The following is a 60,948-nucleotide window of genomic DNA, read 5'->3' on the forward strand; positions in this document are numbered from 1 at the left end:
CCAATCATAGATATACACCAATCATAGATATACACCAATCATAGATATACACCGGTCATAGATATACACCAATCATAGATATACACCAATCATAGATATACACCAATCATAGATATACACCGGTCATAGATATACACCAATCATAGATATACACCAATCATAGATATACACCAATCATAGATATACACCAATCATAGATATACACCGGTCATAGATATACACCAATCATAGATATACACCAATCATAGATATACACCGGTCATAGATATACACCGGTCATAGATATACACCGGTCATAGATATACACCGGTCATAGATATACACCAATCATAGATATACACCAATCATAGATATACACCAATCATAGATATACACCGGTCATAGATATACACCAATCATAGATATACACCGGTCATAGATATACACCGGTCATAGATATACACCAATCATAGATATACACCGGTCATAGATATACACCAATCATAGATATACACCAATCATAGATATACACCAATCATAGATATACACCAATCATAGATATACACCGGTCATAGATATACACCAATCATAGATATACACAGGTCATAGATATACACCGGTCATAGATATACACCAATCATAGATATACACCGGTCATAGATATACACCAATCATAGATATACACCGGTCATAGATATACACCAATCATAGATATACACCAATCATAGATATACACCAATCATAGATATACACCAATCATAGATATACACCGGTCATAGATATACACCGGTCATAGATATACACCAATCATAGATATACACCAATCATAGATATACACCAATCATAGATATACACCAATCATAGATATACACCAATCATAGATATACACCGGTCATAGATATACACCGGTCATAGATATACACCAATCATAGATATACACCAATCATAGATATACACCGGTCATAGATATACACCAATCATAGATATACACCAATCATAGATATACACCAGGTCATAGATATACACCGGTCATAGATATACACCAATCATAGATATACACCAATCATAGATATACACCAATCATAGAAATACACCAATCATAGATATACACCAATCATAGATATACACCGGTCATAGATATACACCAATCATAGATATACACCGGTCATAGATATACACCAATCATAGATATACACCGGTCATAGATATACACCAATCATAGATATACACCAATCATAGATATACACCAATCATAGATATACACCGGTCATAGATATACACCGGTCATAGATATACACCAATCATAGATAAACACCGGTCATAGATATACACCAATCATAGATATACACCGGTCATAGATATACACCGGTCATAGATATACACCAATCATAGATATACACCGGTCATAGATATACACCAATCATAGATATACACCAATCATAGATATACACCAATCATAGATATACACCAATCATAGATATACACCAATCATAGATATACACCAATCATAGATATACACCAATCATAGATATACACCGGTCATAGATATACACCAGTCATAGATATACACCAGGTCATAGATATACATCGGTCATAGATATACACCAATCATAGATATACACCAATCATAGATATACACCAATCATAGATATACACCAATCATAGATATACACCGGTCATAGATATACACCATCATAGATATACACCGGTCATAGATATACACCAGTCATAGATATACACCAATCATAGATATACACCAATCATAGATATACACCAATCATAGATATACACCGGTCATAGATATACACCAATCATAGATATACACCAATCATAGATATACACCAATCATAGATATACACCGGTCATAGATATACACCAGTCATAGATATACACCGGTCATAGATATACACCAATCATAGATATACACCAATCATAGATATACACCAATCATAGATATACACCAATCATAGATATACACCAATCATAGATATACACCAATCATAGATATACACCAGGTCATAGATATACACCGGTCATAGATATACACCAATCATAGATATACACCAATCATAGATATACACCAGGTCATAGATATACACCAATCATAGATATACACCGATCATAGATATACACCGGTCATAGATATACACCAATCATAGATATACACCAATCATAGATATACACCAATCATAGATATACACCAATCATAGATATACACCAGTCATAGATATACACCAATCAATAAGATAATACACCGATTCAAGATTACACCATCATAGATATACACCAATCATAGATATACACCGGTCATAGATATACACCAATCATAGATATACACCAATCATAGATATACACCAATCATAGATATACACCGGTCATAGATATACACCAATCATAGATATACACAAGTCATAGATATACACCGGTCATAGATATACACCAATCATAGATATACACACAGAGTCATAGATATACACCAATCATAGATATACACCAATCATAGATATACACCAATCATAGATATACACCAATCATAGATATACACCAATCATAGATATACACCAATCATAGATATACACCGGTCATAGATATACACCGGTCATAGATATACACCAATCATAGATATACACCAATCATAGATATACACCAATCATAGATAACCCGTCAGATATACCATCAAGATATCAATCATAGATATACACCAATCATAGATATACACCAATCATAGATATACACCGGTCATAGATATACACCGGTCATAGATATACACCAATCATAGATATACACCAATCATAGATATACACCAATCATAGATATACACCAATCATAGATATACACCAATCATAGATATACACCAATCATAGATATACACCAATCATAGATATACACCGGTCATAGATATACACCAATCATAGATATACACCAATCATAGATATACACCAATCATAGATATACACCAATCATAGATATACACCAATCATAGATATACACCGGTCATAGATATACACCAATCATAGATATACACCAATCATAGATATACACCAATCATAGATATACACCAATCATAGATATACACCAGTCATAGATATACACCAATCATAGATATACACCGGTCATAGATATACACCAATCATAGATATACACCGGTCATAGATATACACCGGTCATAGATATACACCAATCATAGATATACACCAGTCATAGATATACACCAATCATAGATATACACCGGTCATAGATATACACCAATCATAGATATACACCGGTCATAGATATACACCAATCATAGATATACACCAATCATAGATATACACCAATCATAGATATACACCGGTCATAGATATACACCAATCATAGATATACACCGGTCATAGATATACACCAATCATAGATATACACCGGTCATAGATATACACCAATCATAGATATACACCGGTCATAGATATACACCGGTCATAGATATACACCAATCATAGATATACACCGGTCATATATATACACCAATTATAGATATACACCAATCATAGATATACACCAATTATAGATATACACCAATCATAGATATACACCAATCATAGATATACACCAATCATAGATATACACCAATCATAGATATACACCCATCATAGATATACACCAATCATAGATATACACCGGTCATAGATATACACCAATCATAGATATACACCAATCATAGATATACACCAGTCATAGATATACACCAATCATAGATATACACCGGTCATAGATATACACCAATCATAGATATACACCAATCATAGATATACACCGGTCATAGATATACACCAATCATAGATATACACCAATCATAGATATACACCGGTCATAGATATACACCAATCATAGATATACACCAATCATAGATATACACGGTCATAGATATACACCAATCATAGATATACACCGGTCATAGATATACACCAATCATAGATATACACCAATCATAGATATACACCGGTCATAGATATACACCAATCATAGATATACACCAATCATAGATATACACCAATCATAGATATACACCAATCATAGATATACACCAATCATAGATATACACCAATCATAGATATACACCAATCATAGATATACACCAATCATAGATATACACCGGTCATAGATATACACCAATCATAGATATACACCAATCATAGATATACACCAATCATAGATATACACCAATCATAGATATACACCAATCATAGATATACACCGGTCATAGATATACACCAATCATAGATATACACCAATCATAGATATACACCGGTCATAGATATACACCGGTCATAGATATACACCAATCATAGATATACACCGGTCATAGATATACACCAATCATAGATATACACCAATCATAGATATACACCAATCATAGATATACACCGGTCATAGATATACACCAATCATAGATATAAACCGGTCATAGATATACACCAATCATTGATATACACCGGTCATAGATATACACCAATCATAGATATACACCGGTCATAGATATACACCAATCATAGATATACACCGGTCATAGATATACACCAATCATAGATATACACCAATCATAGATATACACCGGTCATAGATATACACCGGTCATAGATATACACCAATCATAGATATACACCAATCATAGATATACACCGGTCATAGATATACACCAATCATAGATATACACCGGTCATAGATATACACCAATCATAGATATATACCAATCATAGATAAAAACCGGTCATATATATACACCGGTCATAGATATACACCAATCATAGATATACACCGGTCATAGATATACACCAATCATAGATATACACCAATCATAGATATACACCGGTCATAGATATACACTGGTCATAGATATACACCGGTCATAGATATACACCGGTCATAGATATACACCGGTCATAGATATACACCAATCATAGATATACACCGGTCATAGATATACACCAATCATAGATATACACCGGTCATAGATATACACCAATCATAGATATACACCGGTCATAGATATACACCAATCATAGATATACACCGGTCATAGATATACACCGGTCATAGATATACACCAATCATAGATATACACCAATCATAGATATACACCAATCATAGATATACACCAATCATAGATATACACCAATCATAGATATACACCAATCATAGATATAAACCGGTCATAGATATACACCAATCATAGATATACACCAATCATAGATATACACCAATCATAGATATACACCAATCATAGATATACACCAATCATAGATATACACCAATCATAGATATACACCAATCATAGATATACACCGGTCATAGATATACACCGGTCATAGATATACACCGGTCATAGATATACACCAATCATAGATATACACCAATCATAGATATACACCAATCATAGATATACACCAATCATAGATATAAACCGGTCATAGATATACACCAATCATAGATATACACCAATCATAGATATACACCAATCATAGATATACACCAATCATAGATATACACCAATCATAGATATACACCAATCATAGATATACACCAATCATAGATATACACCGGTCATAGATATACACCGGTCATAGATATACACCAATCATAGATATACACCAATCATATATATACACCAATCATAGATATACACCAACCATAGATATACACCAATCATAGATATACACCAATCATAGATATACACCGGTCATAGATATACACCAATCATAGATATACACCGGTCATAGATATACACCAATCATAGATATACATCGGTCATAGATATACACCAATCATAGATATACACCAATCATAGATATACACCGGTCATAGATATACACCGGTCAACGATATACACCAATCATAGATATACACCAATCATAGATATACACCAATCATAGATATACACCGGTCATAGATAAACACCAATCATAGATATACACCGGTCATAGATATACACCAATCATAGATATACACCGGTCATAGATATACACCAATCATAGATATACACCAATCATAGATATACACCAATCACAGATATACACCGGTCATAGATATAAACCGGTCATAGATATACACCAACCATAGATATACACCGGTCATAGATATACACCAATCATAGATATACACCGGTCATAGATATACACCAATCATAGATATACACCAATCATAGATATACATCGGTCATAGATATACACCAATCATAGATATACACCGGTCATAGATATACACCGGTCATAGATATACACCGGTCATAGATATACACCAATCATAGATATACACCAATCATAGATATACACCGGTCATAGATATACACCAATCATAGATATACACCAATCATATATATACACCGGTCATAGATATACACCGGTCATAGATATACACCAATCATAGATATACACCAATCATAGATATACATCGGTCATAGATATACACCGGTCATAGATATACACCAATCATAGATATACACCAATCATAGATATACACCAATCATAGATATACACCGGTCATAGATATACACCGGTCATAGATATACACCGGTCATAGATATACACCGGTCATAGATATACACCAATCATAGATATACACCGGTCATAGATATACACCGGTCATAGATATACACCGGTCATAGATATACACCAATCATAGATATACACCGGTCATAGATATACACCGGTCATATATATACACCAATCATAGATATACACCAATCATAGATATACACCAATCATAGATATACACCGGTCATAGATATACACCGGTCATAGATATACACCGGTCATATATATACACCGGTCATAGATATACACCGGTCATAGATATACACCAATCATAGATATACACCGGTCATAGATATACACCGGTCATATATATACACCGGTCATAGATATACACCGGTCATATATATACACCAATCATAGATATACACCGGTCATAGATATACACCAATCATAGATATACAGATCATAATAATGTCATATATATATATATACAGATCATAGTAATGTCATAGATATACAGATCATAATAATGTCATATATATATATATACAGATCATAGCAATGTCATAGATATACAGATCATAATAATGACATATATAATCAGATCATAGTAATGACATAGATATATACCGGTGATAGTAATGTCATAGATATACACCTGTCATAGTAATATCATATACATATGTATATATATATACACCGATCATAGTAATGTCATAGATATACACCTGTCATAGTAATATCATATATATACACCTGTCATAGTAATATCATAGATACATACCGTTGATAGCAATGTCATATATATATGCCGATCGTAGTTAGAAAATTGCTGTTAGGATCACGATTGGATACAGATATATTTGTCTGATTATATATTATATTTTAAATATATTATTGCTAAATTGATTCAAAGCCTTTTTCAAAATTGATTAATTTTGGATATGTTATGACCACATTAAAGGACAAGTTATCATCGTAGTAAGAAATTCGGTGAATGAGAGTTGATATGGTTGTCTTGATACCGATAATGCCGAGTTCGCTGTAGTGGCGTCTGTTGTTAAGTTGTCACCTTGACCCGAGAGGAAATGGGATTTGCAAAGAATAGGAAATGTACCTTAGGATGACACAGGAAATTAATAGAGATTGGAGAGGATCTATCTAACATGATAAAGACTTTATCCTATACGGTAGCGTTTCATCGGACACACAGGTGAAACCAAGCTATTTCGTCAGGCCGTATGGCTGTTGGTTTTGTCAGCCACACGTTTATATACAGTGTATATATATATATATATGCTATATATAACGCGACAGAATTACTTCCTACTAGGCTAAAAATAGAGTGGTATGTGTAATCACAACTAGATAATCAAATAGCAATGGATACCGTAGTAGGTCTAATTATCCCAAACAGTATACTTTGAATCTAAGCTTTATTTCAAGAAATAAAATTATCATAAACGAATAGATTCAAAATAAAACTACAACTACGTCTTTTGACTTTTAACCATATAATGCTACTTAATTCAAAATAACTACAGAAGCTACGATAATTACACTTAGTGCGTCATTAGTTGTGGTAAGGTATTTTTTATAAGTATCTGATTAGGTTGAATCCTGATATGGTTCATAAGACCAACGGTGACATATTACGAAAACATATAACATAATAAATTTAATATTATCCCAGTCTAATTCCGGCCTTATAACAAACAACACGTCCGCTTTATGTCACGTCGGTATGTAGTAATCTACTTGGTGGTCTGACTGACAATCTGTAGATTTTGTAACATTTTATTCAGTTAGTCTTACCAGAAATGATTTGATCAGGAATTTAAAATTGTTGTTAAACTGCTTTTAGCCTAATTACATTTTCAACTACTGGGCCAAGGCCTATATGTAATTTTCCTTTGTAATAGACATTTTTCCATAGACAATTCAAAATTACCAAAATCTAATTTCGGTCATGCAACACAAAATTCCTGGAGTCAAATAACGCGTCCTCATTATGTCTTTGTTGACGTACAATCTACCCGGTGATCTGTTGTTAGGGATGTCTAGTTTACAAACCTCTCTTATATACAACTGAATGTAATGCTCATTGTTTCAGTGCATGGAAAAGTACTAAACAGAACTGGAAAAACAGCAAAACAAATGGAAAAGCGCCATTACTCCATGATGAGCGGCGTGTATACCTAATACTATGATTTTACTAATTATATGCAATAACAAACAATGTATCACAATAAAATAGCCAAAACGGAGATAAGGATTCAGCTTTTCAAACGGTATTGAGCTTAATTACTTGATTAGTCAAAATCTCAAAATCCTTCTTTACTTCAAACCATATGCGTTTATTCATAAAAATCGGCAGGTAGGAAGAAACTGACGATCGAGTGCTATAGAGTTTTGTAACATTTTGTTCAGTTTTACAAGAAATGATTTTAACGGGATTTTAAAATTGATGTTTAATAAAGTTCGAGTACTCTAACCATCTTTTCAAAAACTGGGTCAAGTCCTACACGAAAAGTCCTACACGAACTTGTCCTACACGACAAGTCCTACACGACAAGTCCTACACGAACTTGTCCTACACGACAAGTCCTACACGACAAGTCCTACACGAACTTGTCCTACACGACAAGTCCTACACGAACTTGTCCTACACGAACTTGTCCTACACGACAAGTCCTACACGACAAGTCCTACACGAACTTGTCCTACACGACAAGTCCTACACGACAAGTCCTACACGAACTTGTCCTACACGACAAGTCCTACACGAACTTGTCCTACACGACAAGTCCTACACGACAAGTCCTAAACGAACTTGTCCTACACGACAAGTCCTATACGACAAGTCCTACACGAAAAGTCCTACACGAACTTGTCCTACACGAACTTGTCCTACATGACAAGTCCTACACGAACTTGTCCTACACGACAAGTCCTACACGACAAGTTCTACACGAACTTGTCCTACACGACAAGTCCTACACGACAAGTCCTACACGAACTTGTCCTACACGACAAGTCCTACACGAACTTGTCCTACACGAACTTGTCCTACACGACAAGTCCTACACGACAAGTCCTACACGACAAGTCCTACACGAACTTGTCCTACACGAACTTGTCCTACACGAACTTGTCCTACACGACAAGTCCTACACGACAAGTCCTACACGAACTTGTCCTACACGACAAGTCCTACACGACAAGTCCTAAACGAACTTGTCCTACACGAACTTGTCCTACACGACAAGTCCTACATGACAAGTCCTACGCGAATTTGTCCTACACGACAAGTCCTACACGACAAGTCCTATACGACAAGTCCTACACGAACTTTTCCTATCATATGTATTGTTGAAGCAAGATATGGAAGGAAGCAGGTGGAAGGCCAATCAATGAGTATAAGGTCCGATATCAAATAACACATTTAGTGTGATAACAATAGAACCAATTTTAGGACAGAGATTCGTAACCTTAAAAGAGAGACCGTCTTTATACCATGACATTTCAACGGTGAAGCTGGTCTTTATAAACAGGTATTTGTTATATAATGGGAACTTCGACTGGATCAGAAGTGTGAAGCTGGTCTTTATAAACAGGTAGTTGTTATATAATGGGAACTTCGACTGGATCAGAAGTGTGAAGCTGGTCTTTATAAACAGGTAGTTGTTATATAATGGGAACTTCGACTGGATCAGAAGTGTGAAGCTGGTCTTTATAAACAGGTAGTTGTTATATAAAGGGAACTTCGACTGGATCAGAAGTGTGAAGCTGGCCTTTATAAACAGGTAGTTGTTATATAAAGGGAACTTCGACTGGATCAGAAGTGTGAAGCTGGCCTTTATAAACAGGTATTTGTTATATAAAGGGAACTTCGACTGGATCAGAAGTGTGAAGCTGGCCTTTATAAACAGGTATTTGTTATATAATGGGAACTTCGACTGGATCAGAAGTGTGAAGCTGGTCTTTATAAACAGGTAGTTGTTATATAAAGGGAACTTCGACTGGATCAGAAGTGTGAAGCTGGCCTTTATAAACAGGTAGTTGTTATATAAAGGGAACTTCGACTGGATCAGAAGTGTGAAGCTGGTCTTTATAAACAGGTAGTTGTTATATAAAGGGAACTTCGACTGGATCAGAAGTGTGAAGCTGGCCTTTATAAACAGGTATTTGTTATATAAAGGGAACTTCGACTGGATCAGAAGTGTGAAGCTGGTCTTTATAAACAGGTAGTTGTTATATAAAGGGAACTTCGACTGGATCAGAAGTGTGAAACTGGCCTTTATAAACAGGTATTTGTTATATAAAGGGAACTTCGACTGGATCAGAAGTGTGAAGCTGGTCTTTATAAACAGGTATTTGTTATATAAAGGGAACTTCGACTGGATCAGAAGTGTGAAGCTGGTCTTTATAAACAGGTATTTGTTATATAAAGGGAACTTCGACTGGATCAGAAGTGTGAAGCTGGCCTTTATAAACAGGTATTTGTTATATAAAGGGAACTTCGACTGGATCAGAAGTGTGAAGCTGGCCTTTATAAACAGGTATTTGTTATATAAAGGGAACTTCGACTGGATCAGTGTGATAACGTCGTGTAATGGTGTTCTCGGTGATGAAACATACCCTGCTTAAAGGATCATATCTAATGTCACTCAGATTTGTGAAGCGTGTTTTCAGCAGGAAAACTTTTTATCAATTACCTGAAACGAATGTAAGGTTCTGTTTATCGCATCGTATAACTTTTAAGACCCGATAACGTGGTAGTTTACTAGTTATATGATAAAACATCAAAGGCCCAACTTATCTACATTACATTGTAAGCTAGTTGTAAAGAAATTGAGAATTTGAAAAAAAATGATTGTACTACTGAAGTTAAGAAGGAAGTGGTCGATATATGTACAAATTCATTCATCATTCCAAAGACGGAAGTGAAAATTTTCAATCAAGATTACATCTTTGTATACCGTTGTTCACTGCAGTTCTAGAAAATTGCTCTTACATGCAAATGATACGCACGTTGTTTAAATGTATTATCTATACCATGTTCATGCAATTTGCCCTCAATACATTTAAGTATTTACAAAAGGTATAGATTTTAATCATTTGTTCAGATAAACACTTAACACAACAGTGTCATTTAACAGATGTTGATCTGATCCCATGGACAGCATTTGTCCCCCGGTTGTGAGCGGCGAGATGGTATGCATGCAATGCCAGAAAAAAATAAAAAAAATAAAGAAACAAACAAGGAAAGGTAAAGGCAGTTTACACTTGAAAAAAATCAGCGGTCAGAAAAAAATAATTAAAATCATCCTTGTTAGAGACAGTTGGCAGGCGATCAATCCAAGGAAAACCCGATAGGTAATATCAGGTGTTGTTGGTATAGACAATTTGTCATAAATATGGGAGGTCGATCGTTAAATAGGACAACAGTTTGACTTTTACACTGTTGGTATTACGTCTTTGTATTATACTGCTTCAATAAAATGGTCCATATAATCTAAATGATAATTAAATTTAAAATAGACTTATTGTTTGGTTGGTGAAAATTTTCACGAAATAATATATTTATAACATTTATGTGACCACGAGACGGTCAGTTAAAATATCCTAACCTAATTACATACATATGGTAGATAGGTACATTTCCATTACACGATATGACGTGTTGATATTGGTATAAATTAAAGTCAATGGACTTGTGCGTCACTCTACTGGTCAGATGTATGCGGGTCTCACTGGAAAAGTACTGTACTGTACGGGGTAGCAGCCGAGAGAAATACATGCTGTGATTGAACGATAGTCAGATGTCGGGTAGTATGTCGTCAACAAGGTCTATGTATTGTAGATATAGATAGTAACCATGCAATACGTACTCAGTCTAACTACCTCATGGTGTATGTGTACAGCTATTAAGATCACGCCTGGTTTTCCCATTCTAAATATAAATTAAATGTCTGTGTTACAATGCATTTTAACCGGGATCATAACACAACTTCTTACCACTTCACACGAATTACCTCATTACAAAAGTCAATTTTCACAAGAATTCTACATTGGAAATGTATAAAGCTTTCGTTGACAACGGCATCTACTACTTGAAATCAATATTTGAAATCTAAACGTTTGGAACATTACCGACAATGTGGTTCTTTCCGACCGATATCCAATATTCATACACGTTTAGTGATATACATGGTGGTAGTTGTCAGTGTTATAGTATATAGATTAGTCCCAGATTTACACGGCGGTAGTTTTTGATTAATTGTCGCTCTCCCTTTAGGAACACCAGGTCATTTCAGCATTGTTTCCTTTACATGGCTGTTTACATCTCGTACGTTTTATCGATATTGAGTTCCGTCCTACCACAGACGAGGACTGACACAGGTGTGGAAGTGCGGCGAAAATTAGAATAATTGTGTTGAGTCGTGATAACCTCAGGGAATACTAATATCGAAATTCTTTATCAAAATCGATAAAACGAGGTCGAAATACGAACAAAATGATAGATTAACATGGTAAACGCAGTGTTAAGGTGATACATCAACTTATTGTTTTTAAACTTTTTGAATATAATCCAAAAGTTTGTTCAAGTCCAAAGTTTGAAAACCACTACACGAACACACCAGCTCAAAGTTAGGGTTTTCCATAGTCAGCATTGTTTATATCAAGAGAATTTAGGCCTAAACCTTCTTAATAATAATGGCTTTCGTTAAAATCCTTTGTATATAGGCTATTTGTTAAGAATTTCTGTAAGGAATTAATATAAGCTGATAGCTTGTTTTCTTATACAACTTATAAATGTAATTGTATTGTGATGTAGCAATGTGTATTGGAATAAAATAGTGTTTTAACTTACTAAGAATTCCCGTTACCATGTGATAGCGCGGAATATGGAATCAAGTTACGAGAAAAACAACATCCTACTTGTGTAATTATCATTTTTTCGGCATAGCCGTATAATATTCTTTTCGCCCCGGATATGACGTGACAGATCGCGTTACTGGTCAAGATGAAGTATGTGATTGGTTAATGTAGCGGTAAATGCAAAATGCAGATACATTTTTTTTTTATTGTATGCAGTTAAAAACGAAACAAAGTTAAGATTGAATGCAAGCTGAATAAGTGGATGTATCTTTTCAAATGACACATTAATAGAATTATTCAATGCAGTCTTATTATCACCAAAAATGATTCAAACTGATATAATTTTGTTACCCGTGCTGAAACGCATTAGATCGTTAATTTTTTTCACCAACAGTTTTACATTATAACCACCAGCATTAAAACTATGCCGTTTATCATTTTTAAAGATATTTTTTGTTCACACTATTATAGCCTAGCCGATATTTTACGGAAATATATGACTATAATTCCGACCAACATTAAAACATCAATATTCTGTCGTCATCTTCCCACACCTAGTGCCATTATGTACGATTACAGGACATACATGTATAATCAGCCATGTAAAATCGACATCCGTGAACTGTACAAACTTTTTTTTAACTTTTGCATGCCACACTATTGACAAGTGCTATTGTAACAGACCCCGACTACCGGCCGGATGTTTAGATCGACTTGGTGACGAATTTAAAACACTCACATTGCTATTGTATACGGACTTGATCATACCAGTTTTACCAGTTTAACTATACATAACATCCGGTACATCCCTAAATAAAACAATTTGTGTCATGTCAGTGCTAGAAGTTGTACTGCTGGTGGAGAATCTTGTCACTATATAGGTGCTCTAACACAAACAAATACTTGTAAAAATAAACGTCTACATGGTGTTTGTGTCGACAAGCTTGAGCGTATTTGGTACCTAAAGTATCGCTCTTTTACACGACGGGCTATCATATCATCAGAATGAATTCAGCGGCACACTTAGGACGATAATGTGATATAACGATAATACAATAAAGTGTTGTAGTGATATATCTTTTCCTCAGATGTGTCTAGTCATTCAATAAAGAGCTATATACCACAGTGATATTCGCATGTTTTTAAACAATCTTATAGTATATACTTTTTACTTTTTTTAATTGTGGTTTAGACATGTGATGGGCATCAATACACGCAAAGGCTTTATGAATTTGGCTTATATGGAGTGCCCTTTGGTTCCTTTTAATCACCCTAAGACTATTCGCATTCCTAAAATATTTTATTAAGATAGTCCCGCTGGTTATCCTGGACGGTGGTTCCCCGGTCGTTTTTGTCCACACCCTAGCTAGGACGTATTTCCTGAACATTGGTTCCGGTTGAGGCTTGATAGTATTAATTTACACTCTTAATGGTATTATAACTTACCGGTTACCCGGGGTAACAGGCTTGATCTCGATCGTTGTTGTGATTTCCCGGTATGTTAATTGTGCCTCCGCGAATTGGGTAATCTCGTCCCTGACCGCCATTCATAGTTAAACGATTTCAAAACAGATATTGAATGTCTAAAACTTGATAATCTTCTTATCTGTCTATGAAATATGATACGGTGATAATAAGATAAAAGCATTGGATACAAACTTACATAATATTCTTTAATTCCACGACATGGATATTATGCTTTAGATGCACAAAAACTGATACCAAATTATAACATAATCATCAACAGAATTAGCGAGTATACTAATGATTTCCCGCCCGACTGATATTGTCACATTTTCTTTTGTTCCATTTCTTTATGCGCGTCTTTGTTATTATCGTGTACTCTGTGGACCTCTCATGTTGTATTTCAGCATTTTTACTTAATGTACGCTGGCGCTACCTACGGGTATACAAGGGATCCGCTATGTACATTGTACATACTTAACTTATACACTTAAACATAATACTATGTCTAAACAATCTATTGGTACCGTTAGATAGGGACAATGTATACCAATATTATGTATTTTGGTCATGTACATGTGTCGACAATATTTTACACCGATTTTATCCATAGGACAATAATATATTGTCAACAATGTATAGCATTCTCTGTGTGGCCATTTCTAAAACATTTAGACGCTTATTAAATTATATTCATTGTCACTATAAAGCCATATGGGCGACATAAATGGAAGGGCTGTCACCCAGATTGCATTAATGATGACAATACATACATTCTAACAAGCGTTTAACTGTTATATTCACATTTACATTACATTAAATTGGTTGGAAAAGATACTGGGTTTAGATCTTTTCTGAAATCAAGTTAAAAGTCCCTTCAATTTTAGATGAACTGCTTGATAAACACATGACAATATTCAAAAAAGGACTTAGGAACTATTGAAGATTTTGAAGCTCGGTAAGGGCTCAACAGGAAGCTCAACCTATTAATCACAAGGCTCGTCCAGTCCCTTTCTCATTAGAAAAAAGGAAGTAAGAGGGCCGAAGGAATGTGGAGTTAATTCAAAAGTAGACAAAAGTGATTAAGCAACTCCAATCGTGGTTGACTTGTACCTACAGCTGACAATTCGGCCCGGACATTGTGGACATTACAAAGTGACTCCCAAATATCGATGATATGTTCGCTAAACTAGCCAGAGTTAAGAAATTCATCAAGTTAGATTAAACACAAGCATATCAGCACCTACGACTAGATGAAGTCTCATTACCATTATTGACAATCAACACCCAACTAGGCTTATACGGGTATAATCGTATGCCTTTTGTTGTGGCCTCAGCCCCTGTCATTTTTTCAGTCGGTAATGGATCAGATCCTTCAATGCTTCCGCATGTGTTGTGTAGGATTGATGGTATATCCATAACAAAGGCCTTCCAGACTGACAAAGTCCAATGAGGAACATAAAAAACATTGGAGTAAGTTTTGAGACGGTAAGCACAATGTAAGACTTAGTGAAGACAAATGCTCACTTCTCCAGGATCGTGTGGAGTAGTTGATGCGACAGGCATTTCTATACAGAAGCCAACGTCAAAGCAATTCCATGCCCTAAAAACGTGACAGAACTGAAATCCTTCCTAGGATAGTTGAACTATTATGGACAATACTTACCAAACTTATCAAGTACACTACATTGTCCAAGTGAACTTCTCAGACATACTAACATGACTAAACAATGACTTTGGACCACAAAATGTCAAGAGGCCTCCCAGACTTACAAAGACCAGTTATCTAGCAGCAGTGTGTTAGTCCATTATGATGCCAAACAACGTTTGAAACTTACCGGTGATACATCTGCATATGGTTTGTTTTTTTGTTTATTTTGTTCAACGTCCTATTGATAGCCAGTGTCATTTAAGGTCGTGCCATGTGTTGGAGGTGGGGGAAAGCCGGAGTACCCGGAGAAAAACCACCGGTCTACGGTCAGTACGTGGCAACTGTCCCACGTAGGTTTCGAACTCGAGAGGTGGAGGGCTAGTGACAAAGTGTCAAGACACCTTAACCACACGGTGACCGCGGCCCCATCTGCATATTGGCTCGAGGCGGTAATATCACATGTAAATGAGGAGGGAGAAGATCTACAAATGTACCTGTAGCCTTTACCTAAAAGACACTGACACAAAGTGACGAAACTATGCACAGGTGGAGAAAGAGGCACTGTCGTTTGGTGTTTGGTGTGAAAAGTTCCATAAATACCTACATGGTCGCCATTTTACCTTAGTGACGAACCATAAACTACTGATGACCATTCTGGGACCCAAGACAGGTGCATTGCATGCTATGTACCCCAATAAATTTCACATTTCATTCACGTGACACAAACCCAATGTGTACTTTACACTCACTTGACATACGCTCTATATTCAGTCACTGGACGCAAACCCCATGTAATCTTACACACACTTTACATTCAGTCACGTGACATAAATCGCAGGTTCCCTTGCACATTTCGCACTCTTCCTTATTAACACATCACCACATATTACACGTTTTAAAAACACCTTTTGTGGTTTCAGATGTTTCTTTTTGTGAGCATATCAAACGATGAAGACATTTAAAGCAATCCTCAAAACCTAATCTACTCCGACATGTTTTATTGTATAATGCTGGTATTATATTATCGGTCTGACCACATGATGAATGATATGCTAGTTACTATATCCGTGTATAGTTTTATCATGTAAGCGTTTTTTATTTACCCCCCCCCCCCCCCCCCCCCCTCATATAGCGAGCTAATGACGACGTTAACACATGTGGTGATTTGTCGTTTGATAAGTGGCCTGTGTTCATCTGACGGAAATGCTGACTGCTTTGTACAAGACACACACACCTGTCTCCTATAACACAATAACACTGTATCTTACCTGAACCTCTCCCACCTGTCTCCTATAACACAGTAACACTGTTTCCTACCTGAGCCTCCCCCACTTGACTTCCATGAAGGTGTCGATAATGTAGGTGCATTACTATAGCAAGATGGCGCATCGACATCTACGCATCAATATATTCCTTCCAATTGCGTAGAGTCAATACAGAAAATTTATATGGACAATTATATATGTGTTTATCTTAAAGGTCTTCGTCTGAAATTTTTACATTGAGGCATTTTATCATTTCTCGTTAAATGCCCGGGTTAAATCATCATTGTAGGTGACACTATTTGAATCTATTCACAAGAATTAAAAAAAGTCTCAAAACAGAACAAAATGGTGTTATCAATACAAATGATACAAAGTGGATCCTATGTAATTGAGTTCGGTAAAGATATACTGAAAAAATGTGCTAGTCTTTTTTTATACCTGTATGTTACCTGTATTTTTGTTTTCTTTGATAGATACACAAACTTATTTTGAAACTATTTAAAATAGGATTTAATGTTGTTGATATAATTATGAAACGTGTCTATCATTTTTGTTCTATATAAAAAAATACATGAGAAACGACCAAAAAATAACTTAGTCCAAACCTAGATCATTACAACCAAAGTGAATCCTTAAGAAAGCACAAGATTGGTTTGTTGCAACAGTTATATTCATATCATAGAAATTTAGAGGAAAGTCCATTATGAAGTTGTGGATTGATTGAAAATAATTTCCATTTCCCACTTTCCTGTAGTAATTATACAACAATCAGACAGAATACCATACTGCAATTAGATATCAATGTTACTGAAACCACTCTTACCTGGGGAAATGATGGTTACTCTAAACAGAGTAATGAAGAAATAGTTTTAGCTGTCCAAAATAATATCAAACTAAGCATTTTAGCTTATCATTTTATTGTTTCTTTTGTCTCAAGTAAGAACAATTTCTGTATTATCACATCACATCAATATATTATTAATCTAACTGTTTATGTGCGCATTACTATGTACTATAGTATATAATATGTACTTGACGGTATGTATCATTATCAAAGGCGTCATGAATAAGATATATTACAATTTATTCTTTTACTTGTTAACTTATTATTATTCATTTTATATTGTAAACAAGGTGTATCCAGATACGAGGGTTCATTTGCTTTTGTATGTACTTAGGAAAGGAATTAATATAAGCTTTAAGCTTGTTTTCCGATCCCAAGTTATAAAAATGAATGTATATTTCAATGAATGTGGTCGAATATGAGACAGCGTAACGCAATCTATGAATGAATCATTTAGAGTAGAGGGAAAATGATACCATCACACTTATCACACAATCTAGTTATAAGCTGTCGTGTCTGTCGTGACCCGATGTTGCGTTGTGTAGTCAATCTACATGGTTAAAATGATAAAGAATATCTTAACAGCATCAATATATATAAAGAATATCTCAACCGCATCAATATATATAAAGAATATCTCAACCGCATCAATATATATAAAGAATATCTCAACCGCATCGGTATATATAAAGAATATCTCAACCGCATCAATATATATAAAGAATATCTCAACCGCATCGGTATATATAAAGAATATCTCAACCGCATCAATATATATAAAGAATATCTCAACTGCATCAATATATATAAAGAATATCTCAACCGCATCAATATATATAAAGAATATCTCAACCGCATCAATATATATAAAGAATATCTCAACCGCATCGGTATATATAAAGAATATCTCAACCGCATCAATATATATAAAGAATATCTCAACCGCATCAATATATATAAAGAATATCTCAACCGCATCAATATATATAAAGAATATCTCAACCGCATCAATATATATATATAAAGAATATCTCAACCGCATCAATATATATATAAAACATATCTCAACCGCATCAATATATATATAAAGAATATCTCAACCGCATCGGTATATACAGAGACTTGTTTATCTAGATATATAAAAGAATATCTCAACCGCATCAATATATATAAAGAATATCTCAACCACATCGATATATACAGAGACTTGTATAAGATATACAAGTTTCTGGTATATATAAAGAATATCTCAACCGCATCAATATATATAAAGAATATCTCAACCGCATCAATATATATAACGAATATCTCAACAGTATCAATATATATATAACGAATATCTCAACAGTATCAATATATACAAAGAATATCTCAACAGCATCAATATATATAAAGAATATCTCAACAGTATCAATATATATATATAAAGAATATCTCAACCGCATCATTAAATATATAAAGAATATCTCAACCGCATCATTATATATATAAAGAATATCTCAACAGTATCAATATATATATAAAGAATATCTCAACAGTATCAATATATATATAAAGAATATCTCAACAGTATCAATATATATATATAAAGAATATCTCAACAGTATCAATATATATATATAAAGAATATCTCAACCGCATCAATATATATAAAGAATATCTCAACCGCATCAATATATATAAAGAATATCTCAACCGCATCAATATCTATAAAGAATATCTCAACCGTATCAATAGATATAAAGAATACCTCAACCGCATCAATATATATAAAGAATACCTCAACCGCATCAATATATATAAAGAATATCTCAACCGCATCAATATATATAAAGAATATCTCAACCGTATCAATATATATAAAGAATATCTCAACCGTATCAATATATATAAAGAATACCTCAACCGCATCAATATATATAAAGAATATCTCAACAGCATCAATATATATATAAAAAATATCTCAACTGCATCAATATATATCAAGAATATCTCAACCGCATCAATATATATAAAGAATATCTCAACCGCATCAATATATATAAAGAATATCTCAACCGCATCAATATATATAAAGAATACCTCAACCGCATCAATATATATAAAGAATATCTCAACAGCATCGGTACATGTATATATAAAGAATATATCAACTGCATCAATATATATATAAAATATCTCAATCGCATCCATATATATAAAGAATATCTCAACCGCATCCATATATATATAAAGAATATCTCAACTGCACAATATATATAAAGAATATCTCAACAGCATCAATATATATATAAAGAATATCTCAACCGCATCAATATATATAAAGAATATCTCAACCGCATCAATATATATAAAGAATATCTCAACCGCATCAATATATACAAGTGTATATAACGAATATCTTAACAGCATCATTATATATAGAGAATATCTCAACCGCATCAATATGTATAAAGAATATCTCAACCGCATGAATATATATATAAAGAATATCTCAACAGCATCAATATATATATAAAGAATATCTCAACCGCATCAATATATATAAAGAATATCTCAAATGCACAATATATATAAAGAATATCTCAACCGCATCAATATATACAAGTGTATATAACGAATATCTTAACAGCATCATTATATATAGAGAATATCTCAACCGCATCAATATATATAAAGAATATCTCAACCGCATCAATATATACATGTATATAACGAATATCTGAACAGCATCAATATATATATAGAATATATCAACAACATCAATATATATAAAGAATATCTCAACAGCATCGGTATATATAAAGAATATCTCAACAGTATCAATATATGCAAAGAATATCTCAACAGAATCATTTTATATAAAGAATATCTCAACAGAATCATTATATATAAAGAATAGAATGCAATTGCTTAGCATCTGTAACATGCATCTTTGTGAATGATTGATGGAATCTGTCTCGCATAAAAGCGGACAAGTCACCTAAGAGAGGAGTACAGTTTCTTGCCATGCTTATTTCAACAGTCTGTCGGAAAATCTTTCAACTTAATCTGAAGTATAGTATGCAACCACTTACTTGGATCGCCGTTAAGAAGTCTTACCTATCATAGGCGTGGGATATGAGGTAGATTCGAAAGTGGGAAATATATGCTTTTATAGAAGACATTTTATAAGTATTCTCCAATCAACCCAAATTGTCGTATTGATCACAACTAAGTTTTATTCATATCTCAAAAATAAAGAATTATATTTCATGATGGTATTTTACTGTTTGTATACTTACAATGTAGATAACTCGTCACAGATGTTCTTAAAGCGTTTACATGAATTTTAAAGATATATAATACTTTCAACATAGAGTAAATTTACGAATCTATTTCAGCTAAACGCCTAGACCTATTATTAATAATTCCTATATCTTAATAAACAGAATTTTGTAGAATTCAATTTCAGTCTGAAATAAGTTTTACTTTATTAACCCATTGACATATATGTTCGGTTAATTATAAGTTCCATAGAGTTGAAAAATAATTCCTTGAAAAACAGATTTATAATTATCAAGATATCAAATAATTTCAGAAAAAAAAGAAACGCTTTTTCTGGCGTGATATAACAAAAGCGAGCATTGTGATCGTTAATGAGCAGAATATGGTACCTGACCGGATGTCAGGATACGTAATGATTTTGAATCACATGCTATCCGTTTTCCTAATACACCGTGTCATTTGTAACACGCCTACAGATATCGGCGTGTCTGTTGTTCACATTGTTTAAATATTTGAAACATTATCATTTTGAAGTATAAACTATTGTCATTGACATTTCATGCCGCTAAAATTGCGATAACATTTCCGAAGTCACGATGAGCTTTCATTTGACCGGATTAAAGTGTCGTCCCCCGCGCGGTTAGCTGTATCCTTTACACTAATACTGTGTGGGTACATGTTCCGGGACCGGGCTGTTGTTTCCTCTCCGAACTAGAGTATTGCTTACTACAATCATATACAGGAATCGATAATTCGGATTAATGCATAGACATAAATTGCGGTGTTACAGCTTGAATTTGATAGGTTATCTTTACCAAGACGTGCTGACATGACTTGGCTCCGTTTTCCTTGAACATGATATTTACAGTGACACCTTTATTTAGGATTGAAATGATTAGAAAATTAAATATATCATAAAGTCATCCTTCAGCCTCAGCCAGTAGGAACCGGTACAAACTGAGTGATAAACATCCCATAGTTGGTCATTTAGGAAGCATTAACATACCATTAAAACGTTTAAATGTAACCATTCTATACCTCTCACCACTAAAACCTGATCAAAAGTTACTTATCAATTTCTCAGACGTGATATTCCGCACCTTTCTCTATTAAATTGTTATCAATATCTCACGCTATATAATATAGATATACGTCACAATTAACACTCTCAATATCTCACCCTGTAATCTACACTATTAAACTCATAATATATCAGAGAAGAAGATAACATTCCTAGTAAAATTACCACATTTCGATGCTACCATATCGACGGTCTATCTTCGAAGTTCATACATTGAGGCACCTTATGCTTTCTATAATTACACAATGTAATCAAACTATACATTTATAACGGTTGACGCAGACGACGAAAATGGCTGACGGTTCCTCCGGCTGTGATATTTCATTGAATATCGACATTAATATAGGAAAAAGCAAATATGATATACAAAAATAATTAATTTTCCATTGTTTGTACGCAGAATGCGGCTTTCTGATTGGTTGAGATTTTTTTTTCATACCACTTTGAAAAAGAATCCGAGAATGGCGCGAAAAATGTGACGTCATAACACGACAATTGACGTTGCGTATTGATTTGAGAAGAAGAATCCCATATAAAACCAGTAAAATTGTACACGAAACATGTTTTAAATAAGAAAATTATTTTCAAAAATTAATTATAAGCGTTGATGTGAATTATTTATTAGTTTCATAGGGGTATGAACAATATTTTGCTTGCAAACTTCTGTAAAATCCGCTACGCGGATTCATACAGTTTGCAAACAAAATGTTTTTCATTTAAGCATTGAACGGCTAGCGCGCTTCATGGAATTTGTCTCTGTCCAGTTGGCATTCATATTGACTATGAATGCCAACTGAAAGCCGTTCAATGCTTATATTTACCATCTGCGATTTTTTATTTGTCGTGCGATTTTTTTTTTTTGAAATTTTCAAATTCAAATTTCAGTTGGCAGTTCATAAGCTGGTGAACTCGCAGCTGAATTAGTTAATGAGTAGAGAGTTAGATATAGTAGAGAGTTAGAGTAGAGAGTTAGATAGAGTAGAGAGTTAGATAAAGTAGAGAGTTAGATAGAGTAGAGAGTTAGATAGAGTAGAGAGTTAGAGTAGAGAGTTAGATAGAGTAGAGAGTTAGATATAGTTGAGAGTTAGATATAGTAGAGAGTTAGATAGAGTAGAGAGTTAGATAGAGTAGAGAGTTAGATATAGTAGAGAGTTAGATAGAGTAGAGAGTTAGATATAGTAGAGAGTCAGATAGAGTAGAGAGTTAGATACAGTAGAGTTAGATACAATAGAGAGTTAGATAGAGTAGAGAGTTAGATAGAGTAGAGAGTTAGATAGAGTAGAGAGTTAGATAGAATAGAGAGTTAGATAGAGTAGAGAGTTAGATATAGTAGAGAGTTAGATAGAGTAGAGAGTAAGATATAGTAGAGAGTTAGATAGAGTAGAGAGTTAGATCGAGTAAAGAGTTAGATAGAGTAAAGAGTTAGATAGAGTAGAGAGTTGATATAGAGTAGAGAGTTAGATAGAGTAGAGAGTTAGATATAGTAGAGAGTTAGATAGAGTAGAGAGTAAGATAGAGTAGAGAGTTAGATAGAGTAGAGAGTTAGATAGAGTAGAGAGTTAGATAGAGTAGAGAGTTAGATAGAGTAGAGAGTTAGATAGAGTAGAGAGTTAGATATAGTAGAGAGTTAGATAGAGTAGAGAGTTAGATAGAGTAGAGAGTTAGATAGAGTAGAGAGTTAGATAGAGTAGAGAGTTGATATAGAGTAGAGAGTTAGATAGAGTAGAGAGTTAAATACAGTAGAGAGTTAGATATGGTTGAGAGTTAGATAGAGTAGAGAGTTAGATAGAGTAGAGAGTTAGATAGAGTAGAGAGTAAGATAGAGTAGAGAGTTAGATATAGTAGAGAGTTAGATATAGTAGAGAGTTAGATAGAGTAGAGAGTCAGATAGAGTAGAGAGTTAGATAGAATAGAGAGTTGGATAGAGCAGGGGGTTGGATAGAGTAGAGAGTTAGATGGAGTAGAAAGTTAGATATAGTAAGAGTTAGATAAAGTAGAGAGTAAGATATAGTATAGAGTTAGATATAGTAGAGAGTTAGATATAGTAGAGAGTTAGATAGAGTAGAGAGTTAGATAGAGTAGAGAGTTAGATAGAGTAGAGAGTTAGATACAGTAGAGTTAGATAGAGTAGAGAGTTAGATAGAGTAGAGAGTTAGATATAGTAGAGAGTTAGATAGAGTAGAGAGTTAGATATAGTAGAGAGTTAGATAGAGTAGAGAGTTAGATATAGTAGAGAGTTAGATAGAGTAGAGAGTTAGATAGAGTAGAGAGTTAGATAGAATAGAGAGTTAGATAGAGTAGAGAGTTAGATATAGTAGAAAGTTAGATAGAGTTTAGGGTAAGATAGAGTAGAGAGTTAGATGAGTAGAGAGTTAGATACAGTAGAGAGTTAGAGTAGAGAGTTAGATAGAGTAGAGAGTTAGATAGAGTAGAGAGTTAGATAGAGTAGAGAGTTAGATACAGCAGAGTTAGATAGAGTAGAGAGTTAGATAGAGTAGAGAGTTAGATAGAGTAGAGAGTTAGATAGAGTAGAGAGTTAGAGTAGAGAGTTAGATAGAGTAGAGAGTTAGATAAAGTAGAGAGTTAGATAGAGTAGAGAGTTAGAGTAGAGAGTTAGATATGGTAGAGAGTTAGATAGAGTAGAGAGTTAGATAGAGTAGAGAGTTAGATAGAGTAGAGAGTTAGATAGAGTAGAGAGTTAGATATAGTTGAGAGTTAGATATAGTAGAGAGTTAGATAGAGTAGAGAGTTAGATATAGTAGAGAGTCAGATAGAGTAGAGAGGTAGATACAGTAGAGTTACATACAATAGAGAGTTAGATACAGTAGAGTTAGATACAGTAGAGTTAGATAGAGTAGAGTTAGATAGAGTAGAGAGTTAGATAGAATAGAGAGTTAGATAGAGTAGAGAGTTAGATAGAGTAGAGAGTTAGATAGAGTAGAGAGTTAGATAGAGTAGAGAGTCAGATAGAGTAGAGAGTTAGATACAGTAGAGTTAGATACAATAGAGAGTTAGATACAGTAGAGTTAGATACAGTAGAGTTAGATAGAGTAGAGAGTTAGATATAGTTGAGAGTTAGATATAGTAGAGAGTTAGATAGAGTAGAGAGTTAGATATAGTTGAGAGTTAGATATAGTAGAGAGTTAGATAGAGTAGAGAGTTAGATATAGTAGAGAGTCAGATAGAGTAGAGATTTAGATACAGTAGAGTTAGATACAATAGAGAGTTAGATACAGTAGAGTTAGATACAGTAGAGTTAGATAGAGTAGAGAGTTAGATAGAGAGTTAGATAGAGTAGAGAGTTAGATAGAGTAGAGAGTTAGATAGAGAGTTAGATAGAGTAGAGAGTTAGATACAGTAGAGTTAGATACAATAGAGAGTTAGATACAGTAGAGTTAGATAGAGTAGAGTTAGATAGAGTAGAGAGTTAGATAGAGTGGAGAGTTAGATAGAGGAGAGAGTTAGATAGAGTAGAGAGTTAGATAGAGTAGAGAGTTAGATAGAGTAGAGAGTTAGAGTAGAGAGTTAGATAGAGTAGAGAGTTAGATAAAGTAGAGAGTTAGATAGAGTAGAGAGTTAGAGTAGAGAGTTAGATATGGTAGAGAGTTAGATAGAGTAGAGAGTTAGATAGAGTAGAGAGTCAGATATAGTAGAGAGTTAGATACAGTAGAGTTAGATACAATAGAGAGTTAGATACAGTAGAGTTAGATACAGTAGAGTTAGATAGAGTAGAGAGTTAGATAGAGTAGAGAGTTAGATAGAGTAGAGAGTTAGATAGAGTAGAGAGTTAGATAGAGTAGAGAGTTAGATAGAGTAGAGAGTTAGATAGAGTAGAGAGTTAGATATAGTAGAGAGTCAGATAGAGTAGAGAGTTAGATACAGTAGAGTTAGATACAATAGAGAGTTAGATAGAGTTGAGTTAGATAGAGTAGAGTTAGATAGAGAGTTAGATAGAGTAGAGAGTTAGATAGAGTAGAGAGTTAGATAGAGAGTTAGATAGAGTAGAGAGTTAGATACAGTAGAGTTAGATACAATAGAGAGTTAGATACAGTAGAGTTGGATACAGTAGAGTTAGATACAGTAGAGTTAGATAGAGTAGAGAGTTAGATAGAGTAGAGAGTTAGATAGAGTAGAGAGTTAGATAGAGTAGAGAGTTAGATAGAGGAGAGAGTTAGATAGAGTAGAGAGTTAGATAGAGTAGAGAGTTAGATAGAGTAGAGAGTCAGATAGAGTAGAGAGTTAGATATAGAGTAGAGTTAGATACAATAGAGAGTTAGATACAGTAGAGTTAGATACAGTAGAGTTAGATAGAGTAGAGAGTTAGATAGAGTGAGAGTTAGATAGAGTAGAGAGTTAGATATAGTAGAGAGTTAGATAGAGTAGAGAGTTAGATAGAGTAGAGAGTTAGATATAGTAGAGAGTTAGATAGAGTAGAGAGTTAGATACAGTAGAGAGTTAGATAGAATAGAGAGTAAGATAGAGTAGAGAGTTAGATAGAGTAGAGAGTTAGATATAGTAGAGAGTTAGATATAGTAGAGAGTTAGATATAGTAGAGAGTAAGATAGAGTAGAGAGTTAGATGGAGTAGAGAGTTAGATAGAGTAGAGAGTTAGATAGAGAGTTAGATAGAGTAGAGAGTTAGATAGAGAGTTAGATAGAGTAGAGAGTTAGATACAGTAGAGTTAGATACAATAGAGAGTTAGATACAGTAGAGTTAGATACAGTAGAGTTAGATAGAGTAGAGAGTTAGATATAGTTGAGAGTTAGATATAGTAGAGAGTTAGATAGAGTAGAGAGTTAGATATAGTTGAGAGTTAGATATAGTAGAGAGTTAGATAGAGTAGAGAGTTAGATATAGTAGAGAGTCAGATAGAGTAGAGATTTAGATACAGTAGAGTTAGATACAATAGAGAGTTAGATACAGTAGAGTTAGATACAGTAGAGTTAGATAGAGTAGAGAGTTAGATAGAGAGTTAGATAGAGTAGAGAGTTAGATAGAGTAGAGAGTTAGATAGAGAGTTAGATAGAGTAGAGAGTTAGATACAGTAGAGTTAGATACAATAGAGAGTTAGATACAGTAGAGTTAGATACAGTAGAGTTAGATACAGTAGAGTTAGATAGAGTAGAGAGTTAGATAGAGTGGAGAGTTAGATAGAGGAGAGAGTTAGATAGAGTAGAGAGTTAGATAGAGTAGAGAGTTAGATAGAGTAGAGAGTTAGAGTAGAGAGTTAGATAGAGTAGAGAGTTAGATAAAGTAGAGAGTTAGATAGAGTAGAGAGTTAGAGTAGAGAGTTAGATATGGTAGAGAGTTAGATAGAGTAGAGAGTTAGATAGAGTAGAGAGTCAGATAGAGTAGAGAGTTAGATGCAGTAGAGTTAGATACAATAGAGAGTTAGATACAGTAGAGTTAGATACAGTAGAGTTAGATAGAGTAGAGAGTTAGATAGAGTAGAGAGTTAGATAGAGTAGAGAGTTAGATAGAGTAGAGAGTTAGATAGAGTAGAGAGTTAGATAGAGTAGAGAGTTAGATAGAGTAGAGAGTTAGATATAGTAGAGAGTCAGATAGAGTAGAGAGTTAGATACAGTAGAGTTAGATACAATAGAGAGTTAGATAGAGTTGAGTTAGATAGAGTTGAGTTAGATAGAGTAGAGTTAGATAGAGAGTTAGATAGAGTAGAGAGTTAGATAGAGTAGAGAGTTAGATAGAGAGTTAGATAGAGTAGAGAGTTAGATACAGTAGAGTTAGATACAATAGAGAGTTAGATACAGTAGAGTTAGATACAGTAGAGTTAGATACAGTAGAGTTAGATAGAGTAGAGAGTTAGATAGAGTAGAGAGTTAGATAGAGTAGAGAGTTAGATAGAGTAGAGAGTTAGATAGAGTAGAGAGTTAGATAGAGTAGAGAGTTAGATAGAGTAGAGAGTCAGATAGAGTAGAGAGTTAGATATAGAGTAGAGTTAGATACAATAGAGAGTTAGATACAGTAGAGTTAGATACAGTAGAGTTAGATGGAGTAGAGAGTTAGATAGAGTGAGAGTTAGATAGAGTAGAGAGATAGATAGAATAGAGAGTTAGATAGAGTAGAGAGTTAGATAGAGTAGAGAGTTAGATATAGTAGAGAGTTAGATAGAGTAGAGAGTTAGATACAGTAGAGAGTTAGATAGAATAGAGAGTAAGATAGAGTAGAGAGTTAGATAGAGTAGAGAGTTAGATATAGTAGAGAGTTAGATATAGTAGAGAGTTAGATATAGTAGAGAGTAAGATAGAGTAGAGAGTTAGATGGAGTAGAGAGTTAGATAGAGTAGAGAGTTAGATACAGTAGAGAGTTAGATATAGTAGAGAGTAAGATATAGTAGAGAGTTAGATACAGTAGAGAGTTAGAGTAGAGAGTTACATAGTGTAGAGAGTTAGATAGAGTAGAGAGTTAGATAGAGTAGAGAGTTAGAGTAGAGAGTTAGATAGAGTAGAGAGTTAGATATAGTAGAGAGTTAGAGTAGAGAGTTAGATAGAGTAGAGAGTTAGATATAGTAGAGAGTTAGATAGAGTAGAGAGTAAGATATAGTAGAGAGTTAGATAGAATAGAGAGTTAGATAGAGTAGAGAGTTAGATATAGTAGAGAGTTAGATAGAGTAGAGAGTTAGATATAGTAGAGAGTTAGATACAGTAGAGAGTTAGATATGGTTGAGAGTTAGATAGAGTAGAGAGTTAGATAGAGTAGAGAGTTAGATAGAGTAGAGAGTTAGATATAGTAGAGAGTAAGATATAGTAGAGAGTTAGATATAGTAGAGAGTAAGATATAGTAGAGAGTTAGATAGAGTAGAGAGTCGGATAGAGTAGAGATTTAGATACAGTAGAGAGTTAGATAGAGTAGAGAGTTAGATAGAGTAGAGTTAGATACAATAGAGAGTTAGATAGAGTAGAGAGTAAGATATAGTAGAGAGTTAGATAGAGTAGAGAGTCGGATAGAGTAGAGATTTAGATACAGTACAGAGTAAGATATAGTAGATTTTTTAGATAGAGTAGAGAGTTAGATACAGTAGAGTAAGTTAGATATAGTAGAGAGTTAGATAGAGTAGAGAGTAAGATATAGTAGAGAGTAAGATATAGTAGAGAGTTAGATAGAGTAGAGAGTTAGATAGAGTAGAGAGTTAGATACAGTAGAGAGTTAGATACAGTAGAGAGTTAGATACAGTAGAGAGATTTAGATACAGTAGAGAGTTAGATAGAGTAGAGAGTTAGATATAGTAGAGAGTTAGATATAGTAGAGAGTTAGATAGAGTAGAGAGTTAGATAGAGTAGAGAGTTAGATATAGTAGAGAGTTAGATAGAGTAGAGAGTTAGATAGAGTAGAGAGTTAGATAGAGTAGAGAGTTAGATAGAGTAGAGAGTTAGATAGAGTAGAGAGTTAGATACAATAGAGAGTTAGATAGAGTAGAGAGTTAGATAGAGTAGAGAGTTAGATAGAGTAGAGAGTTAGATACAGTAGAGAGTTAGATAGAGTAGAGAGTTAGATAGAGTAGAGAGTAAGATATAGTAGAGAGTTAGATAGAGTAGAGAGTTAGATACAGTAGAGTAAGTTAGATATAGTAGAGAGTTAGATAGAGTAGAGAGTTAGATATAGCAGAGAGTTAGATATAGTAGAGTAAGATAGAGTAGAGAGTTAGATATGGTTGAGAGTTAGATAGAGTAGAGAGTTAGATAGAGTAGAGAGTTAGATAGAGTAGAGAGTTAGATATAGTAGAGAGTAAGATATAGTAGAGAGTTAGATATAGTAGAGAGTTAGATATAGTAGATAGTAAGATATAGTAGAGAGTTAGATAGAGTAAAGAGTAAGATAGAGTAGAGAGTTAGATATAGTAGAGAGTTAGATACAGCAGAGTAAGATAGAGTAGAGAGTTAGATAGAGTAGAGAGTTAGATACAGCAGAGTAAGATAGAGTAGAGAGTTAGATAGAGTAGAGAGTTAGATAAAGTAGAGAGTTAGATATAGTAGAGAGTTAGATATAGTAGAGAGTTAGATACAGTAGAGTTAGATACAATAGAGAGTTAGATAGAGTAGAGAGTTAAATAGAATAGAGAGTTAGATAGAGTAGAGAGTTAGATATAGTAGAGAGTTAGATATAGTAGAGAGTTAGATATAGTACAGAGTTAGATAGAGTAGAGAGTAAGATAGAGTAGAGAGTTAGATACAGTAGAGTTAGATACAATAGAGAGTTAGATATAGTAAAGAGTTAGATAGAGTAGAGAGTTAGATAGAGTAGAGAGAGTTAGATAGAGTAGAGAGTTAGATATAGTAGAGAGTTAGATATAGTAGAGAGTTAGATACAGTAGAGAGTTAGATAGAGTAGAGAGTTAGATAGAGTAGAGAGTTAGATAGAGTAGAGAGATAGATAGAATAGAGAGTAAGATAGAGTAGAGAGTTAGATATAGTAGAGAGTAAGATATAGTAGAGAGTTAGATATAGTAGAGAGTTAGATACAGTAGAGAGTTAGATAGAGTAGAGAGTTAGATATAGTAGAGAGTCAGATGGAGTAGAGAGTTGTCATACAGCTGGTTCGAAGGGTCTAAAAGGATCACAGGAGGGGGACAAGAAACTCGAGATAGGTAAAAAGAAATGACAAAATAAAGATAGGTAGGAGCAAAACGACCAAAAATCTTCAATATTGAATCCAAAAAGAATGTCTGAATGATGAAACTAGATCAAACTATAACACAGGAAGGACTTATGGGGAAACCTTTAGGCAGTTTAGGGGACTTTAAAGTATTGTATTTGAATACCTGTCTCGGGTAGAATGGAATGACGGACACACTTCTGTTCGTCCTTCAATGTCGCTGGACTGATGCAAGAGGCAATAAATATGGAAATCCAGTTAAGAAAATGAACAATATCGGCTGGACTAATCTTAAACAAATAGAGAGTTTCCGTTATTTCATCAGCTTGATTAACTGGTATATTAGACTGGATAGTAAATAAATCTTTATTTTACAGTAACCGTGGTGATTACAATATCCACTAGTAAACCTTATCTCTCAGTTATCTGAGGCTGATGTTTACTTTAACAGCGGATTCCTCCGGGTCCTTATCCTGTAGATACAGTTTCCTGCTTGACCTCTGATTATCAATATGAGTGGCACTTTTGATACATTTATTCTCCATTAACTGATAGGGGTCCATTGTATTAATATACGTTTTTAGATCAAAGTTTTAATACTTTTAGCGACAGCTTATGGTGAGGAAAGACTATTAAGTTAATTGCCTTTCTTGTAACTTTGTATTCTCGGTTTGATTATTTTGAGTATTTCAAAAATTGGTATAACTTTCCCTAGATTTTTTTACGCACAAATTACTGAATTATGTTACAGTTGAATGATCGGGAAATTCCTTTAGAAAAGGATGTAAGTGACAATGGATTTGTAAATTCTAACTTCTGGGAAATAGTTTGTATGCTGCATATTTCAGTTGTAAGCTCGCCATTTTGAACGTTCAGATGTCCTAACACAATAGACATCTTGTCGGAATTGTATTTGTTAAAAGATTTAGCGCTATGTGAATATTGAATACTCCCGGAATCCCGGAACAAAATTCTTGTAATTATATACAAATGTTCTATATATAGAGAGGGTGTATAACATATGATAGGTAGTCGTATGTATATTATAACTATACTACACCCAGGAAGTAAAGTTTTGATGTTACTCGTGTCGCGGAAGTCAGTCTTCATGGGGAAGCGGGTATTAACTGGGACAGTGATTTGGAGAAATGGAAATGTATTTTTCATCGTCTTCAGATAATTATATACAAATCTGGACAATTGGTTCCCCTTAAATTACAGATTTATTTTCAGTATGATGTCTTATATTAGTTCCAGAATCAATTTTACGGATTTCTTTGTCGTTTATACATGTAATTGTAATTTTAAACGACAACTTTTTTGTTTTGCTGGGTTTATCGCCCCGTGATCAGCCAGGATCATTTTGAGGCGGGATTTCCTTGTAGTAGTTTGTGACTATCTCACTGAACAGCATACGGGAGACCGTCGCATGCCATCCAGGGAGTAAAGTGGTTTTTTCCCAAGGACACAACCACAACAGTTTATACCGGTCTGTTTCTCAGCTTCCCGAGAAACACAAACCGACACGATTAGGGAATGTCGAACTAAGCAAAAGAGATTTTCACTTTAGGTTACGTGGCCGGCGCTCTAACCGACTGAGCTTTCGCGGCCCCTCACCTTAGGTTACGTGGCCGGCGCTCTAACCGACTGAGCTTTCCCGGTCCCCCACCTTAGGTTACGTGGCCGGCGCTCTAACCGACTGAGCTTTCCCGGTCCCCTCACCTTAGGTTACGTGGCCGGCGCTCTAACCGACTGAGCTTTCGCGGTCCCCTCACCTTAGGTTACGTGGCCGGCGCTCTAACCGACTGAGCTATCGCGGCCCCCTCACCTGAGGTTACGTGGCCGGCGCTCTAACCGACTGAGCTTTCCCGGTCCCCTCACCTTAGGTTACGTGGCCGGCGCTCTAACCGACTGAGCTTTCGCGGTCCCCTCACCTTAGGTTACGTGGCCGGCGCTATAACCGACTGAGCTTTCGCGACCCCTCACCTTAGGTAACGTGGCCGGCGCTCTAACCGACTGAGCTATCGTGGCCCTCTCACCTTAGGTTACGTGGCCGGCGCTCTAACCGACTGAGCTATCGTGGCCCTCTCACCTTAGGTTACGTGGCCGGCGCTCTAACCGACTGAGCTGTCGCGGTCCCCTCACCTTAGGTTACGTGGCCGGCGCTCTAACCGACTGAGCTGTCGCGGTCCCCTCACCTTAGGTTACGTGGCCGGCGCTCTAACCGACTGAGCTTTCCCGGTCCCCTCACTTTAGGTTACGTGGCCGGAGCTTTTTCCGACTGAGCTATCGCGGTCCCTTTGAACGAAAACAAAAGGCATATAGAACATGATATATGAGTGTTATGTTTTTAATATAATAGGAAATAAAACTGTTTAACATATACACACAGAAAAACTATAAGCATATCAAACTGAAATAGGATATGATACGAATGAGTAAGGGTTTAAATGTATTTCTACCACAATACCCTGTGTTATTCAACTCTCAGACCATCAGTTAATCATTACAACTGTTGATTAACAATCTGTTTATACCACACGTGGTATAAACTCTGTACGCATTTTGATTGGCTAACACGGTGAACTTTGACCCAAGCTGTAATTGTTAATGACGTCATCAATAATCTAATGACGTCACATCACCGGGTCCCGGACGTCAACGGTACACTTTATTTGCATACGCGAAATTATACTTGACCACGTTTCCCTTTGATTCAAGCCGATATTATTGTGGTAGAAACAGGTCACACGACTCGAAATTGTTGGATATGGAATGTATTTCACACTCGTAAGTTATTTTTTAAAAGTTGCAAAAAACACTCGCTAAAGCTCGTGTCTTTTGTAACTTTTAAAAAATACCTTACTCGTGTGAAATAAATTCCATATCCAACAATCGCTCGTTGTGTAACCTCTATTTATGTACCTAAGAGACTGGCCCGTGATAAAATCTTTTTCGTTCGTCGTATTATTCATTATGTACATACAATTACAAAGTCTTTGTCATTTCTTAACTGTCTTGTAACGCAAAGCTAGGAACAATAGAAATAGGATATTATCTATACATGGACACACGTACACGAACACACGTAAAACAGTGCACTAATGTATGACATGGTGAAAATGTTATATACCCGAGAAAAGGTTCCTAGGAACCTATCAGTCATATATACCTATACATTTTTTTGTATATGTATATTTGTGTGTTTGTGTGTTGTCGAGTTTTTCTTTTTCTTTATATAAATTTATATATAAACAAAATATACATACTTACTGCACAGGGATACCTATGAATATATGTACATTTTGTATATATATTTGTGTGTGTGTGTGTGTGTGTGTTGTCCAGTTTTCTTTTCTTTATATATATTTATATACATGTATATACAAAATATACATACATGTATTTACTGCACAGGAATACCTATGAATATATGTATATATATATTTGTGTGTTTGTGTGTTGTCGAGTTTTTCTTTTTCTTTATATATATTTATATATATACAAAATATACTTACTTACTGCACATGGATAACTATGAATATATGTATGTTTATGTGTGTGTGTTGTCCAGTTTTTCTTTTCTTTATATATATTTATAAATATACAAAACATACCTACTTATTGAATATATCATTCACGTAACGCTTTTATTTTAATCTAAGTTAAGTATGTTATCATAATGTCATCCTTGTCTTCTGTTCAGTCTGATCATATAGGTGGTTTGGTGTCGGAATACAATATAGACATGTAGCTTGAGATATTTATCGGGCTGTGCATTCTTTTCTATTGAATTCATGTGTTCAAGTTATTTAAACGAATCAGGTAAAGTTATCGCTCGCACAGGTAATGAATTACTGAGTGTAGACGGCCCTACACACTCACTGTAGGAGCAGGCGTGTACAATATGCATATGTGTATATTAACTTCCGTCCTATAACAATTCTTCTCGTCATTTGGCCAATAACAATTTACAAACAGTGACGTCACTATCTATAATTTGCATTAAATCGTAGAGATAAAGTATTGATATCTTACTAAACAGCCCCATCCAATGACAACGATATTTGTTTTACTATTTGTTAGAAATAGGATGGAATACACCTACATTGACGGAACGATACTTCCTGGTGATTGGTTGAACTAGACGGGAAACACCCCGAACAAACATGCTAAATTTAGAGACTAGGGGTTCCCTATAGAATTAAATGTCTGTTGAAGGTATAAAAGCTTTTGAAGATGTCTAGATCTTCATCACAAACAAGTCGGCAAACCGAATCAAACTGAGCTTTGACTGCAATTTCCTTTGATAGCATTTAGGATATAGTGACATAAAAATGGTAAGTAATATTGAAATAGAGCTAATAAGTATTTAGTCAATAAGTACGAATAACAGCGCTACTCAAAATGATATGATTTAATTAGGAAGTAGTACGCTAAGATGAAAATACTAAAAATAGTTCTTGTTATAACAGAAATCGAAGTTGTATGTCCAATTTTTAACATATAATGAATATCCACATTCGTGATGATAGCAGACAACAGTTTGTTAGCAACGAAGTCATTTTTATCATATATTACGAATATTCTAAATTAAGACATAACGAATATTAGTCTTAAGATAATTAATATATATCTTCATTGACAAATTATGAATTTATGATAGACAACAAATAATAATTACCAAAAATATATTCTTAATTAAGATAAAAAGAATAAACTACAACAGTAAACGAAAATCTAGTAAAAATAAATATTTTGTTAACGAATATGTAGTCGTAAGTGTCGTAGTAATGCTGAAGAACGACCAGCACTACACATCTCTTTAAACAACACGAACATGGCTATAGGTATTTTAGGGTAGTAGGAGTATCGTTTTTGATATCTACACCAATTGTGTTGTAGACATATTAATGTTGAACATTATTCAATTGATACCATGTCATGCATGTATTCATGAAACGTATTTAATTTTGCTACAGAATAAGTACCTAGCCCTAGCTGTCATTCTAAGCATCTTCGCCAGGATCACGGGTGCACCTGTCACCTCAGAATGTCAAGACCTAAGCGAAGACGACGAAAAGAAAATGTTAGCAGAAGAAAATGTTACTACCAATTTCACTGAAGTTTTCCTGCCTGAGATTCTGACAGGAAACTCAGTGATATCTCTGGCAGACCTATTGAATAAGCCAACTGGTTCAAAGCATTGCCCTGCTGCCAACGACATGTCTTCGTCAGCTCCCGTGAACGAACGATCATCCTGTCCATGGTATATCGACATCGATACCGACAGTAAACGTCATCCCAAGGAAATCCCTGTGGCCATACCCCGGTGTGGACCTTCCGAGTCCTGTGTGGGGATGAGTGAGGCACAGAAGGATAACTTCGAGTGTGGCAGAATCTACATCAGTATTAAAGTACTCAGAAAAGAAATTTGTTCAGCCACGCACTCAAAGTGGGTTGAGGGGACAGAAAGGGTGTCTGTTGGTACAACCTGTATGAAAACGAAAGAAAAGGAGAACAGTCAAACTGCATCAGACGGTGGACCCCCATCTATATAGACCACACTATGGTTAAACCAGGTTAATTGAGGTACTGTACAATCATTCATCGAACATAATTTTGATATTTTTGATGCAGTACCTGTACGGCTGATATTCAAACTCCAGGGTAAAAAACTATATTTTTCATACCTGGGGTAAATCAAGCTCCATTAAAGCATTTATCAAATCACCCAGGAGGCGATTCCAGACTTTCATAACATTACCAGTAAGAGTATGACGACTTTTAAGTATGCTTGTATTAATTTATTTGTTTTAAATGTTGTGTTTAAGTACGGTTCGTTTAAGTATTTATTTATTGATGAGTATGTTGATAGAAAACGTAGCATTTATTACTACCAATTGTCTTTCATTCATATTAAATCCATCCACTGTTTGATATGTAGGTTGAGGGGATGAAACGACTTGTTACTCAAGTCGAGATAAATGATGTCTAAACGACTTGTTACTGAAGTCGAGATAAATGATGTCTAAACGATACGAAGGAGGAATACTAAGATTATGTTTATTAGTGAGGAAGAATGTTAAGAATGTATTTATGATATTTTTGTGAGTGATGGAGAATGTTAAAGATGTATTAACGATATTTTTTGTGAGTGAGGGAGAATGTTAAAGATGTATTAAGGATATGTTTGTGAGTGATGGAGAATGTTAAGAATGTATTTACGATATTTTTTGTGAGTGAGGGAGAGTATTAAGGATACATTTATTGGATATTTGAGCCAAGCAAGTGAGGGCCAGGTTTAAGGATATTGATGTATCTGAGCGAGGGAGGAATGTAAATAATTTGCTTGTGTAATTCTAATTTTGATATTTTTCATTGTTATAGCGTTGTGACCGATTCAGTTCTTATTTAGTATCTTTGTTTTACAAACAATACATTGTTTTAGATGTGGATGCGTTTTAATAGGAGTATCATACAGGGTTGTTCTTTTTAGAAAAACAATATTTAGAATTTACATATACATATCACTAATATGGCAACAAACTATTTTACAGTTTGTTGCATGACCATTCAAGTTTATGTATTGGATATATGCAATACCTCATTCGCTATATGTGTAACTGCGGATCGACTATATTTTTAAAGGATAACTTGATCTCCTGTTTTGAGCGAGACCGAGGTATCAATAATTTATTGGATAACTGGACCTTGCGTATATAGTGAATGACGAACAAATGCTATTCAATGATTAACAGACTTTATTGAGTGAAAGGTAAAAGTATGTTTTAAACGCTAATTTGACAAATTGTATGCAGTGATAATGTATGTTTTAATGGGCCAATTGGTAAATTAGTACATATATACAATGTAAGAACTGACAATCCGTTACAGTACTTTAAGATGATGTTTATAAGCAAATGTTGTTATGTATACTCAGTAAATGATGGAAGACTGACTTAGAATTCAGTATTAAAGTCCCGAATTTTCAAAATCCGTGCAATATTTGTATTATATTGATGTACATTGTATAATGATATTTATTTATTTATTATCTTGATTATTTTGCAATAAAATGATAGCGATAAAAACATGTTTTGTTATGCTTACCAAGTGTCTACATATAAGTAAGACCTAATTGTGCGCGTGTTCATCGTAAAAATAATTGAATAATAGACACGAGCAAAGATTGTTTTAAAACAGCGCACGAAAGGCCCATCAATGAAATCACATTATGAAAGTTATATCAAATTGATATAATCCAATAACAACTTCAAACAAGAAATATATCATCAGATTTATACCTGTAAAGGCTCGTGTTTATTAATGATATCAACAGGAAAACTAGTTTGATGACACTATTCTTCCTTTCTTATTACCCAGTTTAATGTCCAAACCGATATTTTGGCATGGCTAAGAAACCTCCTCTTTCGACCTCGTTAAACTATTTAATAATCACTTAAGAGTAAAATCAGTCGTCACAATTATTTTCTAAACAGAAGTAGCGGGCTAGTCATGTGACAATATATGACTTAAAGAGGCCAAATGTATTTTTACGATGTCTTGTTTTGCGATGCAGTAATATTAATGGTACCTAATTCTGAATGTGATTTGTATATAGCCTCTAACAAGACCTTCATCATGGGCCAACACTGATAGCATTGCTGCGTTAAGATGGTTGTTGAAATTTGATGGACGGCCTTCGGGGAGCTTTTCTCAATTTGATATATATCTTGAAAATAGCAAAACACCACAAAAGAAAAAGTGTCGAAATTTAGAAAATAGGACGAAACTCATAATAAGCGTTGAACATAGAGGCAGAAGTGCGTCAAGGGACATCTATATACAATGTAGCAGAATAATGTTGAATTTCAAACACTAATAAATATCTGCAAATTTGCACAAACTAGTAATGTAATATACAAAAATATTTGTTTGGGCTTGTAGTTTCTTAAAGACACCAATTATTTGCTGTTGATGCTAACCATTTCTTGTATAGGGTTGCTTTGTAGTAAGATGCAGCATGGAATAATTCTTAGTCACACAAATAACCAAACTGAAAAAAACTGTTATGCTGACAAGTATCTAAAGCACATGATAGGAGCATTTGTTTGACAGGACTTGACTTCGAGTACATGTATTTATAAACACTTATTTTGTTTGACATTGAAATGAAAATGGCGCCTGTGAATAATTTTACTACACTATATCATATAATAAGGGGAGAACTTCAATTAATAAAAATGCTCATATATCATACTTTTTAAGGCATATTATCAGCGTAAGAAGTACCTTTTTAAGACAAATGGTTAAACTGGTGAGTTTGAAGCCATTTTCAGAAATATGAATCTTTTACCCCAAACTCAACGGTTGAACATTTACCCTAAAAGCAGTTCTTGCCATGTCTAGAGTTCTTTATATTGTCTAATAAGAACATTTTTAATGTATGAAATACCTCCTTATATGCCATATTTGTATATCATTCACAACCGCCAATTGGATTTCATAGTCAAAATAAAATCTGGTCAAATCAATGCTCCTATTGTGTGCTTTTGAAACTTGTAAGCAAAACGACATGGTTATTTTGTGTAATATATGCGATACAAATGCCCCCTTAAAACATGCATTTTTCGCATGTTTTGCTGAATTTTACAAACGGCTTAACAAATTACGTGTCAACGGCAAGGCTCACGGTTTGCCATGACATATACTAAATGTTGATCAAGTTACTTCTGTTAAATTGCACCATAGTAGGCATTTGTAGGCTGTAAAATATCACTGTGTTGACTGGATTTGATGTTTAGACGCCCCTTAACACCATGACTTAAAATATCTTATATAATTTTGTCATACATTGTATTTAATAAAAATATGTGCGAGTACCTGTGCATATTCGAAAACATTATTTAAAAGAATTAAATACATATACAAGTAAAGGTGATTACCAAAGGTAGACATTTTCTTCAACAATCGATTTCTAACGTATTTTGAAAATGACCACTACAGTCCGACCTGTTCTAACGACCGCCTGTATATAACGACCGCCTGTCTATAACGACCGATTTTAAGATTTCTGCGTGATATTTGACTATATAGCGACCCTCTGTATAACGACCACATGTCTAATGTGACTTACGATCGGTGATTTTGGAGCGACGGTCGCTCGTTTGTATTACAAAATAGTGCAAGATTTTTCATTGTTATGGGTAATCTATAGTGATGAAACCGCCTACCAGAGACTGGTCCAGACACCATTACAACATTGTGCGAAAGAGTCCCTTCAATAGGTATCCCCTATCTGGAACTGGTCCAGGCTTCATCTTGCACATATACAATAAAGTTCAAATAAATATAAATGCAAGGTCAACATTTTAACAGTCTATGTTTTCGCGCATACAAAGACAGTAAGTAAGGACTCAGAAAAAGATAAAAATGTAATATATACATCTACTAGTGTAGGAAAGAGAATAATTTAGGAAGAGCAGCTGAGAAACGTTAAAGGTTAAAGGTTAATGGTAATTATTTATTATTAACAAGAAACCATAAAGGGAATACATTTATGAAATGGCTTCGTGCTTAGCACCAGATAATTAATAGTACAGTTCAGCAGCTAGATTAACGCATGAATTGTTAAATATGTAATACCTGTTAACTTAACATCTCTAGATATTAAATATGTAACACCTGTTAACTTAACATCTCTAGATATTAAATATGTAACAACTGTTAACTTAACATCTCTAGATATTAAATATGTAACAACTGTTAACTTAACATCTCTAGATATTAAATATGTAAGACTTGTTAACCTAGCATCTCTCTTTCGTATGATAACTATTCACGTGTACATTTTGTATAAAGTAATTAATAATCAATGTATGTTTTATCAATACAATTATTAAACTCCAGCCTGTACTATTACCGTCGGGTGGTTGTATCGAAACGTCTTATCCGTCTCATGCAGGCGAGGGGAGGCAACTTTTATACACAGATGTATAAGTCACATTGGCGTGAAAATAAAATGAATCATGTTTAGTTTTTAAATTTAATTTAATATATGTAAACCTGTACATATTTGCAATGTTGACCAGCACCTCCTTTCAGATCCCGTGAAGTTCCCTCACATGTACTACTCGGCAGTGAATTTCATTATACTACATGTACAATGGTAGAAGGACGCGTGCGCTAACAAATTGAGCAAAACCGCTGTCAGTTTATTGGTGGTAACAATTTATGTTAGAACACGTACCATTCACTAAAAATCCCATGCGTATGGAACAGCAAATTTTATGTTGTCATAAATATAACGTTGAAATCACAATATTGGTCATGTGCTGTGTGGCAGGTTGAATCATTGTGTCGTATGTTTTGTATATATATATCTATATGTTGTTTGTAGGTTTTAATAAATGAAGGCACACGGTTCTCTAAAGGTTGTTTGATGGTAATATGATGTGGCACCTTAACGTTTGTGGTCATGGTATTTGTTTTAATTATTTGCATGTGTTGACATGTGACTGTCTTGGACTATTTTCATTGGACAATACCAACCTGAGAATCTTGCCTTTTTACAATTCCTACAGCTACACGTACATTCACTTTCGTGCTCTAAGGTTTAAGACCTTTACTATATATTGGACAGTCGTGGATACAATGGTATAGCTGCGTTTGGTAAGTTGTACTAATTTATACTATTTTTGATAAATTATTGTAACCTTAATTTAGAATAATTAGGCATAGACTATTTATATACATTGCTTGAATAACTGTTTTAGATATATAGTGTAACATATGTGTTCCGCCATTTTTGGTATGGTATAAGTTAGTATATTAAAATAACCATTTGATAAAGATCTCGTGAATAGTCAATAACATATGTAAATATAGTTAATACTCATGTCATATTGCTTTTAGAGATGGTATCATACCCTTTACTTTCTTTTTGTCCCGGCAATGAGTACGTACGTGTAAGGGCGAGAGTGTATATTGGATTATTATGTAATAGCTATTTAAATATGTACTATGTATTTATAATGATTGATTGATTGATTGTTAGGGCTTAACGTCCTTGTTCCGGTTATAACCGAGCCTTGGACACTAAGGGGGAATGGGGTAGGTCAGGGCACTACTGTGAGCATTTCCGCATTTTGTCACCGCACAATGATCTAATATTGGAGGGACAGGCGATTATCTCTATGTCTTTATATATAAAAACTGTCACTGAATTGCCTTAATACATAACTTTTCCTAATCTAGGATTTATAATTTATTTATTTATTTAACGGGTTTACGTCCCCTGGTACGGCCTTGCGGCCTTTCAGCTGACGAGGGAGAGAGATGTGCTGGCTCTATGGAGGATTTTTCTCTCTCAGAATGCCTCATTCAAGATGGCTGCCCATGGGAAGCCATCTTGAATGAGGTATTCTGGGAGAGAAAAAAATCCTCCATAGGAGTCATCAATTCTCTCCCCTATATCTTGGTTTTCAATACAGAAGTGACATACCTTTCTTTAACTATCTATACTTTCTATTTTTTATAATATACCAAATACCGTATACTAAGCATCTGAAGGATATATACATTCCTTTATATACTGTATGAATAGTTTGTTTTTGGAGGTAATCTTGTCTTTTTTGATGGTTTTACTCCAATATTATCACCAAATTCTACTCAAGCATTGTCACCTCTGATGCCAACATTGTCACAGGTAAGACCTACAAAACCTCCTCTTTTACAATTTGATTCTAAAAATAGAGTTACTATGAAAACATCAAGTACTCTTCCAAAGTCAACAGATTCTACCCTAACACTATCACCTATGATGCCACCCTTGTCACCAGATGCTACCCCAACAAAGTCACCTATGATGCCACTCTTGTCACCAGATGCTACCCCAACACTGTCACCTATGATGCCACCCTTGTCACCATATGCTACCCCAACAAAGTCACCTGTGATGCCACCCTTGTCACCAGATGCTATCCCAACAAAGTCACCTGTGATGCCACCCTTGTCACCAGATGCTACCCCAACAAAGTCACCTGTGATGCCACCCTTGTCACCAGATGCTACCCCAACAAAGTCACCTGTGATGCCTATGCTGTTACCAGATGCTACCCCAACAAAGTCACCTGTGATGCCTATACTGTCACCAAATTCTACTGCAACAAAGTCACCTGTGATGCCTATACTGTCACCAAATTCTACTGCAACAAAGTCACCTGTGATGCCTATACTGTCACCAGATACTACCCCAACAAAGTCACCTGTGATGCCTATACTGTCACCATATTCTACCCCAACAAAGTCATCTGTGATGCCACCCTTGTCACCAACAGTTGAGACTGATGGTGAAGAAGATGATGCTGTGAGTAAAGCTATAATAATTTTTTTAGAATAGCACAAGCTGAAACTTGTTAGTATTGTTTCAAGTATAGAAAAAGTATAATATGAAACTTATTAGTATTGTATTTGTATTGGTTTAAGTATAGAAAAAGTATAATATGAAACTTATTTGTATTGTTTCAAGTATAGAAAAAGTATAAGCTGAAACTTATTTGTATTGTTTTAAGCATAGAAAAAGTATAAGCTGAAACTTATTAGTATTGTTTCAAGTATAGAAAAAGTATAATATGAAACTTATTTGTATTGTTTCAAGTATAGAAATAGTAAAAGCTGAAACTTATTAGTATTGTTTCAAGTATAGAAAAAGTATAATATGAAACTTATTTGTATTGTTTCAAGTATAGAAAAAGTATAAGCTGAAACTTATTAGTATTGTTTCAAGTATAGAAAAAGTATATGAAACTTATTTGTATTGTTTCAAGTATAGAAAAAGTATAAGCTGAAACTCATTTGTATTGTTTCAAGTATAGAAAAAGTATAAGCTGAAACTTATTAGTATTGTTTCAAGTATAGAAAAAGTATAATGTGAAACTTATTTGTATTGTTTCAAGTATAGAAAAAGTATAAGCTGAAACTTATTAGTATTGTTTCAAGTATAGAAAAAGTATAAGCTGAAACTTATTAGTATTGTTTCAAGTATAGAAAAAGTATAAGCTGAAACTTATTAGTATTGTATTTGTATAAAAACACAAATCCTCCCTCTGAAATCTAGGACAGCAATCATAGATTTCTTTATCAACAATGTTTTTTATATTAATATATTTTTTTAGGATATAGATAGACTGATATCTGTAAGTATCATGAAACCTGTCAATATGTTTTATGTCTCCAATCAACAGAAAAATCAATGATTAAGAATGAAACTAATTGAAAAAAAAAGAAAAATTTATGATAATTTGCATGACAAATGTATTTTTTTTTATGTTTTTTAGTTCCAATCAAAAAATGTTTTAGTGTTTTTTAATAAACAATTAATCAATGATTAAAAGATAAAACAAACTAATGATTAAAATATAAAACTAAATTGATTTTTTTTCACTGAACTACAGTTAGACTTTTGTTTTCTTACAGTTTCATTCAGAAAGGAGCTTTACAAAAGCCAGAGCCGTGGGAATTAATTTTATAGTAAAGGAGGTGGTGCATGGTGGCCCACGGCCGGATCTTATTTTATGCATGATATTATGATAGACTTTTACCAAATACATGTCATTTTAGACACTAAAACGAAAATTGGCAAATGCTGTATACGCAGCGCCACCTAACATGATTTCTGTAAAAAATGTGTACCCTCCCTTTTAAATTCAATATATTTCTCGTACAAAAGTACTTGATAAATTTCATATTGTATTGATAGTCTCATGTGATGTTATATTTTATAAAAACATGTGTGTTTAGTATGAATTTGTATAATAGAAAGTGTAATTACAGCTTTTTAAACAAAATTATCTGTTAAAAATTTACCTTCTTGAAATTTTCTTTTATTTGTTAAGTAGATAAAATGTAATAATCGTTGGAGTACTATCAAATTTTGCTTTTAAAAAACATGTTTGCATATTAATCTTAATACACAACCAAAAAAAATCATCAAAAATTACTGGATAACAAAAGATTTTTGCATACAAAGAAAGGTCATGAAGTAAATTGTATTAAAAAACCAAGAGTTAAAAAGGAGCACCCTGTCTGACACAAGCAGTAAAGTCTGATGGCATTGTTATTTTTGTTGGATTTTTAGCATTTGCCTCTATTTTTCAGTACTTTCGGTACTTTGATATGTTGTCCAAAATTGGGGGTGTATGCATTTAACATAATAAAATCTTGGCATATCCAGTAATTCACCAAATAAATTTGTTTCATTAAATGTTTATGAATATCCATAGATTATTTATAACTGGAAATTTTGATAGTACTCCATCAATAACTGTGTGGTATTAGACTTTAAATGAAAAGTTAAAAACAATGATTTTCACAAAGAAGACATCAAATTAGGCTGAAATTTAATTTTAGTGTCACGGAGCGTGATGATTCATATACAAAATTAAACCTTAAACAAATGGGGTAAATTTGTTTCACAAATAGGAAATAAAAATGTGTTCTATAATAATTAGTGGTCAAAACATTAGCTTCTTATGCAGTTTGATGCGGAAATAATGAAATCACCAAAAAAAGAATATATACATTGAGGAATGGAAATTAATTCCTCCCACATAATCGGGGATATTATGCTTTTGACAAAAATATGTTTCCGGGAAAAAAATCGCTGTGGGCCGATTTAGCCCTCCTATGCACCACCTCCTTTTAAAGATTTGAAAAGGGATGAAAAATTCATAAACAATATTGATAAGATTAAAGACACTTTTAAAAAACTTTTAACAAATAAAAAAATAAAGAAAAAAGAAAATGATAAAATAAAAATAACCATTTCACATCCTGAACTGAATACACCCATAATAATTCCACCAAAACCCAGTATTGATCCTGAATAAGTGATGGAAAAGATTGAAAACACTCTCAACAGTAATGAAGATTTACAAGTAACAGAAAAATTTATAGTCACATTAGGGATTTTACAAATGCCTTTAGGAGAAGGAAGAAGTTATATAACCAATTTAACACATATCAAAAACAAACATAGTATGGTTGAAATAAAAGCAAAAGACATGTGTGCTGCAAGAGCAGTTTTAGTAGGTTATGCCAAACAGTGTGTTAAGGAGAATGACATTGTGAAAAAAGAACGTGTAGCACATAAGTTGACATGTTTAGAATTACTTTTACAAAAAGGTATTTGCAATAAATATTATTATAAAGATTTATGTAGTAAATCTGTAACACAAACTATGGCTGTCAAAGCCTTGATGGTTAAAGCAGGCTTACCTCCAAATAAACCTGTCACATTAGATGATTTGAGAAAATTTGAACCATTACTGAGTATTGAAATAGGTGTTGTTAGTTTAGAATGTCAGAACCAATTTATAAAATACCCTACAGCTAAAAATAAGAAAATGTTTTTTTATATCATCATCATGAACATTATGATACCATTGCTAGTTTATCTGGATTTTTTAATCAAAGTTATTTTTGCATATTTTGTAAAATACCATATACTAATAAAAATAGACAAATATGTCAACATCATTGTAGGCTATGTTTTAGTGATAATTGTCTTCAAGAACAAACTGTCATTTGTACCACTTGTAACATGTCTTGTAGAAATTAAGAATGTTTCAGAAAACATAAAAATGCTGATGGAACATGTAAAAGTTCAAAAATGAAGTGTACAACTTGTCATCTGATATATGATAAATAAAAAAAATCTGAACATGAATGTTTCACTTATGAATGTAGCCAATGTAAAAAAAATGTTAAAAATGGTCATCTATGTTATTTGAGATCTATCAGAAGTATGAGTAGAGTAACTAATTACATCTTTTATGATTTTGAAACCACGCAGAATGAAAAATATACTTGTGAAATGGGGTATATGAAACCTCCCACATGTGAAGGTTGTATTACAGCAGAAAACCCCTTCTGTCCTAAATGTACTACTTGTGATAACTGCAATGACAAAATATGTGGTAAAGAAATCCATAAAGAGAACTTAGCCATAGTACACACAAAATGTGACAAATGTTCTATAGATGAGAAAACCTGTGAATTCTGTGGAAGTGTTTCACATGATTTCAAAAAAGAAATTTCCTTTCCCACAATGAAACAGTTTGGTGAATGGCTATTTACCAAGAGATATGCTAATTTTACATGCATTGCTCATAACAGTAAAGGATTTGATGGGTATTTCATTCTAGAATATCTGGGGAGTGTGGGAATTGCTCCTAAAAACCCAATATTTGCAGGAACAAAACTCATGCACATGTCAGTTGCTAAAGGTTTAAATATCAATGTTTTGGATTCTATCAATTTTCTACCTATGAAATTAGCTGACTTACCTAAAGCTTTTGATTTGAAAGAAATGCAAAAAGGTTACTTTCCATATCTTTTCAATACTAGTGAAAATAAAGATTATGTAGGACCTTATCCTGATGTGAAATATTATTGCATAGATCAAATGTCTCCAGAAGGTAGACAGAAATTCTTAAAATGGTATGAAACTAAAAAAGATGAGGTTTTTGATCTTCAAAAAGAATTATTTGATTATGCTCACTCAGATGTTGACATATTAAAAAGAGCCTGCTTAAAATTTAGAGATCTGATGATAGAAAATGCAATATATAGATCCTTTCCTATTTAAAACAGCTGCTGGTGTAGCCATGCACACTTTCAAGCATAATTTTATGAGAGAACAATACCTTTTAACTCTAAAAAATAGGGTTAAAGTTAATGCTATCAAAATAGCTGGTCAATATAAAGTAGGTGATAATGTCATAGATGCAGATTTAATATTGAAAGCAGAATTCCTAAAATCTGACATTGGTAGAATACCTGTACAAGGATATAGCTCAGGTGTAGCTTATAGTAAAGAGAGCATTCAATGGCTAGAATGGGTAAAACATGTGACAGGAAAACAAATTAGGCATGCACTCAATGGCAGGGGAGAAATTAAAATAGGTAAATATTTTGTAGATGGAATATGTGATAAAGAAATCTGGGAATTCAACGGTTGCTATTATCACTCTTGTGAAACTTGTATTCCTTATGATAGAGAAAAAGCAATATTTTCTCACAATAATAACATGACTCACAATGTCAATTTCCAAAAACATAAAAACAAAATCAGATATCTAGAACAATGTGGCTACACGGTTCTAGTTAAATGGGAACATGAGTTTTTAGAGGAGTTAAAAAATAATGTTCAAATGCAGGAATTTGTCAGAAATTTAGATCTTGTAGGCAGGTTGAATCCTAGGATTCTTTTTTTGGAGGGAGAACAAATGCTTTAAAATTACACCACAAAGTGAAAGAAGGGGAAGAAATGCATTATGCTGATTTCACTTCACTATATCCTTTTATTAACAAATATTGTAAATACCCTGTAGGACACCCTACCATCATAACTGAAAATTTTAAACCTGTTGAAGAGTATTTTGGAATAATTAAACTAAAGATATTGCCCCCTAGAAAGTTGTATCTACCTGTCTTACCAGTCAGAAGTACTGGAGGAAAACTCAATTTTCCCTTGTGTAAACAATGTTGTGAAATACAATCACATGAAACCTGTCACTGTTCAGATGAGGATATGGTTTTTTTGGGCACATGGTGTACTCCTGAAATAATGACAGCTATTGAAAAGGGGTATAGAATTATTAAAATTTATGAAGTGTATCATTTTACAGAAACTTCCTCTGATTTATTTAGAAAGTATATAGACACTTTTCTTAAATTCAAACAAGAAGCTAGTAGATGGCCTGTAGATTGTATAACTGAGAGTGATAGGGAAAAGTATGTTAAAGCATATTTTGAACATGAAAATATCCAGCTAACTAATATAAAAAGTAATCCTGGACTTAGAGTAGTTTCTAAATTGTTGTTGAATTCATTCTGGGGTAAATTTGCACAGAGAAAACAATTTACACAAAGTACATTTTTCACCAGTGCAGATGTATGTAAATTTTATGAATTCATCACAAACAATACTCTTGATATTGTTGATTTTCACATCATAAATGGAAATCTTATCTACATGCAATATCTAGTCAAAGATTCCTATTTGAAAGAAGATAATTTTACCAACATATTCATGGCTACATTCACAACATGTTGGGCCAGATTACATTTGTATTATCAAATGGATATATTAAAAGAAAATGTCGTGTATACAGATACAGATAGTTTGATATATCTAACAAAGAAAACACAGCCTGTGAAATTAACTCTAGGAAAGTATTTAGGGGAACTTACAAATGAATTAGGAGATGATGAACACATTGTAGAATATATAGGGTTGGGACCTAAAAATTATGGATACAGAACAAATACTGGTAAAGAAGTATGTAAAGTGAGAGGTTTTTGTCTCAATTACATCAATTCAAAAGTAATCAACTTTTCCATAATGAAACAACTTTTGATGGATCCATCAGCTGAAGTAAATATTACTGATAGCAAAATTCTTAGATGTAGATTACATTTCAAACTGATTAACTCAACATGTTTGAAAAAATATAGATGTGCCTATGATAAGAGAGTTATTGATTTTAAATCCAGCATGACATACCCTTATGGTTTTTAATCTTTCTTTCATACAGTTACATATAAAACATAAAAGAGTGGATACTGATATATTTTGTTTAAAGATCTGCTCAAATTGATCATATTTTTATTCATCATTCTAAAAAAAATAAGAATGATGAAAAATATTTAGAAAGGGTTTTACCACAATGTGATATTGATTTCAAGAGTAAGACATTATTATGCTGTTGAATATTTTTGATCTGTGATATATGTACTGTATTTAAAAAATATTGTTGATAAATAAAATTGTTTTTTGTTATGTATTGTTAAAATGTTCATATATATTGTTAGAAATTGCTTGTACATTATAAATTAGAGAAAACAATGATTGTACATTACAAATTAGTATTTATTTTGATAAAAAAAATGAATTGTACATTATAAATTAGAGAAAACAATGATTGTATATTACAAATTAGTATTTATCTTAATAAAGAAATGATTGTATAAAAGAAATGATTGTACATTATAAATTAGAGAAAAAATGATTGTACATTTCAAATTAGTATTTATTTTAATAAAAGAAATGACTTTTAATTCAGAAAAAAGAAAAGATGGAAAAAAAAACAACAAAAAAAAACATCAGGATCATTTGTCATGAGATCTTGTTTTAATCACCAAGGGCTCTGATGAATCTGGTTCCAATGGTTTTTGGTATACACCATGAATCATCAACAGAAGATATTGTCCAAAAGAACCTGAAAAGATAAAATCTCAAGAATATACAGTTAAAGAAAGGTATGTCACTTCTGTATTGAAAACAAAGATACAGGGGAGAGAATTGATGACTCCTATGGAGGATTTTTTCTCTCCCAGAATACCTCATTCAAGATGGCTTCCCATGGGAAGCCATCTTGAATGAGGCATTCTGGGAGGGAAAAATCCTCCATAGAGCCAGCACATCTCTCGAGGGAATTAATTATGGAAGACACTTATTTATTATATGTAAAGCTAATGTTTTGGTTGAGTGTTATTTAATGTAATTGACACAGAGATGAAGTCTTGGTAATATAGACAGGATAATATATTTAAATGTATATACATATTATATATTGCAGTATATTGTATATTATAAAATATATTTAATATCTGATAGAGTACCGATTCTCTGTTAATTTTCTGTTAATTGACTTATTGAATATCAGTGAAAAATTATCGTTCTTGGCTGTGTATGACAAGTGTTTGGTATGAGTATATATGAGCGCGTGAGCAATGTGTATTTTGTTTTATGTTGCAGGGTTTTTATTTAATGTACAATAAAGAAAGACCCTTATAACATCTCCTTGTATTTCCTGAGACTGTTACATGTTGAAAATGTGTTCTGGTCTCAAACAAATCTTCAATTATCTATACAATATTTCGAAAAGAAGGGATCTGTTATTGGCCCCATCTATCAGGAGTAACTCATCACTATTGTGTAATCAATCTGGATTAGTGAAATGTTCATTTGAAAATCAAAACATCATTAGTTTTCTGTATGATAAGAATATTTCGTTATTTATAATCTATTGTCAGGTACATCAGGACCACAGGCGCTTACATAGAAATTGTGATTAAGAAAATATTATGTCAAGGGAACTACATGTATGACAACTTTAAGGTTGGTAACCTCGTCACGAGTGAAACGGCACCCCTCTTCACTTCAATCGACTAAACAATACATCTATACGACCCTCATCAAGGAGCATTCAGCTTTAACCTACCGTGTCATACAATACTAATTGTTACATCCAAAACACAATAATCCGTGAAAACATCGCCGAATTTCTCCTTCAGAACACCATTTCGCATCACATCAGTCTATCCAGATTCCTCCTTTACATACGGGGTTAAAGGTCATGAGTTATCAGTGACTCATTATAATCCATTTTCCATTATTTTTAATGTATGCGATTGCTGAGTGGGCATTTTTGACTTCGTTTGCTTTTCCTATGTAATACTGTAATATTCGGTGCACGGGACTCTCACGTTTAAACTAATATATAATTAATAATATTATAGCATCGTTCTTCAGACGAAACTCTTGAAACATATCGTAGGTAAGACGAAACTCTTCAAATATCCTAAGCGTTTTCCGAACAATATGCGGGTTGTCAACAGACTTGAAGATGCATACCGAGATGACCCTAAAAGTGACCTGGCGATAGGCGATTTAATCACCAAATGACCTTTAAACCCATATGTAAATGAGGAATATCGACAGGCTGAGGAAGCTGTTTGAAAAAATGGTGTCCTGGTGGAGGAATTCGACGATGTTTTTACGGATTATTGTATTTTGGATATATATAAATCCGTATTTTACGGTAGGTTAAAGATGAATGTTTCTTGATGACAGTCGCATATAGTTTGCTGTGTTAGCTTGAATAAGTGTGATTATAAGTTGATTGAAGTGAGGTCGTGTGCCGCTTCGCTCCTGACGAAGTTGCCAATCTTGTAGTTTCAACAGTACACATACCACTGCCAAATAAAAAACGCTTAAAATTCACATTTTCTCTGCAAGCGCCTGTTATGAAGAAAGCAAAAACTACATTGATATTATCAACATAGAATACCGACATAATAACCGCTAACAGTCAGAATGATGTATTCAATAGGCGTATGGAATTCATCATGGGATAAGTGACCTGAATCATAACAAGAAGGAAAAAAATATCGACATAGTAAAGCCTATCAACTGGTTTTCTAATAAAATGAATTGAAAGTATTTTCTCCTGGTTCATTTCACGTGTTTATCTCTGTGTTGGTTTGACGTGTTTATCTCTGTGTCGGTTTGACGTGTTTTTCTCTGTGTCGGTTTGACGTGTTTTCTCTGTGTTGGTTTGACGTGTTTTCTCTGTGTTGATTTCACGTGTTTTCTCTGTGTTGGTTTGACGTGTTTTTTCTCTGTGTCGGTTTGACGTGTTTTTCTCTGTGTTGGTTTGACATGTTTTTTCTCTGTGTTAGTTTGACGTGTTTTTCTTTCTGTCGGTTTGACGTGTTTTTTCTCTGTTTTGGTTTGACGTGTTTTTCTCTGTGTCGGTTTGACGTGTTTTTCTCTGTGTCGGTTTGACGTGTTTTTCTCTCTGTCGGTTTGACGTGTTTTTCTCTGTGTTGGTTTGACATGTTTTTTCTCTGTGTTAGTTTGACGTGTTTTCTCTGTGTCGGTTTGACGTGTTTTTCTCTGTTTTGGTTTGACGTGTTTTTCTCTGTGTCGGTTTGACGTGTTTTTCTCTGTGCTAGTTTGACGTGTTTTTCTCTGTGTCGGTTTGACGTGTTTTTCTCTGTTTTGGTTTGACGTGTTTTTCTCTGTGTCGGTTTGACGTGTTTTTCTCTGTGTCGGTTTGACGTGTTTTTCTCTGTGTTAGTTTGACGTGTTTTTCTCTGTGTCGGTTTGACGTGTTTTCTCTGTGTTGATTTGACGTGTTTTTCTCTGTGTCGGTTTGACGTGTTTTTCTCTGTGTTGATTTGACGTGTTTTTCTCTGTGTAAGTTTGACGTGTTTTTCTCTGTGTCGGTTTGACGTGTTTTTCTCTGTGTCGGTTAGCAAATTCATTTAAGCGGACGATTATTTAATATATGATAAGGCGGATCTTTCAAATCCTTTAATGAATGCCATGTTTGATTTACTGCTGTATGTGGTTATCAGCATCTGTTGTGCAGTGTGTTGTTGATTTTCAGCGATATATAGTGTTCTGTCAATTGAATAACTTCCCTTCTGTAATGTTTTAGAATGAAATTGATTCGTTCAAGTCAAATTGAGTTCTAATTTAGTTTTCCTATAGTCTTACATTGACGATGACATTTATAAATGTATCTTGTGAAGATAATTGTCAACTTTAATACCGTTTTGTGTAGGCTGTGACTTGACGCTACAAAAACTATATGTCGCGATGTCGGAAAGCATTACGTTTGATTGAAACATGATATTCGGATGAATCCAGAATTTCTTCAATACCGAATCTGGGAAAAGGAAAAACAATTTGTTCCTTTTTTAGTTCGGGTCGATATCCCATGACACTATTTTCTGAAATGAATCGATGATATCGAGAACACAACGCTTATTTTTTCCTTATAAAGTTGGCATTTGACCGGGTGGTGATGAAATAATATCACTCCCACAGATTGTTGTTCTGTTATTATTAGAGGCGGCACATACATTGAAAACAAGTCCTCCCGCATAAGCATCCCAGACCAAGGGACCTCAACTGCAGTTTTCATGGCGGGAAGTAGATGGCACCGCGCCATTATCATCGTAAGTGAATATAATCTGTGATTGTTTATGGATAACAGAACGGCTTAATATCGTGTATGTAATCTAGGGTGAAGTAAATTGACAGGCCAGTGGGATATGTTTTCCACAACTTGGTAGGATATTGAGAGTTGGCCTTACCCCGAGTTTGCCCTAGACTTACGTGGCGGGTGCCGTTTTCCTGTTCCAAAGGGCCTTTATACAGATCATCCTGTTTGATTTTAAGTTACAATTGCGATTATTATGTCAGTATTCTCTGTAATTTCTCTCTTTGTCCATAATATTCTCTCTTGTCAAATCCATGTTTGAGTAAACTGATGATTTAGATATCTGTATTATCTATTTTCGGCGTTCTAGTACTTGTCTATATACAACATTGTTTTTTCCCTGATAATTATTTGTATGAAGCAATGTCAGGCGACGTAATAATGAAACTATATACATGTACTATGGCTATAGATAGCCAAGGTTATCATTTGTAACATGTAATTGACTCAATACTTCGTTATCAATTTATTGCACATAACACCTCATCTTGATATTGTTTATTAAAAATGATATGTTCTAACTAAGAAGAGAAATTAAACCGGAAGTGTATATCACAAATCTCAATATTTTAATCAAATGTGATGTCACGTAGCTTTCTCTACACATTATTTCGATTTTTCAATGCGCACATTATGCCAAATTTTAACATTTATTTTCACACAGCATGTGAGCGAGGCGCTAATGTATGAATCATACTAGAGAGAATTGGGGAAAACCCCCTCCATGGACACAATATCAAAAGTAGTGTTCCAGTGATCCATGGTTTACTGTAGGCAGTTTTAATTTCATGAAAAATCAACTCGCGAATCTTCAGCTGCCTGCAAGGATGTTGATTTATGAAGAAATTAGTGCGATGATATCAGTACGTACATGTATCCGAAATCGTCCAATCTCGGTTAAATACCTTAATTATGACAAGGTTGTCATTCCCGGATCCGTTTCAGCTTTCGGCAATTGGAAGACTCGTAATTGGAGACATTACATCCTGATAACGTTAGTATTTAAAAGAAACCTGTACACAGTGTGTCAGTACAGTATCATACTAACAATATCTTTGTTATTACTCGATTGTACGAAGAGGTATCTCAACTATGCAGTACATGTATTTGGTAAGTTATAGAAGTTTATATTCATATCAATTGATTCATCTTACACGTTTTTTCAATATAAAATTAATAGTGGGGGCTCCTGAGGTTTGATGGTTTCTAAAACATGTTCTAGTCTCGAGGCATGGCATATATTACATACGATTCATAATATCGAGTCACGTATCGATTGATACAGTGTATTTATAACGGTCTGGAATGTGTGCGAAATATGATAAGATATTCTATGTATATCGCATTTCTTTAAATTAAACAATCGATTATAATCGAAATTATTCAATTAAAATATTGACATGTATATATCTGTACTAATAGAGCTAAAAAACAAGCAGTCTAACTTAAGTTGGTTGGTATAGAAAATCTAATAGCAATGGCATCTATTGATAACATAGTAACGAGCTTTAAATGATTCACAACACAGCAACCATTTGTAATTAAAAATATCTATAACGCAGACACCAGGTCTGAAATTATTTATATACAGAAACCTGCTCGAATTTGCATAATTTATAAAAGAACCCATATGTTTTTATCTTATTTTTCGTGGTCATTCTCCGAATAAGACAACACTAGGAAACTATATGGCCAAAACATTGACAAACATCAGTAATATTTCTATACTGAACGAGCATCATGCGTTACTAGCAAACAAATGTATTTGCATTGTATAATTATGTCTAGCAAATAAAACAAAATTTTCATTTCTTAATGACGAGCAAACATATTCACAGTTTTTCCATCTAATAATGAAGCTAAAGCGAAAGAATATATTCATGTAGTGATGACAGGCAAAAATAGTCATGTAGTGATGACAGGCAAACATAGTCATGTAGTGATGACAGGCAAACATAGTCATGTAGTGATGACAGGCAAACATAGTCATGTAGTGATGACAGGCAAACATAGTCATGTTGTTATAACCTGCAAACATATTTTTTGTTATAATGGCACGATCACAAATATCCTAGTCTTATAATAACTGGAGAGCGAAAATATCTTACATTTTCATAACATGGCATCACTATACGATGTTGTGTTTTATCATGTCCATGCTGTTATGTAACGGCAACCTATATTTATAGGATTCAGATTTATATAAGTGTCTTGACAATTGTTCCTGATTCCCTTTTGTATCAATTACATATTGTATATATATTGTTAAATGGAAATTGACAAAAAAAAAAAAAAAAAAAACAACAAAAAAACAACAAAAAAAACAAACCACAGTTTAAACTTAACATCACTATAAAATAGTATAAACAATATTTAAAAAAAAACCCCACTTTTTCAAGTAAATAATCTAAATACAATATTGTCTAAACATAAAGAATGACACACAAAATAAAACAATGATTGTAGATATTGATCTTGATTTAGAAAATGTTTACAATACAAAGCTAGCTGTGATAAAGGATATCTATAACTAGAGGAACTAGCTATAATTGAAGATATCTATAACTAGAGGAACTAGCTATAATTGAAGATATCTATAACTAGAGGAACTAGCTATAATTGAAGATATCTATAACTAGAGGAACTAGCTATAATTGAAGATATCTATAACTAGAGGAACTAGCTATAATTGAAGATATTTATAACTTAGGAACAAGCTATAATTGAATATATTTATAGCTTGGGAACTAGCTATAATTGAAGATATTTATAACTTAGGAACTAGCTATAATTGAATATATGTATAACTTAGGAACTAGCTATAATTGAAGATATCTGTAACTTAGGAACTAGCTATAATTGAATATATTTATAACTTGGGAACTAGCTATAATTGAAGATATTTATAACTTAGGAACTAGCTATAATTGAATATATTTATAACTTGGGAACTAGCTATAATTGAAGATATTTATAACTTAGGAACTAGCTCTAATTGAAGATATTTCAACGTATAAAAACATGGTTTTTATGTCATCTCTTGTTCTAGCAAGAAGTATAGTTGAGACAGATCTACTATTACCTGCTAAAGCAGAGGAATAGTCGGAATTTACTGTGGAATAAATACAAACTATTAAACAGTAATCCAAGAACTTCTCCACAGTTGAATGTGATAAAAATAGTTCTGTCTCAACTCAATTTCATGCTATTACAATAGATCGTTTTGGTTAAAAAAATATACCAGAAATGTAACACTTTATTATAAAAAGATATCCATAATCCATTAGGAAGTTCACATTTGATGAATCCAGTATTCCAAGATCACAACATTTTCTCCCGTAAAGAAATCACAGAAGCTTGACACTTTTTTTCTTGCTATAAATTTCCATCTTCGAATCGACGAGATGACAGCTATCAGATTGAGTAATGCGATCTTAATGATAAGAAAAAGATCGAAATGAAGATGGGAATATGTTTCAAAATTATTTCCTTTGAACACAAAACCAGGATATCATCAACTACAAATCATTTGTAAAGTCCAAGGACACACCGTGCAGTTTGTCATGTGTGTGTTTTTACTCTCAATGAAATGTACAATAGCCTGTATGGTTTAATTGTCATCTAAAAGACAAGAATTACAAATACAGTCGACCTACAATATCTCTCTGGTCGTTATCGGTATAACGGAACGGTTAAAGTATGGGGTTGAGGGATATCCATTGTAGCAAGACTCTGTTGCCTCACTCCTCTCGGCTTGCCTCCGGCCGGTCCGCCGGTTTATGGCACTTTCTTCACCTAATTAGTTAAACCTGGTCTCGGGGACATCCCACAACCGCGTTCTTTGTCCGTATAAACTATTTTATGTTTTTGGTACTTGTGTTATATATAACGTCTTAAATTAACATGTGATTTATTGAAGGACATGTTTTGTCATTGCCTCGTTCAAACGTTAATAACGCGATAGTTGTCATGTCCCCGTTTGTTTGATAATATATGTGTGTTAATAGTCTGCTTGTAAACTCACCGTTTTTTAGTTAATGGCCACCTAACGTATTTATTATGTTTGGGGTATTACAATTCATATTCCTGTTGTTTCAGGGTGGACTCCTTCTTGTTTTACCTTCTGTATTTGTTTGGGGTATTACAATTCATATTCCTGTTGTTTCAGGGTGGACTCCTTCTTGTTTTACCTTCTGTATTTGTTTGGGGTATTACAATTCATATTCCTGTTGTTTCAGGGTGGACTCCTTCTTGTTTTACCTTCTGTATTTGTTTGGGAAAGCTGTCACGGATTACCCTTGCACATGACCAGAAACTTCGACCTCGCCAAGCAAATCGATGTCGTCAACATATTTCTACGTTATTTAACAAGCAATTCAAGTATATCCATCACTTCGGGGGAAACGGTTGGAAAGTGTCCGTGGAAATACGTCATTAATGATGATGTCAATCGTTTTCCAGTGTCCATCATGGAAGCCAAATTTACCTCAAACGACAACAATAACCGATGTTTAGGCGCTCCAGCCACCAGTGAAACGGACTATTTTTGTGACTATATTTATAAAACTGTGGATGTTCTCAAGAAAACATGTATATTTTGCCCATTCCAGAAGAAAACGATCAATGTGAGTGTAGGAGCCAAATGTTCCAAATACAACGGTTGAACAATCTATTTGATACAGTTTACTTACCAACAATACAAGATGACGTTGGCTTCCACTTTTGGAAAACAGAGTTTAATATATATACATGTACATGATCGAAAATATACATTATTACATTTTAAATGATTTCAAATGATGTATATCGTGCTACAGAATAGTGCAAGTTGGTATTTTAGCCAGGCTAATTATATACATGGTGAATACAACAGATACAGAGAGGTTTGCCTTTAGCATATATCTTATCATGTTATACCGTCCTACTATATACACTATTATCATCAAATAATATAATTATATAACCATTCATATATTGACGAAATCAAATTATATAACGATATCACTTGCCATGTAATGACGAAATCCAATAATATAACGATATAACCAATTATATATTGACGAAATCCAATAATATAACGATATAACCAATTATATATTGACGAAATCCAATAAGATATCGATATAACCAATTATATATTGACCAAATCCAATAATACAACGATATAATATTTTGACGAAATCCAATAATATAACGATATAACCAATTATATATTGACGAAATCCATTTATATAACGATTTGACAGGCTTAAATCTGTTGAATACCCACCTAAGGATGTAAATTGTCATATATTTTGTTGTAAAATTCTTTTGAGAATTTTATTTTGTTCTAATACTGATGTGGAATAAACCATCTCTCAAAACATTTGTGATGATATGTTTCCATAATAGATTGTCATCTTGTTTAAGATGGCCTTTTCAATTCAATCATTGTTTTAGTTTTATATGGACCATGCATAAAACGATTTAACCAATCCTGTTATGACAACATCGTGCAATATAATCATGTAACACGATGTCGTATATGTTATGTTTGTTCGCTTCAGTGTTAATGATTTTGATACTAGATTATCTACCCCTAGTTTGAAACTTAGAATCGGACAAACCTAGAATTACAAAGCTCATTTTGGTCGGATAGACCATAGCTGTCGTGCAGACATGGTCACGTGGTTTCAGTGTTTCCGTTTGAGGGATCACTACTCTTTGTCAAAAACTTCCGATCTAAGGAATAGTCCATGTAAAATGATATTCGAAATTTTGATACTTGCTTGTCACACGAATCATTGAAGTTTAAGTAAATTAGCAATTGTTTGTTTGTTGTACTTACAATGAAACAAATGCGAATAATTACAAGCAAAAATAAAAGGCAAATTAACATATTAATACACCGTTCATGACTTCCGGCTGGTGAAGCTGTGTACCACTACATGTGTGTCGTCTGCTACAAATTGTCCTTTTCTCTTTGTATATTATGCATGTACTGTGCGTTTGGTATGACGTTGATAATATTGGTCATAAATGAACTGTGGTAAAGTTAAAATTAGATAATTCAGTTTAAGAAGGTATATTGGTATTAAGAGTAAGTAATCATGTCATGGGTCTGAAGCGAGATTCTCGTGTGCTTAAAGGCCGGGGACGGGGTATAAAAGGGAGACAACTTGGGAAAATGGAGTGTTATACAAATTTTTGGCAGCCTTCACTTCAGAGAGAGAATTTCCTCAAAATCATGTTTAACAAAAACTTATCTGACATAGATTTTGTTATGGTAACACATTTTTTTGTGAGGAATCTGAATATGTATACCATGTTATGCAAGAAAATCTAATTTGTTTGTTTTGTGATTAAATTTGTTTTTCTGATTCAATTTGCAAACTGTCAATCAAATTTGAATTTGCCAGTTTGCCTACCGGATGTAATTACCGGAAGTTGTGTTGTTGCTAAGGCCCTAGCTACGCATGCTGAGTAAACACATTTTCCTACCTTATCAACATTTTGGCGGCAAGGTCCAGAAATAAGATCCCATATGCACACATA

General features: G+C 33.8%; 2 protein-coding genes across 2 annotated transcripts; both read left to right on the forward strand.

Moving 5' to 3' along the window:
* Nucleotides 1-35,805: 35,805 nt before the first annotated feature.
* On the forward strand, nt 35,806-37,805 carry LOC117333422. Its single transcript, XM_033892710.1, has 2 exons — nt 35,806-35,892; nt 36,535-37,805. Exons 1-2 carry the CDS (start codon nt 35,890-35,892, stop codon nt 37,111-37,113), a joined length of 582 nt encoding a protein of 193 aa, XP_033748601.1. The 5' UTR covers nt 35,806-35,889; the 3' UTR covers nt 37,114-37,805.
* A 5,511-nt stretch (nt 37,806-43,316) lies between these two features.
* LOC117332313 (proline-rich protein 36-like) lies at nt 43,317-59,078 on the forward strand. Its single transcript, XM_033891198.1, has 2 exons — nt 43,317-43,922; nt 58,653-59,078. The coding sequence occupies exons 1-2, from the start codon at nt 43,317-43,319 to the stop codon at nt 59,076-59,078; spliced, it is 1,032 nt and encodes a 343-aa protein (XP_033747089.1).
* Nucleotides 59,079-60,948: the final 1,870 nt, after the last annotated feature.

This window comes from Pecten maximus, chromosome 8 (genome assembly GCF_902652985.1).
Source record: "Pecten maximus chromosome 8, xPecMax1.1, whole genome shotgun sequence".
Classification (NCBI taxonomy): Eukaryota; Metazoa; Mollusca; class Bivalvia; order Pectinida; family Pectinidae; genus Pecten; species Pecten maximus.

What these genes read in the sequence shown, in the direction of transcription:
- LOC117332313 (XM_033891198.1), top strand. Translation starts at nt 43,317, where the DNA reads ATGAAAACATCAAGTACTCTTCCAAAGTCAACAGATTCTACCCTAACA. An exon ending in ATGGTGAAGAAGATGATGCT is followed by an intron (nt 43,923 to 58,652) that starts GTGAGTAAAGCT and finishes CTGTTGTTTCAG; the next exon opens with GGTGGACTCCTTCTTGTTTT.